The sequence below is a fragment of the Zea mays genome, chromosome 1 (genome assembly GCF_902167145.1).
Source record: "Zea mays cultivar B73 chromosome 1, Zm-B73-REFERENCE-NAM-5.0, whole genome shotgun sequence".
NCBI lineage: Eukaryota > Viridiplantae > Streptophyta > Magnoliopsida > Poales > Poaceae > Zea > Zea mays.
This window is the reverse complement of record NC_050096.1, coordinates 292306902-292378990: the sequence shown is the minus strand read 5'-3', so window position 1 is coordinate 292378990 and position 72089 is coordinate 292306902. Positions and strand designations below refer to the sequence as shown.

General features: G+C 46.8%; 3 protein-coding genes across 3 annotated transcripts; 2 read left to right on the top strand and 1 right to left on the bottom strand.

Moving 5' to 3' along the window:
• Window positions 1-41459: 41459 nt before the first annotated feature.
• On the top strand, window positions 41460-46418 carry LOC103644140 (DNA-binding protein HEXBP). Its single transcript, XM_008667338.3, has 3 exons — window positions 41460-42144; window positions 44296-44493; window positions 45680-46418. The coding sequence occupies exons 1-3, from the start codon at window positions 41623-41625 to the stop codon at window positions 46067-46069; spliced, it is 1110 nt and encodes a 369-aa protein (XP_008665560.1). The 5' UTR covers window positions 41460-41622; the 3' UTR covers window positions 46070-46418.
• A 3197-nt stretch (window positions 46419-49615) lies between these two features.
• Window positions 49616-51052, top strand: LOC100274943 (uncharacterized). The gene has a single exon (NM_001149309.2). The coding sequence runs from the start codon at window positions 49976-49978 to the stop codon at window positions 50795-50797; it is 822 nt and encodes a 273-aa protein (NP_001142781.1). The 5' UTR covers window positions 49616-49975; the 3' UTR covers window positions 50798-51052.
• Window positions 51053-56129: 5077 nt separating this feature from the next.
• On the bottom strand, window positions 56130-59492 carry LOC100283272 (uncharacterized). Its single transcript, NM_001369528.1, has 5 exons — window positions 59335-59492; window positions 57579-57815; window positions 57249-57502; window positions 56792-56884; window positions 56130-56698 (listed from the first exon to the last, which is right to left on the bottom strand). The coding sequence occupies exons 1-5, from the start codon at window positions 59342-59344 to the stop codon at window positions 56498-56500; spliced, it is 795 nt and encodes a 264-aa protein (NP_001356457.1). The 5' UTR covers window positions 59345-59492; the 3' UTR covers window positions 56130-56497.
• Between the last annotated feature and the right edge of the window lie 12597 nt (window positions 59493-72089).

The following is a 72089-nucleotide window of genomic DNA, read 5'->3' as shown; positions in this document are numbered from 1 at the left end:
AACTACTCTATACAATCTCTGAAAAAAACACTATGAAATGAGTTCTTGAAGGCCACCAGCTTGAAGGCGCCTGACTTGAACCATCACATCTTCTACGACGATGCAAGTGAGATCAGTTGTTGGATCAGAGATCAATGTCTGAGATTGTATATGTGCACTATATATGTGCACCTCTCCATTCGCATTGGATATTTTTCCCTTCTTTGTAATCATGTGCATTCATTACATAAATATATGTATTAATAGACCTTTATTGCACTTTCAGTTTGTATTTTCTGTTGGGAGTTTATAGACCTGTTGATACAATAATTGACATATTATCAAATTATGTTGTAGGAAGAGGAGCTGGAAGCAAGGATCAGATTGCTTGAAGTGTGAAAAAAATGATTACTCGCATGCATGCTAGCTGTTGGCGTAACACCCAGTCGATGGAGAGATTTTAGTTTGCTAGATGTATATTTATACTTTTGCATGTAATAGAACTGAAAGATCACTTCAAAAATTTAGGAAATTCGTGTATGCTATTATTTTTTTATATGTTCATCACATGAATCGTGTTCTAAACAAATATATGTTGGAATTCAAAGTCAAATTTTGATCTCTTTCTTTTACTAATCAAATTTTATATATTCTGAGCTACATATTATTCAAGTTGTCCTGCAATGTGCATCATAATCGGTTTATTATTTGTTTCATTAGCATATATTTGTATGCATGGATTCTGTTTTTTAAACTGCACATAGGGAATAACATCAGATAATCTCTCGGCATATAGACTTTTAGCGACACACAAGCCGTCAACACAAGAATATGTCGGCAAAAGTCTGTCTGACGGCAAAGATATGTCTGTCGGCAAAAACATAAACATTGCTGACAGATAGTATGTCGGTACATCTATGTCTGCCGGTAAAGCGTATTGCCGACAGGACTTTCGCCGACACACATTATCTGTCGTTAAAACTCTTTACCGACGGACTGTGAGACGTTATTCAGGTGTTTTACCATCAGACAGTCCGTGAGCAATAATGTGTCATGGTGTAGTGGGCGCGCTCGACGGCCCGGATGTAAGTCCATACCTCCGCGGCGATCCCCTGGGAGTCGTCTGAATCATCAGACGACGCCAGGGGAGAAGCAGGAGCCGGAGAGCCCTCGGACTCGGAGGAGAACTCCTCCTCCGAGTACTCTGAGTCACCGAAGTCCTCCGATAGAGGAGTCGGCTCGCGCTTGCGCTTGTCGCCCGAGTGATGCGAAGAGCCGCCACCTTTCTTGCTCTTGCCCATGGCGGAAGTGGAAGGAAGGAGAGGAGATGAAACAACAAGCAGTAGCAAGAAATGTGAAAATGCTGGAGAAGCAAGAGCACTATTTATAGAAGAAGAAGGCAACCGCTCACCTCCTACCACGGCCACCGAACAGTCACAAAAATTCAATATGCAATTCAAACCATCTGAAGACACGTCAGACGGCTGACGCCGTTTCACGTAACACGACACCCATTGGGACTCTAGTCAACTGCACAGGCGATATGATTACACCCGCGGTCACATCAAGTTACTATTCAGAAGCAGTCTGCTAAACGCTCAGCGTACCAAGCCGTTCCTTGCCTACACCCATTGGGGGGGACGCCCAGAAATTATCAGTATATTTTCCAAAACTGTCACATCCGTACAGTATATGCAATGAATACTCCAAGACAGAAGAGAGATACCAGCAAGGATCAAAGGAAAGCCAAATATAGCCGAGAAGGTACAAGTCCAATCGACAGAAGCATCAAAGCACAAAGTGACATGAAGACTAGTCAAGGGCCATATATCGAACATCCAATCAGCCGCAGATCAAATAAATTGCCAGACCTAGCAAGATATGGGCAGATCGTGTACTTGGTTTCGAAAACAAAAATGTATGCTGACCTCTGAAGCATAACGCTGATGACATAATGCTGACCTCTAAGGCATTCGACAAAAGAAAAGGACGATTCCTAGAAAAAGGCACGAAATGAAGACCTTCGAGTGGATTATCTTCAAAAATCCACTCGAAGCTCGGGGGCTACACCCATTGGGTGCACATCATCATCCCCGAAGAAGCAAAATGCTGACCTCTAAAGCACAAAGCAAAGTTAAGACAAGGCTGACCTCTGAAAAAGCACGAGTGGAAGATGAAAATGGTTTCTGATAATACCTGAAGTGAAGACCTTCGAGTGGATTGTTTGCAAAAATCCACTCGAAGCTCGGGGGCTACACCCATTGGGTGCACCTTCGGTGCACCCAATGAAACCCGAAGTCCAACAATGCAAAATGCTGACCTCCGAAGCATGAACCTGAGATAGAATGCCAAACTTCGAGGAATAATAGCAGAAGAAGACAGTAAAAAGAAAACGTGTTAACCGGATCACTTAGAATTCAGAAGCAGTGACCCGACAGACTTATTTCCAAAGCACTCCCTGTTAAAATCAAATACTACGAGCTGGACCTAGGATCTTTGGGCCGTTTATTCCAAAATCAGCCCAAAGATCGGGGGCTTGTGGGGGACAGATATCCCCCGGGTCCACTAGAAGGATAAAAGACCCCACGAAAGGTCCAAGGGCCCCATAATTCGTAAGGTCATCCCCTCATGGGCCTGGGAGGAGCGACCAGTGGAATGGATTAGCACAAGGCCAGGTCGGCGTAAGCCCGGACGGCCCAACAAATTCGAGCAGTGATCGCAACTGTGACCCAACCTTCCCGCGTAGGTGCCCCGTACATCGGAACTGAGCGAGGATGAGTCGGCTGAACTGTAGGAAGATAGACTCAATCAGTTCGCTATTACTTTGGCACACGTTGTTATCATATCCACATGTAATGCCCCACGGTCGAGTATATAAGGCCCAGGGGGCACCCCTTCAAGACGGGGACACATCATTCATCACTTAGCCATCCACCCCGCTCTCTATGTTTTCCAGCACAAGAGAGCTCCCTTGTAACCCATCACATAAAAGCATTCTAGCTAGGACGTAGGGTGTTACACATCTCAAAGCGGCCCGAACCTGTACATCATTGTCTACTATTTCTCATGCGCCCAACACGAACCATCGAGCTACAGTCGGTAACACCGTCCTACTCCTAAAAAGCACCTTGGGGGGTAACCCTGGGTGCGCGGTCGGGCCCAAAACACCGACACTCATAGTTTTTGAGAACAAGTCCCCAATATTGGCGCCCACCTCTAGTGAATCCTTTTCGAACACCTTCGGCAAGCACTGACCTTCGTCATGCCACCGAAGAAAGCTTCAGCGACAGGGGCTGCCGCTCTGCAGCCGCTGGACCCGAACCAGGAGACCCTTTCTCTTCGAGAGGCCCGAAGCTAGAAGAGGAAGGCCACTAGTCCAACACCCCAGGAGGACGAGTTGGACCAAGAAACCAGAAACATGGAGATGCTTCATCAACAAGTACAAAGGAAAGGGGAGAAGATGGCTCGACTAGCCGACCTTCAAAGGCAGATTGACGAAGCCACTGAAGAAGTACGCCATCTTTCTCAAGATGAACAAGAATGAAGGCCCCAACACAGGGAGCTTCATCAAGAAGGCTTGTTCGATGATGATGGATGGTATGATGATTTTAATCATGGTACCTTTACTTTTGACGATGCTTCTCCCTTGGCAGCAGAACTGCAGGCTATCTCATGGCCCCATCGTATAAGCCACCTCAGCTTCTGATGTCTGATGGGCATTCAGACCAGAAGCAGTTTTTAATGAGTTATGAAGCAACTATATCTTCATACGGAGGCAATGCAGCTGTCATGGCCAAGTCCTTTGTTATGGCAGTTAAGAATGTGGCTCAAACGTGGTATTCTTCTCTTCGGCCAGGGACTATCACTTCATGGCAGAAGCTCAAGGACATGCTGGTGACAAGTTTCCAGGGCTTTCATACGAAGCCAGTAATAGCTCAGGCTCTGTTTCAATGCACGCAGGATCATGAGGAGTATCTCTAGGCATACGTCCGAAGATTCTTGCGTCTGAGAGCACAAGCGCCTACTGTGCCCAATGAAATTGTCATTGAGGCCATGATCAAGGGGCTTCATCCAGGACCTACTGCCCAGTATTTTGCTAGAAAGCATCCACAGACTTTGGAGAAGATGCTTCAAAAGATGGATGAATACATCCGCGCTGACAATGATTTTCGCCAAAGAAGGGAGGAAGCCTACAGGTTATCTGAGATGACCAGGGGCTTCGGAGGGAGAATCCACCCAAGGCATGTCAGGTCAATCCACTCCACCCAGAGTGACGACAGAGAAAGTCAACAATAGAGGCCACAATATTCCTCGCAAGCTTCGGGGCAGCAACAAAGCTATCTTCGGCCGCCAGCTCCAAGAGGCCGAGGCGCCAGGGGCTTCGGAGGAAGGTTTGGGGATCAACCTAGGAAAATTTATTGCTTATTCTGTGGTGAGGACAAGGGCCATACTACAAGGATGTGCCATGTCACCATTCAGAAACAAAAGGAAATAGCAGAAGCTGCAGCCCAGCAGAACCAGCCGAAGCAGGTCATGCATACTGCTTCGTATCACTCACCCTACATACCAGAGTATGTGGGTAACCATCCTGCAGCGTCTGCTGCTTCGGCTAGTCAGCCACATGCATTCTGGCCACAGCCTCCACCTCCGCCACCACTACAACCTGCATATTCACGCGGCCAACAGCTAGAAGGGAGTCAACAGACCCATCAGCAGCGAGACTTCAGGGAGGAGTCCGAAGCTCGCACAGTCAACAGTACTGTGCCAGAATCGAAGCATATCTACTAAGAGATATCCTACCCCATGAAATAGTTTTTACATTCGTTATCATTTGTCGCCTTCAATTTTCTGTAATAGCTTCGTTCTTGCCATAGTATAATATATATTCTCCAAAGACTCACGAAGTTCAAAAGAGTCGCTGAGGCACAAAAGTTGTTCCTAAGGGAAAGAGGGGCTAAAAATCACATTACAAGTTTCACCGAAGCTACAAAAAGTCGTTCTAAGGAACACAACGTAAGTTTGCCAAAGCTACAAAAAGTCGTTCCTAAGGGAGCACAGTGTAAGTTTTCTGCTCAAAAGTCGTTCCAAAGGGAATGCAGAGCCAAATACCGTTGAAATATAAGGCGAAGCACGAAAAGTCAACGCGAATACCGCCGAAATAGAAGGCGAAGAAGTTCAAAAGACGTTCCTAAGGGAATGCGGAACTTACAGCAAAAAGTCAGCGTTGATACACCAAAAAATAAGCGGTGAAACCGAAAAATAAACGACAAAGAGATTGTGTATTCCATTATGGGGATGTGTGTCTTCGGCACAAATATCATTTTGCATAGCATAACATTATCACATTATTTCGCATAACATAACATCATACATCATATTGCATCAATGGCACAAGAAGGGGATACAATGTTGACCTTCGGAGAATGCTTCGAAAAAGTGAAATTGTGCTAAGGCACAAAATAAGTTTTGAAGAAATACAGCTTCATCAGCTCTGATGTGGAGGAAAAAATCTATTGTTGACGAAGCATTAATGTTTTTGCCACGATTGAAGGATTTTTTATGAAGCATAAAAGTTCTTCTTTACGAAGCATGAAAAAAGGGAAGGTGTTTTTTCGCCGAAGGCTCAAAAACGGTATGTACATAAAAGGTTCATGCATCGCAAAGAAATGAATTACAAAAGCCATTTATATATTACATTCAAAACCCATGAGCATCAAATATTACAATCATAGTCTGGCAAATGTTACATTAATATTCTAGCAATGTTTTTACAATAGCTATTCTTCTTCTTTCAAAACTTTATCTGTAGCTTCGGTCAGCAGTTGGGTAATGACTTCGTCCATAATACTTTTGGCCATACTAATAATTTCCGTTGATTCCTTTACCTCTGGGTCGGTCAGTGACTCGAAGGGCTCTGGGGGAGGAGATAGTTCAGCTGCGGTAGAAAACATAAATTAGTTTGAAGTCATAAAAATAAACAATAAAGTTAAAAGCTATTAAGTAATACCTATCCACCTTTCGAGTTCCGCAGCTTTTTCAGTTGCTTTCGTTGCTTCTATAGCGTCATGAGTATCTTTTTCGCTCTTCTTTATTATTTCGTGGGCCATCCCTCGGCCGCCATTTTCCCATATGTCAGTGAAATTTTTTCCACCAATTAAGCTTGCTTCGACCGAGGGGTCTTTCGTATCGTCAACAGAGAAAGCAGCTTCGGCTTGAGCCAGAATTTTCACATGTTCGTACCCTGCTTTCTCCAAAATAGCTGCAACTACTCTTGCACCAGAGAAGACACAGACGTCCCGGCGGTCGCTCAAAATTTCTTCAAAAGCTTCGGCTTCGTTGCTGATCCACTCAATTGGGCCTTCAGGGTCGCCCCGTATGAAGTTATCTTCACTTGAATATGCACCAACGTTGGCGAAGCTAGTTTTTATCTTTTTTCACGCATTCTATAGATTTTTCAAAACATCTTTCTTTTGATTTGCAAAGTTCTGCAATTGTTTTTTCCCAGTAATTTTTCCAGTAATCACTGGCATCTCGTTCAGCTTCGGCAACAACGCATTTTAATTTGGCTTCAGCCAGCTGTTTCCGAAGGTCTTCAATTTCACATTTCTAGGCTTCAGCTTGGGCTTTGGAAGTAGCTTCATCTTCTTTTATTTTGCTCACCAATGAATTTAATATTTAATCTTTTTCAAGGTCTTCGTTCCTTAGTTCAATTACTTCGGAACGAAGGTTGTTCAGAGCTATAGTGCATCCTTCGTTTTCGGCATTTTTCTGCGCCCTGAGGGCATTGTTAAGAATAAGGCCCTGCAAAAAGAAGTACGGTATTGAGTATAAGCAAATAAAAAATTGTTTTTAATTACAAAAAATTGATTTTCACTCCTTTATACTATTATATGCTAAACTGTCGGCCAATTCATCTTTTGACAGCACCGAAAGCCCGTCTTCTAATGTCGGGAATCCGAAGCTTCTGCTCATCTCCCGACAGACAGAAATCTCCTTGCTGTCTGGGAGACAATACAAGAAATCCTCTTCTCTGCTGCCGTTGAATACTAATGCCCCCTTTGGATATTTCAGCTTCTGGGCATAGTGTTGAGCTTCTCGTTCTTCTTTAGAGAGCTTTATTCCCGAAGCATGATGGATAATATATTCAATATTTTCTTTCAAAGCTTCGGGAGAAGGAGCGACAACTTTTTCAGGCAAAATCTGTTCTATAGCTTCTCCCTCCGCTACCTTCTCTCCAATTTCCAAGGATTTCTCCTTGGTGGGCTCTGAAGGCCCAGCTTCGGCATCGGCCCGACTCCTTGAAGCTTCGGCTTCGGCCGGCTTTGTCTCGGTTTCAATCTGTGTTTTCGAAGCCTTGGCAATTTTCCTGGAGTAGAGCTTGAAGTTTTTATCGTCTCCAGCACATCTGATACACTAGCCATCCTTTTTCTCTTTGGGGTTGCTGCCAGATCTTTTTGTGTCTTCGGCGCCTCCACTTCTACCGAAGGGCTTAGAATTTCTTATGTTTTTGTCTCTTCGGTTCTCGGTTCTTCAATTTTGTCAGCCTTCGACATTGCAGCCGGCTCTTCAATCCTCTGCGTAAGGGCAGGTCCTTTGGCTTCAGTAGCCAAAGAGGTCTCACCGCCAAATTTAGGCACTGTGGCCGGTTCAATGTAGCGCAGTCGGTGAGTAAGAACCTTCACCTTTTTCCTCTTCGGTGCGGGCTCGCTTGGAGCAGCTGAAGCATCATCCTTCCCAGAAGTTGCACCCTTTCTTTTCTGCCCCCGCGGCGGGTACCGATAGTCAGGATACACAAATCCAATAGCGTCAAAAACCCTATTTAGTCTTTTCTTTTTTTGGCTCCCGAAGGCTGCGGATAATGCATTATCTTCAGACTTGGAGTATGCTCCAAGTAGTTCATCACTAGTATTTTCAACACATTTGAGCCAGTCATCGTCTGGTTCGGTAAATTGGTCTCTAAACCTGAAGGTATATTTCAATCGAACCAAACCACCTTCGCTAGGGTTGCTAATGGTCTCTTTTGGCATCTCCCAGTTGTCTATCAATGGCCATATCCTGTAGGCCACATGTTTTTGGACTAAATCCCTTGTCCCGATGAAAGAGCAAACTATGCCAAAGGCCCTTCGACATCCTTCGACTGCTTCATCAATTTCTACCTTCGGTTTCCGAAGGCCGAAGCGGGACCAAATGGGGCGCATGATGATCTCTGTAATGTCCTCCCTCGCCTTTAAATCATTTTTCACATAGAACCATTCTTTCATCCAGTCTCCGGGCCATCTCTTCCGAAAAGTTAGCACTGGGCAGCTTGAGCCTGAACGAGCAACGAAGCTGTAGCAACCAAAATTATTATGATATTGTTCCTTACCCTAGAGCTTCGTCTCATATGAAAGTTCAAAACATTTTGCACTTGGCTCCAAACCTTGACTCCTCACGGCCCAGACGAAGATCCCCATTCTGATAATTGCTTCGGGAGTAATCTGGTGAAGGAAAATCTCATATATCTTTAAAACTTCAACAACAAATCTGCTTAAGGGGAACCGAAGCCCAGCCTTGAAGAAGCTTCGGTAGATCACGACTTCATTTTCTTCGGGAACAGGAACAATCCTGTCTCCATTGTCAGCCCTCACAATAGACATATCTCGAAAATATCTTCCTCTCATATTATCAGGATGACTCTATATGATAGTCGATTTCCCAAAAACTGCATGACTTGGTCGCCAGGGCCGATCTTCGGAGTCTTCGCCCCCCACTTTCCGCATCATAACTGTCGCTATCATCGATATCTTCAGATAAGCCTTCTAGAATCTCCTTAGTGATCTTTTCTGTATTTGTCTTTGCTATTGATTCAATAAAGCCAGCAGTCTTCTCCTCAAGGAGCTTCTCCTCCTCGCTCAGCTTTGTCTCAGCAACAACTTTTTTTATCTTGAGACATCTTCTCTTCGAAAATGGTGAAAATGTGTTCTTAAAGCCGAAGCTTAGAAAATCTAAAAAAACCAAGAAAGCGTTGGTAGGCAAGAGCTAAAAATTTGAGCAAACAAAACAGGCGGCAAGTAGCGTACCAAATGTGCTCGGAGTGGGTTCTTATTTATACGCCTAGTGCGCTCCAAGTTGGAGGGCCCCGTCTGTTATTGACTGTTGCTATTCTAGCAAAGGGAAGGTGTTTTTCGGACCTTCGGCTTAGGGCCTTCATCCATATCGCAACCTGAATTCGTTATCCTAACAAATTAACCTTGCGAGTGGCTACTGTTGGGAGCCTTCGTCTTCCGAAGGTCCTCAAAAACATGATTTAACAATGTTTCTGGAGTACAATACATGAACAGGTATCTTCGGACTCGGATCAGAACCGCAGTATGAGAAGCACAAAGAATACGAAGGTTGACGCAGAGCCGAAGCTATGCGCGAGGGAGCTTCGGCATGGTAGCAGAAAAGGGAACCGACTTAAAAGGGAAAAGGCTATTTAGACCTCGATGGATCACTATAAAGTCATTAGCAAATGTAAAGGGCATGAGTGTAATTTTACATGGGCTGCGTCCCGTGCCTATAAATAGATGAACAGTGCTCCTGTACTGTTCACGCTGACTTGGCATTTTCTTTTGCGTCACACTTGTACCCTTACCTTCTTTCAAGCCGAAGGTACATTTGTAACTTGATATCATTTCTATTTTTCTCTGATAATAAAATAGAGATGAGTTGATAATAATACATAATTTTCCACGTTATCTTTTATATTTCATATGATTCTCTTTTCATTACCATATGCTGCACTGATGAAGGTATGTCCTTCATAACCTTCGTCCGAAGATCATTATATCCTAAGGGAAATAATGCCTCGAAGGACGAAGGGCATTAACATTTAACATTTTTTGTGTTGCCTTGTTCTTAACTCATAGCTTTTGAGAACAAGTCCCCAACAGTACGTTTCTAGACTTAGTACATTGTTTTGAGTACTAACATGTTTTGTCTAAGTGTTAGAAACAGAAAAGAGAAGGAGAAAAGGACTTGGCTAGGAGCAGCCGAAGTCCTGCTCAGTCTGGCACACCGGACTGTCCGGTGCGCCAGGCTGGCTTCCGGCGAACTGGCCACTCTCGGGAAAGTTTGGCGGCGTACGACTATAATTCACCGGACTGTCTGGTGGTGCACCGGATTGTCCGGTGAGCCAACGGTCGCCAGCGCAACGGTCGGTCGCGCAATCCGCGGGCGACGCGTGGCCCGTGCCAACGGTCAACAGGGGGCACCGGACACTGTCCGGTGCGCCAACCAGCCCGGGGTTGCAACGGTCGGCTGCGCCAAATTAGGAAGGAGATCCGCACCGGACACGCTACAGTGACTGTCCGGTGGTGCACCGGACTGTCTGGTGCGCCACCCGACAGAAGGCAAGAATTGCCTTCCTTGTTGGCCTCCAACGGCTCCTAGCTGCCTTGGGGCTATAAAAGGGACCCCTAGGCGCATGGAGGAGACACCCAAGCATTCACTAAGCAATTCTAAGTCTCCACACTCCGTCTCTGCGCACTTGATCGATCGTGTTAGTGATTTGAGCTTCGTTCTAGCTGTGAACTCTCTGTGCTTCATTTGAGCTCAAGTCTTGGCTTGTGTGCGTGTGTGTGTTGCAGATTTGTGTGTTGCTCCCAACCTTACTCTTCTGTTGTCTTTCTTTGTGATTATTGTGATTCGCCAGAGCTCGCTCTATAACTACTTGGTTCTATTGCACTAACATCTTTATAACCAAGTTTTGTGGCTATTAGTTGTTGAATTCTACAAGATCACCTATTCACCCCCCTCTAGGTGCTCTCAATTGGTATCAGAGCCATTGTCTTCACGTAAGGGACTAATCGTCCGAAGAGATGGATCCTAAGGGAAAAGGGATGGTGGTCAACGACAGGGAGAAGGAGTCTTTTCTCAACGAGCCTAGAGATGACAAGCCAACCGACTCAGGCTCGAGTCATAATAAAAGAGACGGAAAGAAGAAGAGGCGCATCAAGAAGATCGTCTACTACGGCAGTGATGAATCTTCCTCTTCACCAAGAGACTACGATGACAAGAAAAAGAAACCGGTTAATTCAAATTATTCATTTGATTATTCTCGTATTCCTTTTAATTCCAATGCTCATTTTCTTTCAATTCCTCTTGGTAAACCTCCACACTTTGATGGAGAGGACTACTCTTTTGGAGTCACAAAATGCGTAGTTATCTATTCTCTCTCCATCCTAGTATTTGGGAGATAGTTAAACAAGGAATGCAATTTGATAGTACGGATAACCCTGTGTTTATTAACGAGCAAATTCATAAAAATGCACAAGCTACCACTATTTTGCTAGCATCTTTGTGCAGTGATGAGTACAACAAGGTGAGCGGCTTGGACAACACCAAGCAAATCTGGGACACCCTCAAAATATCACATGAGGGAAACAACACCACCATGATCACCAAAATGGAGTTGGTGGAAGGCGAGCTGGGAAGGTTCGCTATGATCAGGGGAGAGGAGCCAACACAGACGTACAACAGGCTCAAGACCCTGGTCAACAAGATTAGGAGCTATGGGAGCACGAGATGGATGGACCACGATGTCGTCCGACTTATGCTCAGGTCTTTTACTGTTATTGACCCTCATCTTGTAAACCTCATCCGTGAAAATCCCAGGTACACAAAGATGACACCCGAGGAGATACTCGGGAAGTTTGTGAGCGGGCTCATGATGGTGAAATGTCACACCCGGTTTTAGAAGGCAAACCGAATGCGAACCATGTACGTGCCAGGATCAGTTATTCACGTACACAGCAGTTACATAACATGGACATCATCACACGGTGCTCAAAATAGTATTAAAGAGGGAATTAATAGTTGATTACATCATACGTCTGAGACGTCCACATAGTCCTTACAATAAAAATCAAAGTGCAGAAAAGAAACGTAGATAAACGCGGCCTTCACAGGCAGCCGACTGGGGGTTGCCGCTAACCCACGCCTAGAACTCGTCGTAGTCTTGGAACTCCTGGAAGTCTCCTTCCACAGCTTCATCTTCGCCTGAGCAGTGGTTGCAATGCTGACAACCTGGGGATGGGGGGGTTTGGTGTGTAGAGCAAGGGTGAGTACACATCAACATACTCAGCAAGTATCTTGTTTGGCTGTAGTGGACTAGCTTTATGTGGGGATAAGTCAAGCAGTTGCTTTTAGTTGGTCAGATTATTATTTACTAATAGAAAGCCAGGTTTTAGCATTACCCCGAGTTATTAACCCGATGTACCCTTTCCAAACGGAAAGAATACCACTTACCAGCACCATAGTCATAACCGAAACCATCGATCTCATAACCACCTGTACCAAAGTATCTCTGATCAAGTACCACTAATCACTGGAGCTCCCTTGGCCGCTCATAACCGCGAGCACGGCTGATATATCAGTTTTCAAACACTCTGCAGAGGTTGTGCACTTTACCCACAAGCCATGATTCCCATTCTGCCCGGAGATCATGACTCTCCATTGATCACTACCAAGATTCCCCGGGGCTGTAGCCACCCGTTAGGTTTCCTAAATGCACCGCACTCCTCCCCAAGGGGCGAACCCAAACTTGGCAGAGCGAGCCGCATACACCGAGCCCCATTGACGGCACGACGGCTAAGTGAACTACACCCCGGATCCTCTAATTATTCAGCTAAGGGCATCCCATTCCACCCTCATGGTTGCACTGTTTTCCCGGGCGGTCATCGATAGAACAGGTCCTTACGGAGAGGCACTCGAGAAACCGCTCGAGCCCCCTTGATGACCACAAGTACCACATCATAATAAGAGAAGGGAAAACAACGTATCATAGATAATCTCATCATGTTCATTGATTAGAGTTTGAGCAATAGCATAAAGCTAAACAATAATATTCCAACCCAAATAGGTAAACAAGGACATGGATAACAAAAGCTAGTCAATCCTTAGGCATAAATGTGTAAAGCGGGAGGTGAATTAAATAATGAATAGGACAGAGATAGGTCAAGGGACACTTGCCTCCACCAACCGACTGCTGCTCAGGGGCTTCTCCTGCGAGTTCCTCGGGCTCTTCAACCGGATCGTTCTCTATGCGAGCGCAAACATACATACATCCACACATTTAATACAAAAGAACAGTACACCATACAATAGAATGCAATAAGTAAACAGACGTTCCACGCGGGCTCGCGAGTACGGTTAAGAGAGAAAGAGGAAAAGACAGTCGAGAAACGATCACGTTACATGATTATAGATTAACCACTCGCTTAATGGAAGGAAATTTAATGTAGACACTATGTTTAGCGTAAAGTAAAGTCATGTTTCATGTCTAATTATTATAAGCAGGTGGAGATAAATAAAAGGATGGTCGCGCGGCGAGACGCGCGACAAAGCTCTCTAAAACAAGTTACGAAGTTAACGACTCGTCGCGCGACCGAGCACGCAACGAGACACTTCGCCTTAGTTATGAGGAGACGTTAAGCGTCGCGCGACGAAGCGCACGACGGCATACGTCGACTAAACTGAGTCCAAAGTGGAACGTCGCGTGAGTACACACGCGACGTTACACCTTAAACAACCTGAAACAAAAATGGATCGTCGCGCGACGAAGCGCACGACGCAACACAAGATAGAATCTGAAATTTGACAAATCCATCGCGCGGCGAAGCGCGCGACGCAACACGCTAATTAACAAATAATCACCGCGAGCGCGGGCGAGCGGGGACACGGTCGGGCGAGGCCGGGACGGGGGCAGGGCGACCGGGCCGGGGCCGGGGCCGGGGCGGTTGAACCGGCCGGGGGCGGCCGAGCTCGCCGGGAGGCGGGCGGCCGAGCCGGGGGCGGGCGCGCGCGGGCGAGCGAGGCTCGCCGCGCCGCGGGAGGGCGCCGGGCCACCACGGCCGGCCGAGCCGAGGGGCGGGGCGGGCGAGCGCCACGCGCAGGGGCCGGGGCAGGGGGCGGGCGCCGCCGCGCCGCGGGAGGGGCAGGGGGCGGGGCAGGGGGCGGGGCCGCGCTACCGCGAAGGGAGGCCGGGCGGGGGCCGAGCGCCGCCGGGGAGGGAGGCCGGGGACGGGCGCCGAGCGCCGCCGGGAGGGAGGGGGAGGGAGACCGGGTGGGGGGCCGCGCGAGGGGAGGCCGGGGACGGGCGCCGTCGCGCCGGGGAGGGCCGAGCGGGGGGGGGGGGGGGGCGAACGCCGCCGCGGGGAGGCAGACCGGGTGGGGGGCCACGCGCCACTGGGGAGGGAGGGGGAGGGCCGAGCGCCGCCGGGGCCGGGGCGGGCAGGGGCGCGCGCGGGCAGGGGAAAAGGGAGGGCGCGCGCGGGGGAAAGAAGAGGAGGGAGAGGGAGAGAGAGAGGGAGAAGGGAAGGGGAGGGGAGCTCACCTCGGGGTCCAAAATCCGGTGATCGCCGTCTCCAAATCCTAGGGCACCACGGGGAGAGAGAGGTGGAAGAGGGAGAGGAGAGGTTGTTGCGCGGGAGATCCAAATGAGAGAGAGAGAGGGGAGGGGGGGGCGCATGGGGGGTTTGGGCGCCAGGGCGCGCAGGCCAGGGCGGGCCGGGCCGGCTGGGCTGGGCTGGACTAGGCTGGGCTGGGCCGGGCCACTTCGCGGATCGAAAACCCACGACGAGCGCGGACCACTAAACGGAATTAAATCGCGAACCGAAATCCGGAACGGAACGAGACGAACATTCAACATCAGACAAAGAAATGTGCTTCGGCATGATGCAACACCCATGACACTTAGGTTTTGGTTTATACATGACGCGGACACCTGCCGCTATACTGGTTTGAAATTGGGAAGAAAGAGCAAAACGGGGAAAGAGAAAAGAGAGTAACGCCCGAATTTGGCGAGAGAAAAGAAGAAAAAATTCTACCCCCAAATTCAGGGCGTTACATGAAAGAAGCCAGATATGTAGACGACGCGCTTAATGGTCCATTATCCGTCTATGAGCCTCAACCCGTTGCTCTCAAAGCAACAAGCAGCAGGGAGGCGCTACCAAGCAAGGTGGCACAAGTTGGGACGGCCAGGCTAAACGAAGATGAGATGGCTCTCATCATCAAGCGCTTCAAGACCGCATTAAAAGGACGCAAGGAGTATCCCAACAAGAATAAAGCAAAGGGAAAACGCTCCTGCTTCAAATGTGGTAAGACAGGTCATTTTATTGCTCAATGTTCCGATAATGAAAATGACCAGGGGAAGAAAGACATGGGAAGAAGGAGAAGAAGAAAAGCTATAGGAAGGCTAAAGGCGAGGCACATCTTGGCAAGGAATGGGACTCAGACTGCTCGTCATCCGACTCCGATGATGAAGGACTGGTAGCATCGGCCTTCAACAAATCTTCTCTCTTCCCCAACGAACGCCACACTTGCCTCATGGCAAAGGAGAAAAGGTAAGCGTTCGAGAAACCCCTAAGTATTCTACTTCTAGTGATGAGGATTCTAGTGATGATGAAGTAGATTATACTAGCTTGTTCAAAGGATTAGATAGAGCTAAAGTAGAAAAGATTAATGAATTGATTGATGCTTTAAATGAAAAAGATAGACTACTAGAGAGGCAAGAGGACATTTTGTATGAGGAACATGGCAAATTTGTTAGTGTTCAAAAGTTTCTTGCCTTAGAAATTAAGAGGAATGAATTACTATCTTCTGAGTTATCTACTTGCAATGAATCTATCTCTAGTTTAAAGACTTTGAATGATGATTTAAGTGCTAAGCTAGAAGTAGCTAATAGATCAAGTTCATGTGTTGAACATGTTGTTATTTGCAATAGATGCAAGGATTTTGATATCAATACTTGTGATGAACATCTTGCTTCTATTGCTAAATTAAATGATGAGGTGGCAAGTCTTAATGCTCAACTTAAGACTTGCAAGGTTGATTTTGATAAACTAAAATTTGCTAGGGATGCCTAAACTATTGGTAGACACCCCTCAATTAAGGATGGACTTGGCTTTTGAAAGGAAGCCAAGAACTTAACAAGCCAAAGGAGTCCCATTTCCAACAAGGAGAAAGGGAAGGCCCCTATGGCTAGTAGCGCTCAAATGAATCATGCTTTCATGTATAATAGGAAAATTGTTAGTCATAATAGGAGATATGATTATGATGCTTATGATTCACATACTATGTTCGCTTCAAGCTCTAATGGTAGGCCTAGGAGAAATATTGTGTCTCATGCTCCTAGGAAAATGTGTAATAAACCTACTACTGTCTTTCATGCTTGCAACACTAAGTTTGTCCTTTCATGTAAAAATGAAAAAGTGGTTGCTAAAAAATTGGGACCCAAATGCAAAGGAGACAAGGCTTGCATTTGGGTACCAAAAGCACACACTCCTTATTTGCTTGTGATTTGTTTTTGCACCCTCTCTCGCGGACTCGATTATATTTCTAACGCTAACCCGGCTTGTAGTTGTGATTAACTTTGCAAATTTCAGTTTCGCCCTATTCACCCCCCCTCTAGGCGACTTTCACTTGCAAACCTACTCCCCGTTGAGGTGGTCACAAAGACCGGGTCTCTTTCAACCCTTTCCCTCTCTCAAACGGTCACCTAGACCGAGTGAGCTTCTCTTCTCAATCAAACGGAACACAAAGTTCCCGCAAGGGCCACCACACAATTGGTGTCTCTTGCCTTGGTTATAATTGAGTTTGGTCACAAGAAGAATGAGAAAGAAAAGAAGCGATCCAAGAGCAAGAGCTCAAAAAATGAACACAAATGTCACTCTCACTAGTCACTATTTGATTTGGAGTGATTCCGGACTTGGGAGAGGATTTGATCTCTTTGGAGTGTCTAGAATTGAATGCTATATCTCTTGTAATGTGTTGAAAGTGGAAAACTTGGATGCCATTGAATGTGGGGTGGTTGGGGTATTTATAGCCCCAACCACCAAAATATGGCCGTTGGAAGGCTGCTGTCGCATGGCGCACCAGACAGTCCGGTGCGCCAGCCACGTCAGCAGGCCGTTGGGGTTCGACCGTTGGAGCTCTGACAGGTGGGGCCTCTGGGCTGTCCGGTGGTGCACCGGACAGGTCCTGTAGACTGTCCGGTGCGCCAACTACGCGTGCTCTGTCCTCTGCGCGCGCAGGCGCGTATTAAATGCGTTGCAGTCGACCGTTGCGCGCGAAGTAGTCGTTGCTCCGCTGGCACACCGAACAGTCCGGTGCTTCACCGGACAGTCCGGTGAATTATAGCGGAGCGGCCTCCCATTTTCCCAAAGGTAGCGAGTTCAGCGTCGAGTGCCCTGGTGCACCGGACACTGTCCGGTGGCACACCGGACAGTCCGGTGCGCCAGATAAGGGTGCCTTTGGGATGTCTTTTGCTCTCTTTGTTTGAACTTCTTTTTATTGGCTTATTGTGAACCTTTGGCACCTGTAAAACTTATATACTAGAGCAAACTAGTTAGTCCAATTATTTGTGTTGGGCAACTCAACCACCAAAATCAATTAGGAAAAAGGTGTAAGCCTAATTCCCTTTCAAACTTGAGTTTGACTCAAACATGACCAAGTTCCCTGAGTCAGCTTCTAAGCCATCGAGCAACTATGGTTCAAGCCTAGTTCAACTATCATTCAGGTTCAAAAATAACAAATAATACATTTGTCAACCAAACGATAGTCTTAAGACTCATCTCGTCCACTATTGCAATAAAAAATGAGGGTGAGAAGAAGTCCTGCTAATGAGCACTCAATAAGGTTTAGTACTTACTGCCACATCAGAGGGGAAGAATAGACACTTGCTTGTTATGGGACTAATCGAGGATTCTTCTAACACTCTCTGCATAGTCATCACCATGAAGTGTTATGCTACTACTCGAGGATTTTTCTAATACTCCCTGCATAGTCATCGCCATGGAGCCTCTTGCTATCTTTTACAATGATGGAACACCAAATACAAGAGCATAAAATCGCAACAACACAATGCACTCACACAATTCACTAGTACAAGATGTTCTAGAATGTATATCACTTGCACGATTCTCGCTAATCACACTTAGGAGGCTTTTGATCTATATGGAGTGTTGCCTCTAGCTTATAGGAGTTGATTCACATCTCTTATGTACAAAATGGGTTGCTTTAGTGGGTATTTATAGCCCAAAGCACCAAAATAGTTGTTGGGTGAAATCCCCAAAACATGCACCTTCCTTAGGTGCACCAGACTTTTGTTTGTCTCCAAATCAGCGAAAAGCATGCCTTGTCATGTGGCATCGGACTATTTTGGTGCACTACCAGACTCCGCCATGTCTATCACCACATCATGTAGCCATTGGAGTAACCGTTGGAATAGGAACTAGTCGTTGAGTCTGACAAGCTCGGCGTGCCATGTGCTTCAACTTCTTCAAAGACAACCATTCTGAGTAAGTGCCCTAGTGCACTAAGCCACATATGCTCTAAAATATGCCTTTTCTAAGCAAGTGGTATGGTGCACCACCAGACTGGTTTGATGCACCAAGCCATTTAACCGTCAATTCTGCCTTCACTGTGTAATTGGTCTGGTCTACCACCGGACTGTTTTGGTGTGCCGCAAACATGCTTGAGTTAAGTCCAAATTGGGATTTTTCTTATTTAATTCCATTTGGTTGTCTTTGAGAGCATTCCTACGACTTAGACAAACTTATCTATAGTTTGTCCAACTAGTCCAAGTCATGGTTTTTCAACGTTTTTATTTCTCCAACTTAGAATCCAGTTTTAGCACAAACTTGGCTCCAAATTGTAACACCCTGAATTTGGGGATATAAAATTTCTTTCTAACTATCTACCAAATTTAGGTGTTACTCTTGTATCTCTCTCTAGTTCTTCTCTCCCTCTTTTCCTTTTGAGTAGATTTAGCCTACTTAGTGAGGGGTTAATTATTTATTTTGTCAAACATTATCAGTCATGAAATGTTGCATCATGTTGAGCTTAAAATATCCTTTGAATTGTTGCACATGTTTGAATTAGTTTGAATTTGAAACTTGGTTTGAATTTGAATTGAAAACCCTAGAGAAAATAAAATAGAAAAGCAATTAGAAATTCTATGAAAATGGAAAACCCCAATTCAGCCTAGCTAGCCAAAACCGGCCTAGCTCCGCGCTCCCGCTCGCGCCGTCTGACTGGTGGAGCCCACCTGTCAGCGGTAGCTCTCGCGCCGCACGCCCTCTCCCTCCCTCTCTCTACCGCCTGGGTCCCACTTGTTGGTGCGTTCCTTCACGCATCCGCGTGCCTGAGCCACTATCTGGAGGGCCCCACTTGTCAGCCCTCTCCCCCTCCTCCAACTCACGGTCCACACGCCCGCCATGGCCGCGCCCATGTCCGCACGAATCCCGACCACTACCCACGCGCCCAATCCCTACTCAAGCCCCCTCCCATCTGCTTGACCATTTCCCCCACTCGCAGACACCCAAGCTCGCTTTCGCTCGTGCGTTGTTCCTTCTCGGAGCTCTTGGAGGACCGCTGCCGCTCGCCGTGTCCGCGCGCCCGTTCCACCGTCACCGTTGGGGCTTCGTCGTGCCTTTCGCCTCGGTGAGTTCCGCCTCGGTGCCCGCAACTTGAGACATGTGAAAGGGAAATGTGCCCTTGGGCCATTTCTAAGTATTTTGGTGATTTAGTGTCCAACACAAGTGCCTAAGTGTAAAATGGTGGACAAAGTACAAATCAAGGATAAAGGAAAAATCCAATTGGAAATGTCTTGGCTCAAGCAGCCAAGAATCTGCTCAGTCTGGGAGCACCGGACTGTCCGGTGCGCCAGGCTGGTTCGAGCGAAGTGGTCGCTCTCGGGAATTCACAGGCGACGTACGGCTATAATTCACCAGACTGTCTGGTGTGCACCGGACTGTCCGGTGAGCCAACGGTTGGCCGGGCCAACGGTCGGCCGCGCGATCTGCGCGGGACACGTGGCCGAGCCAACGGCTAGAAGGGGGCACCAGACTGTCCGGTGTGTACCGGACATGTCCGGTGCGCCAACGGCTCCCAAATCTACAACGGTCGGCTTCGCCATTTAAGGAAGGGAATCGGGCACCGGACAGTGTCCAGTGTGCACCGGACTGTCCGGTGCGCCAGACGACAGAAGGCAAGATTTGCCTTCCCAGATTGCTCTCAACGGCTCCTAGCTGCCTTGGGGCTATAAAAGGGACCCTAGGCGCATGGAGGAGGACACCAAGCATCCTTTGAGCACTATTGATCACTCACACATCATTCTTGCGCAATTGTTCGACATTCTAGTGATTTGAGCTCCGTTCTAGTGTGCTAGCCATTTGAGCTTAAGTCTGGGTTCTGTGTGTGCGTATTTGCTGTGATCTTTGTGTCTTGTGTGAGTTGCTAATCCCTCCCTTGCTCTGTGCTTCTTTGTGAACTTCAAGTGTAAGGGCGAGAGGCTCCAAGTTGTGGAGATTCCTCGCAAACGGGATTAAGAAAAGCAAAGCAAAACACCGTGGTATTCAAGTGGGTCTTTGGACCGCTTGAGAGGGGTTGATTGCAACCCTCGTCCGTTGGGACGCCACAACGTGGAGTAGGCAAGCGTTGGTCTTGGCCGAACCACGGGATAAACCACTGTGCCATCTCTGTGATTGATCTCTTGTGGTTATTGTGTTTTGTTGAGACTCCACTTTAGCCACTTGGTAATTATTGAGCTAACACTTAACCAAGTTTTGTGGCTTAAGTTTTTGAGTTTTACAGGATCACCTATTCACCCCCCCTCTAGGTGCTTTCAATTGGTATCAGAGCCGTTCTCTTCAAGAAGGGACTAATCGCCCGAAGAGATGGATCCTAAGGGAAAGGGGATGGTGGTCAACAACAACGAGAAGGAGTCTATCTTCAACGAGCCGAAGGATGACAAGCCTACCGACTCGGGCTCGGGCCACAAGCGCAAAGACGGGAAGAAGAAGAAGACAAGGCGCATCAAGGAGATCGTCTACTACGACAGCGACGAATCTTCCTCTTCCCAAAAGGACGATGACGACTACGAGAAAAAGAAAACGGTCAATTCGAACTTTTCTTTTGATTACTCTCGTATTACTCAAAGTACAAATGCTCATTTATTATCTATTCTACTTGGTAAACCTCCTCATTTTGATGGAGAGGATTACGGATTTTGGAGTCACAAAATGCGTAGTCACTTGTTCTCTCTCCATCCTAGTATATGGGAGATTGTAGAGAGTGGAATGCACTTTGATAGTACGGATAGTCCCATGTTCATTAATAAACAAATTCATAAAAATGCACAAGCTACTACTGTTCTTCTAGCTTCATTGTGCAGGGATGAATACCACAAAGTGAGCGGCTTGGATAACGCCAAGCAAATTTGGGACACCCTCAAGATCTCTCATGAGGGGAATGACGTCACAATGCTCACCAAGATGGAGTTGGTGGAGGGCGAACTCGGGAGATTCGCTATGATAAGGGGAGAAGAGCCAACCCAAACGTACAACCGGCTCAAGACCCTTGTCAACAAGATAAGAAGCTATGGAAGCACGCGATGGACGGACCACGACGTCGTCCGCCTAATGCTAAGGTCCTTTACTGTCCTTGATCCTCATCTTGTAAACAATATTCGTGAGAATCCTAGGTACACCAAGATGACGCCCGAGGAGATACTTGGAAAGTTCGTGAGCGGGCGAATGATGATCAAGGAAGCAAGATACGTGGACGACGCATTGAATGGTCCAATCAATGAGCCTCAACCTCTTGCTCTCAAGGCAACAAGAAGCAAGGAGACGCTACCTAGCAAGGTGACACAAATTGAGGCGGCCGGACTTAATGATGAAGAGATGGCTCTCATCATCAAGAGATTCAAGACGGCGCTAAAAGGTCGCAAGGGGCAGCCAAGCAAGACCAAGACAAAGGGGAAGCGCTCATGCTTCAAATGTGGTAAGCTTGGTCATTTTATTGCTAACTGTCCCGACAATGATAGTGATCAGGATCAAGGGAACAAGAGGGAGAAGAAGAAGAACTATAAGAAGGCAAAGGGCGAGGCGCATCTAGGCAAGGAGTGGGATTCGAATTGCTCCTCTTCCGACTCCGACAATGAAGGACTCGCCGCCACCGCCTTCAACAAGTCATCCCTCTTCCCCAACGAGCGTCACACATGCCTTATGGCAAGGGAGAAGAAGGTATGTACTCGAAACTCTACTTATGCTTCTTCAAGTGAGGAAGAATCTAGTGATGAGGATGAAATAGATTATTCATGTTTATTTAAGGGCCTAGATAGAACCAAGGTAGATAAAATTAATGAATTGATTGATGCCTTGAATGATAAGAATAGGCTTTTAGAAAAGCAAGAGGATTTGTTGTATGAAGAACATGACAAATTTGTAGAAGCACAAAAATCTCATGCTCTAGAAGTTAAAAGAAATGAAATGCTTTCTTTTGAATTATCTTCTTGCCATGAGACAATCTCTAACTTAAGGAGCATTAATGATGATTTGAATGCTAAGTTAGAAATAGCTAGTAAATCAACATCTTGTGTAGAAATTGTTGCAACTTGTAATAGGTGTAAAGATTTCGACATTGATGCTTGTAGTGAACACCTAGTTTCAATTTCCAAACTTAAGGATGAATTGACTAGTCTTAATGCTCAACTTAAGACTAGCAAGATCGAATTTGATAAGCTAAAATTTGCGAGGGATGCCTACACGATTGGTAGACACCCCTCAATTAAGGATGGACTTGGCTTCAAGAGGGAAGTCAAGAACTTAACAAGCCATAAGGTTCCCATCCCCGCCAAGGAGAAAGGGAAGACTCCGATGACAAGTAGTACTAAAAAGAACCATGCTTTTATGTATCATAATAGGAGACATGCTAGAAATGACTATAGAAGTTATGATTCACATGCTTATGATTCACATGCTATGTTTGCTTCTAGTTCTTCTTATATGCATGATAGAGATATGTCTAGGAGATATGTTCATCATGTGCCTAGAAAGAATATTGTTCATGTTTCTAGGAAAGTTATGGATGGTCCTTCTACAATATATCATGCTTTAAATACTTCCTTTGCTATTTGTAGAAAGGATAGGAAGATAGTTGCTAGGAAATTAGGGGCAAAATGCAAGGGTGATAAAACTTGCATTTGGGTCCCTAAGACAATTGTGACTAACCTTGTAGGACCCAACAAGAGTTGAGTACCTAAGTCCCAAGCCTAAATTTGCCTTGCAGGTTTATGCATCCGGGGGTTCAAGCTGGATTATCGACAGCGGATGCACAAACCACATGACGGGGGAGAAGAAGATGTTTACCTCCTACGTCAAGAACAAGGATCCCCAAGACTCAATCATATTCGGTGATGGGAATCAAGGCAAGGTGAAAGGCTTAGGCAAAATTGCAATATCAAATGAGCACTCTATATCTAATGTGTTTTTAGTTGAGTCTCTTGGATATAATTTGTTATCTGTTAGTCAATTATGCAATATGGGATATAATTGTCTATTCACAAATGTAGATGTGTCTGTCTTTAGAAGAAGTGATGGTTCACTAGCTTTTAAGGGTGTATTAGACGGCAAACTTTACTTAGTTGATTTTGCAAAAGAGGAGGCCGGTCTAGATGCATGCTTAATTGCTAAGACTAGCATGGGCTGGCTGTGGCATCGCCGCTTAGCACATGTAGGGATGAAGAACCTTCACAAGCTTCTAAAGGAAGAACACGTGATAGGTTTGACTAACGTGCAATTCAAAAAAGATAGACCTTGTGCAGCTTGTCAAGCAGGTAAACAAGTGGGAGGAGCGCATCACAGCAAGAATGTGATGACCACATCAAGACCCCTGGAGCTGCTACATATGGACCTCTTCGGACCCGTCGCCTATCTAAGCATAGGAGGAAGTAAGTATGGTCTAGTAATTGTTGATGACTTTTCCCGCTTCACTTGGGTATTCTTTTTGCAGGATAAGTCTGAAACCCAAGGGACCCTCAAGCGCTTCCTAAGGAGAGCTCAAAATGAGTTTGAGCTCAAAGTGAAGAAGATAAGAAGCGACAATGGGTTCGAATTCAAGAACCTTCAAGTGGAGGACTTTCTTGAGGAGGAAGGGATCAAGCACGAGTTCTCCGCTCCCTACACACCACAACAAAATGGTGTGGTAGAGAGGAAGAACAGGACGCTCATCGATATGGTGAGGACGATGCTTGGAGAGTTCAAGACCCCCGAGTGCTTTTGGTCGGAAGCCGTGAACACGGCTTGCCACGCCATCAACACGGTATACCTTCATCGTCTCCTCAAGAAGACGTCATATGAGCTTCTAACCGGTAACAAACCCAATGTATCTTACTTTCGTGTATTTGGGAGCAAATGCTACATTCTAGTGAAGAAGGGTAGAAATTCTAAGTTTGCTCCCAAAGCTGTAGAAGGGTTTTTGTTAGGTTATGACTCAAATACAAAGGCGTATAGAGTCTTCAACAAATCATTGGGTTTGGTTGAAGTCTCTAGCGACGTTGTATTTGATGAAACTAATGGCTCTCCAAGAGAGCAAGTTGTTGATCTTGATGATGTAGATGAAGAAGACGCTCCAACGGCCGCAATACGCACCATGGCGATTGGAGATGTGCGGCCACAGGAACAAAATGAGCGAGATCAACCTTCTTCCTCAACTATGGTACATCCCCCAACTCAAGACGATGAACAGGTTCATCAACAGGAGGCGTGTGATCAAGGGGGAGCACAAGATGATCATGTGATGGAGGAAGAAGCGCAACCGGCACCTCCAACCCAAGTTCGAGCGGTGATTCAAAGGGATCATCCTGTCGACCAAATTCTGGGTGATATTAGCAAGGGAGTAACTACTCGATCTCGATTAGTTAATTTTTGTGAGCATTACTCCTTTGTCTCTTCTATTGAGCCTTTCAGAGTAGAGGAGGCCTTGCTAGATCCGGACTGGGTGTTGGCCATGCAAGAGGAGCTCAACAACTTCAAGAGAAATGACGTTTGGACGCTGGTGCCTCGTCCTAAGCAAAATGTTGTGGGAACCAAGTGGGTGTTTCGCAACAAACAAGACGAGCACGGGGTAGTGACAAGGAACAAGGCTCGACTTGTGGCAAAAGGTTATGCCCAAGTCGCAGGTTTGGACTTTGAGGAGACTTTTGCTCCTGTGGCTAGGCTAGAGTTCATTCGTATTTTGCTAGCATATGCCGCTCACCATTCTTTCAGATTGTTCCAAATGGATGTAAAGAGCGCTTTCCTCAATGGGCCAATCAAGGAGGAGGTGTACGTGGAGCAACCCCCAGGCTTCGAGGATGAACGGTACCCCGACCACGTGTGTAAGCTCTCTAAGGCGCTCTATGGACTTAAGCAAGCCCCAAGAGCATGGTATGAATGCCTTAGAGATTTCTTAATTGCTAATGCTTTCAAGGTTGGGAAAGCCGATCCAACTCTTTTCACTAAGACATGTGATGGTGATTTATTTGTGTGTCAAATTTATGTCGATGACATAATATTTGGTTCTACTAACCAAAAGTCTTGTGAAGAGTTTAGCAGGGTGATGACGCAGAAATTCGAGATGTCGATGATGGGCGAGTTGAACTACTTCCTTGGGTTCCAAGTGAAGCAACTCAAGGACGTCACCTTCATCTCTCAAACAAAGTACACGCAAGACTTGCTGAAGCGGTTCGGGATGAAGGACGCCAAGCCCGCAAAGACTCCGATGGGAACCGACGGACACACCGATCTCAACAAAGGAGGTAAGTCCGTTGATCAAAAGGCATACCGGTCAATGATAGGGTCTTTACTTTATTTATGTGCCAGTAGACCGGATATTATGCTTAGCGTATGCATGTGTGCTAGATTTCAATCCGATCCTAAGGAGTGTCACTTAGTGGCGGTGAAGCGAATTCTTAGATATTTAGTTGCTACGCCTTGCTTCGGGATCTGGTATCCAAATGGGTCTACCTTTGACTTGATTGGATATTCAGATTCCGACTATGCTGGATGTAAGGTCGATAGGAAGAGTACATCAGGGACGTGCCAATTCTTAGGAAGGTCCCTGGTGTCATGGAACTCTAAGAAACAAACGTCCGTTGCCCTATCCACCGCTGAGGCCGAGTACGTTGCCGCAGGACAGTGTTGCGCGCAACTACTTTGGATGAGGCAAACCCTCAGGGACATTGGCTACAATCTGAGCAAAGTCCCACTCCTATGTGATAATGAGAGTGCTATCCGCATGGCGGAAAATCCTGTTGAACACAGCCGCACAAAGCACATTGACATCCGACATCACTTTTTGAGAGGCCACCAGCAAAAGGGAGATATCGAAGTGTTCCATGTTAGCTCCGAGAACCAGCTAGCCGATATCTTTACCAAGCCTCTAGATGAGCAGACCTTTTGCAGGTTGCGCAGTGAGCTAAATGTCTTAGATTCGTGGAACTTGGATTGAATTGTAGCATACATGTGTTTATGCCTTTGATCATGTTCATTATGCATTTTGTTGTTTATGTATGGTGATCAAGTTGTAAAAGCACTCCCCGGACCTCACAAGTCCTTGTGCAAGTGATGCACGTATTTAGGGGGAGATGTGTTACAACTGGACCCTTTGAGACTAACCATGTGCCTTGAGTTTGTTCGATTTAGTCTCAAAGGAGAATTGAAAGGGAAAAAGGTGAACTTGGACCATGCAAGACTTCCACTACACTCCGATGAGAGGGTAACTTATTCCAAGTTCATCTCTATGATCTTATCACCTTTGTACTCTTATTTGAAGATTTTGGTGAGGCAATGGGGTTAAAGGGCCAAAATTGCTCCCGTTTTGGTGCTTGATGCCAAAGGGAGAGAAAATAAAGGCCAAAGCTATAAATGGATCAGCTACCACTTGAGAAATTTTGAAAATAGTAGAATAGAGTTTTTGGTTTGTCAAAACTCTTTTATTGTCCCTTTTGTCAAAAGTTGGCCTCTTGTGGGGAGAAGTGTTGATTATGGGAAAAAGGGGGAGTTTTTGAAATTTTTGATCAATTCCTTTTGAGATAGCTCTCTTTATGTCTCAACATGTGTGTTTGACTTAGAGATAGGAATTTGAGTCTGATTTGCAAAAACAAACCAAGTGGTGGCAAAGGATGATCCATATATGACAAATTTGATTCAAAACAAATTTGAGTTCTTATTTGAATTGATTCTGTACTTGTTCTACTTGCTTTATGTTGTGTTGGCATAAATCACCAAAAAGGGGGAGATTGAAAGGGAAATGTGCCCTTGGGCCATTTCTAAGTATTTTGGTGATTTAGTGTCCAACACAAGTGCCTAAGTGTAAAATGGTGGACAAAGTACAAATCAAGGATAAAGGAAAAATCCAATTGGAAATGTCTTGGCTCAAGCAGCCAAGAATCTGCTCAGTCTGGGAGCACCGGACTGTCCGGTGGTGCACCGGACAGTGTCCGGTGCGCCAGGCTGGTTCGAGCGAAGTGGTCGCTCTCGGGAATTCACAGGCGACGTACGGCTATAATTCACCGGACTGTCCGGTGTGCACCGGACTGTCCGGTGAGCCAACGGTCGGCCGCGCGATCTGCGCGGGACACGTGGCCGAGCCAACGGCTAGAAGGGGGCACCGGACTGTCCGGTGTGCACCGGACATGTCCGGTGCGCCAACGGCTCCCAAATCTACAACGGTCGGCTTCGCCATTTAAGGAAGGAAATCGGGCACCGGACAGTGTCCGGTGTGCACCGGACTGTCCGGTGCGCCAGACGACAGAAGGCAAGATTTGCCTTCCTAATTGCTCTCAACGGCTCCTAACTGCCTTGGGGCTATAAAAGGGACCCCTAGGCGCATGGAGGAGGACACCAAGCATCCTTTGAGCACTATTGATCACTCACACATCATTCTTGCGCACTTGTTCGACATTCTAGTGATTTGAGCTTCGTTCTAGTGTGCTAGCCATTTGAGCTTAAGTCTGGGTTCTGTGTGTGCGTATTTGCTGTGATCTTTGTGTCTTGTGTGAGTTGCTAATCCCTCCCTTGCTCCGTGCTTCTTTGTGAACTTCAAGTGTAAGGGCGAGAGGCTCCAAGTTGTGGAGATTCCTCGCAAACGGGATTAAGAAAAGCAAAGCAAAACACCGTGGTATTCAAGTGGGTCTTTGGACCGCTTGAGAGGGGTTAATTGCAACCCTCGTCCGTTGGGACGCCACAACGTGGAGTAGGCAAGCGTTGGTCTTGGCCGAACCACGGGATAAACCACGGTGCCATCTCTGTGATTGATCTCTTGTGGTTATTGTGTTTTGTTGAGACTCCTCTTTAGCCACTTGGTAATTATTGAGCTAACACTTAACCAAGTTTTGTGGCTTAAGTTTTTGAGTTTTACAGGATCACCTATTCACCCCCCCTCTAGGTGCTCTCAACATGCCTCATCTTCTCGCTCCCTCTCTGGTTCCCTCTGCCCATGCTCACCAGAGCTTCCCTCGCGCAGCCAGAAAGCCACCGTCGTTGACCAAAGACCTTACCGTGTCCCTGCTGCCATTCAAGGGTCCCGGAGTCTTCTCTCGAGGTAAGCAACCCAGACCCGCCCCTATTTTTCCATTGTTTGCCCTCGGTCATGCGCGATTGCTCGTCAGAGTAGTGTTGCGCCACCGCCGACCACCTTGATGTGAACCGCCCCCCTCTAACGCCTTTGTGCCTATGCTATGCCCCTAGCCGAGTTCGCCGTACTCCCCTGAATTCCCTGAGCCCTTCCTGGTGTCCCAGCGGGCCCTAGCGCGCTCATGCCATCATCTCTGGCGAACCTCTGTCGCGGACGCGAGCGGCGCCACCGCTCGCGCCCGAGGGAAATGGTCGTTAGATCCCAGGCGTCCGTCTGAGATTGGGCGGCCCGGATCTAATCAAACCTAATCTAATACTAATCGTCTGATTCGCACCCGACCGCTCGGATTCGCTCCCTCACCCACGCTCTGCCCCTAGGTCCCACCGGTCAGCGCCTGCGCCCCCTGGCGCTGGGCTTGACTGGTCAGCCTGCCTCCCTCCTCGGTTGTTGACACCGCCGGCCCGTCTGTCAGCGTTTGCTCATCCGCAGATCTGATCTCAGCCGTTGATTTTAGATCTAACGGTTGAGCAGACCCGATACCCCTTCGCATGTAGATTTGTTAAAGAAACCCTCGACTTCGTTATAATTAACCCGCCGTCCTGAAAACTCGCACGCAGGCCCCTGAGTTCTTATAAACAGATCCCTGTACTTTTAAATAATTACAGAATTAGACCTATTTTCATATTCCAAACTTCAAAACTTGTTTATTTCATATCTTTTTCATATGAACTCCAAATTTAGTGATTCAAATTGTAAAATGTTCATAAGAATATTCTCTGTTCAAATAAATTATGTTCATTCACAGTCTATACTCTCTAATTTTGTGTCTAACTATAGGTTAGTGTATGTGTTGATTTATTTACTTAATAAAATAAATTAAAAGGAAACCATAGTGGTAAATATATGTTCAACATTGTGAAGATAATAATATGTGAGGTATGAACTTATCCCTGGTTTAAATTTGATATCTCATTAAAATAAGTAGAATTAGATTATGTAACCATGGAGATAGACAACACTTAAAGAATAATCAACTACTAAATGAGATTAGTTCACCTTATAATTTAAACTCCCTTTTGAGTTTATACTTTTCCTTTTGAGATGTGTTCCATTGTTTGTACATGATTGATGTGTTGTTCATTTGTCATTTACCAAATGTATTGATACATGATCGCTTTATTTAGACAACGAGCAGCCCGTGGTTCCTGAGTGTGTTGCCGAAGATCTTCCTGAGCAACAACCTGGTGAAGGCAAGTGTCCTCTGACCTATTATGTCCTACATACTTTATGATTCATCGTCCCGCATTACATTATTGAAACCTAAGTATTGACTAGTTTGCATTTACCTTATCCTTATTTACCTTTTGGGTTATCATGGTTAGCTCATGCCTTTGCTTCAACTTAATCAATGAACATGATGTGAACATTTATGATACGATGATGTTATCCCAATGATGAAATTGTGATATTGTAGGGGACTCAGGCCATTTTCCTGATTACCTCTCCGTAAGGACCTGTTCGTGGAGTGACCATCCGGGATAACAGTGCAACCATGAGGGTGGAATGGGACGCCCTTAGCTGATTAATTAGATAAACCTGGGGGTGTAGTTGGCTTTGCCTGAGGGTCGTCAATGGGTCCCGTGGCATAGTGCTCGCTCTGCCAAGGGGGGTGCAGAGGTTCATTCGATTTGGTTTTGTTATTTACCCACCTTGGGGAGGTGTACTACGTTTGTACGACTGGCAAAACCTAACGAGCAGCTATGCACCAGGGGAGTCTTTGTAAAGGCTATGTAGTGTATCCCTGGCCATTCACCTCGGTAGTGAAGATCGAGTCTGTACAACCCAGGCTAGGAAGGGATCACGACTCGTGGGTAAAGTGTGCAACCTCTGCAGAGTGTTAGAAACTAGTATATCAGTCGAGCTCACGGTTAAGAGCGGCCTTGGGATCCTCTTTGATTAGAGAACTTTGGTTACTTTTATGATGATGGTTAATAATGATGGTTATAATTTTGATCTCTATTACTTCCTCTTGGAGGAGGTACATTTGGGTAATAATTGGGTTTATTACTAAAACTTGGCTTTACTAATAGTAATAAATATTTGACCAACTAAAATCAACTGCTTAACCTTAACCCCACATACAGCTAGTCCACTTTAGCCAAACGGGACATTTGCTGAGTACGTTGATGTGAACTCACCCTTGCTTTACAAACCACCCCCACCCCAGGTTGTCCCCACTGTACTCAGTGCTCAGGAGGAGATGCTGACAACATGGAGGACTTTGAGGAGTTTCAGGACTACGACGAGTTCTAGTTTATCTTAGTGACAAACCTCTAGTCAGCTGCTTGTGTAGGCCTTATCTACTACGTTTCGTATTTCCACACTTTGATAATATTAATGACTATGCTATGTATTAGACTCTGTTGATGTTTTGGACATCTTATTGTAATAAAAGTACCTTTCCGCTATTTACTTTGAGCAATGTGTGATGATGTCCAATTATGTAATCACTGTGTACGTGAGTTTCTGATCCTGGCACGTACATGGTTTGCATTCAGTTTGCCTTCCAAAACCGGGTGTGACACAAATGCACCTTTTAAGGTGCTCAATTATGTTCCTAAGGGCATTTAGAACTTATCCAAACACTTGTACTGCTCATAATCTGGCTTATCCAAAATATGCCCTCTGTAGCCTTGATTTGAGCTATTTGTTGCATTGTATACTTCAGTTTGACTCTTATGAAACTACATTCACATACTTAGCAAACTAGTTAGATCACAATGTTGTGTTAGTCATCAAACACCAAAACCAAGATTGAAATGGCTAAAAGCCCATTTCTCTTTCAGTCCCCCCTTTTTGGTGATTGATGTCAACACAACCAAAGCAAAATGAAATGTCTAACTTAATAACTTGTTTGCTATTCAACATGAGTTCATAAGATGCAAATTAAATTTTAGAGCTAAGTTGGATGTAAGTTTGCAACAATTTTAACAAGTGGGACCATATTAGCCACCACTTGCTTTTGATTTTGCAAATTAAATTCTTTGCAAAATTTTGAATATTTTCTTCCCCTGTGTTAAAGAGTCTTGTTTTGGAATTCTCCCCTTTGGCAAATTCAAAAGGCCCATCCTCTTTATCATCTAATTCATTGATATCAAATTGCTCTTCTTGAGAGCCATTAGTCTCATCAAACACAACGTCACAAGAAGATTCGACACACCTGGTGGATTTGTTGAAGACTCTATATATGCCCTTATGTTTGAGCTATAACTGTAGCATCCCAAAAATTCAAATCTTGAAATTTTCTCAAACTCGCTCTAAATTCAAAATGAATTTTAAATTTCATTTCAAAATGTTTGTTTGCGAGTTGATATCAACAAATAAAATATAGTGGTCTATATTGTCTCCAAAATCCTCCTCAAAATATCCTACAAATATTTCCCCAGTGATCCCCTTCAAGTTCTTTCCACAAATATTGCCCAAATATTCCACCAATATATCTCCAAATATTTTCCTCTTGAGAAATACCTTCAGAATCATTTTTAAAGTCCCTACAAATATTTTCTCCATAATTTTCCTCATGCTCATACGTGTATGTATGCCTCCGGTATCATACACTGAGCTCTACAAGCTAATTACACTTATACAAGACAAATACATGCTTATCTGTCACTAATCCTCGCCTCCTCCCCCCTAATCCCCCACCTTGGCTATAAATAGAGGGGCAAGGGCCTCCTCTCAAGCCACCCCAAGCCATTTCATGGCAACTCTCTCCCTCCCCCCACACGCCTACTCCACCTCCCACACAAACACACACTAGCACAAGGGTCGTTTGGTCGTTCTTCGATCGTTCGTCCACCTGTTCTTAGTTTGTTCGTTCGTTCGTCCGTTCGTCCGATCGTTCGTCTGTTCATTTGTCCAAATAATCTTTATTCATCTGTTATGTTGTCGAAATTCCGATCGTTCGTTCGTCTGATCATTTGATCGTTCGCTCGTTCGTTCATAGTTCCTATTCATCGTTCATCATTCGTTCATAGTCCCTATTCATCGTTCGTTCATAGTCCCTATTCATCGTTCGTCCGTTCGTTCGTCCAAATAATCTTTGTTCAGTCGTTATGCTATCAAAATTCTGATCGTTCGTTCGTTCAATCATTCGATCGTTCGTACGTTCGTTCATCGTTCGTTCATACTCCATATTCATCGTTCGTCCGTTCGTTCATCCAAATAATCTTTTTTCAGCCGTTATGCTGCCGAAATTCTGATCGTTTGTTCGTCCGATCATTCGATCGTTCGTCCATTCGTTCATAGTTCCTATTCATCGTTCATCGTTCGTTCATACGAACTATTAACCATCACTATTCATCATCGTTTCTGTTTACTGTTACTATTCATCATCGTTACTATTCATCAATGATGTCTATCGTCCCTATTGTACCGTCGTTACTATTTACCATTACTATTCATCATCGTTACTATTCATCGATGATATCTATTGGCACTATTCATCATTACTATTCATCAATCATCCGATTACCCCCAAAATTCAACTACTCATTCATCATGCTGTCCAGTTCACCTAAGACCTGCCAGACCAACATTCCAGTCATACGAACTCCGGTGACTGTGATTTTCCTCCAGGAAGAACTTTCCATCTGGTCACCCATCCTAGATTTCTCCGAGTTGAGCACGCTTAACTTTGAGATTCTTTCGAACCAGGCTTACAAACTCAGATTCCAATAATTCTTGTTTCTAAATTCTTATAAAATTATTCCCTATCCCACCATGTCATCCCTTAAGCATGGTTCATATTTCAGAAAACTCCCAAAATACTCTCGTCCCATATTCTGCCTATAATTTCCCTGTTCAGACTAAGTCAGATGATTCACTCATCACTATTCACCAACAGTGAACTCTACTGTACTACACCACATACACCCAGCTATAAATAGACCCAGCTACCCTCTCCCTCTCCACACACTCAACACTCTCAGCCAAGGCAAACACCCCCACCCACTCAGTTACTCCGCTCTACCGGCTACACGCATAGTGTCGCTTCGCCTCCAATCCACCCTCCTGGTAAGCACCTCCACTCCACCACCAGTAATATCACAACACCACATGACACAAATTCTGCTCAAAGACTCTACCCGTCCATATATTGCCATTCTGACCAATATACTAAATATTTGTTGATATACTGGTTGATTTGTCTGTTTGCTTGTTCATGATGCATAGTTATCAGAGCGTTCGTGCCGTCTCGTGAAGGCCAGATCTGCAAGTCTACGCCAGACAGTGGAGCCAGAAGTCAGTTCCGTGAGCTCTCGCCCCTTCGCCGGTTAAAGCAATGACAAGCTCACTGGATCCCTTTGATGCATAAATTACCTATGTTTTTCAACCACAACCCTCAGCCTGTTATTTTTTGCATGATATGATTTTGAGACAAGTTATTATGGCCACCCAGCCTTTTGCCGCAATCAATCTTTATACTCCTTGATATCTTTGTTACAAATGATTTGAGAAAAGGTGTGAGTTTTCAAAAGAAAATTATTTTCAAAATGTCGATGAAGGGTTGTCACCCTTATCACCCTTGAGTGGGATGATCAGGGACTCCCTGGTTTAGGGGAGGGCCTAAGGTGATGGCTCAGCTGGTTTAGGTGTGAGCATGAAGGATTGTCCCTTTCACCTATGGACCGGTTTGTCATCACTCCTTACCTATACTCTTATCAAGTACAACCACTCGAGACTGTATGGGCGGTCGCTCAATCTGAACTTGTACGGTCCGAACCACAGGGTTATGATGGCTGGGGAGTACCGGGAGGATAAGGAAGGGAATGTTTTGTCTAGTTTGGGCATGGTGGTGGCCTGACTCCTTCTGGTATAATCGTTAAGGTAAGGACGTGCAAGGAAAGAGAGAGATTCGGCATTCGGATCTCACGATAGTGAGATTGCAGAAACCGGACTAGTGGGTAAAGTGTACACCTCTGCGCAGAGTTTAAAAACCTATTCGAATGAGTCATGGCATGAATTTGACAATTAGTGTTTGTTTCCCAAAAAATATTTTGAAAAGTGGTTTTTAAAAGGTCCGGCGGTTGAGTCGTGAGCTATGGTGGACGAGAAGTCCAGTAGCTATTTTTAAAAATGAAAACCAGTGGGAAACTGCTAAGATACCTGGATGGTTTAGTCCAGGGGATTTTGTTCTATATTGAAAAACTTCCTGCTCCTTTGGGAGAGGATGCTCTTTGAAAAATATAAAATGTTTTACAAAATAACCCTGCATCAAATATTGCTATTTCTACAAAATATCCTGAGCTCCACATACTCTATGCATTATATCTGATTTCCCCATTCCGTGGGTGAAGGTGGGCTGCTGAGTACGTAAGTACTCACCCTTGCTTATTTGTTGTTTTTCAGAGAAGAAGATCGTTGATCGGGTAAGAGTTACGCCTGTTCCCAACCTTGCCTGTGGCTGTTGGACCGCTGATTTGCTTCGCTGCGTATATCGAGCTGCTTCAGCCCCACTCTGATGATATGTTCCGAGTTGTGGACCAACTCTTAAAGTTGATCGCCACCTTTATAGGTTTGTCTCGTTTAAGCAGGTCTAGAATCATTTGTTGTATAAATGTGTTTACTAGCCTCTTGGGACTAGTAATTGTATCACATTTGAGTCCTATAGGATTGGACACTTCAATAACCAAGTAATATCCTTTTATGACTCTAGGAGCAAATTTAGAATTTATACCTCTTTTACCAAAATGTAGCATTTGCTCTCAAATACTCTAAAAATAAGAAACATTGGGTTTGTTACCGGTTAGGAGTTCGTATGATGTCTTCTTGAGAAGTCGGTATAGACACATGTCCCATAGCGCTAGCATCTTGGTCGACGTGATGGTGAGGTGGAGGTTGTACAAGACCATGGCCTCCGCCTGCGATAGGTACGTGAACTCCACGTCCTTGAACTCGATTCGGCCCCTCACCCACGATAGCGACCGACCACCACCGCCGTAGCTGTAGTTGTCGATGTACAACACCTGGTCGACGATCTCGAGCACCCGCCTGACCTGGCGTCCTTGGCGAACCCCATCTTGATGTCGATGGGTGCTACCCTGTCGAGTCGCTAAATGTATTTGTCGGACAACCGATCCTCCAAGACTGTCTGAACCGAGCTGATCGTCTGCTGCTCCACACTGCAGGCGCGCTTGTACGACACCTCATCCTTGGTGTTGAGGTCACCGTAGATGGCCTTGTAGGCGAGACCGCAGGACATCATCAGAGACCCATTTTCGTAAATAACCATGGGCCAAGGGAGAGCCTTCTTTGGCTTCACCTCCCTAATAGAAAAGGAATAAGTGTTTTTACCAAAGACAGCATGCTAAATTGTTGTTTGGTACGACTTATAAGAAAAAATGTGAAGCCATGACAGTGGTGAGAAGTCATGCGAAAGGGGCCTTTATTAGCTAGCAAAGACTATGTCCAACAGTTTACTCATGCTTATACCCATATTCAAACTTCACTCTATTAACGATACACTCTACAATGTAATACAGTTGTTGATGCCTTTTTGGAGCGCCAAACACTCAATAGGAACTGTGGCGGTGCCCTCTTCACAGGGGCGGACGGTCCGCGCGCAGGGGCTGGACGGTCCGCGCGCAGGGGCTGGACGGTCCGCGGCCTGGTGCGAGGCGCGGCGGTGCTCTCTGCACAGGGGTGGACGGTCCGCGCGCAGGGGCTGGACGGTCCGTGGCCTAGTGCAAGGCTAGGGCTCCTGCCTGACGGCCGGACGGTCCGCGCGTACGCAGGGGCGGCGGAAGATCGCCGATGGCGCCTGGATCTCGCTCCCGGGAGGGACCCCGTCGGGGAGGAGAGATCCTAGGAGTTGTCTAGGCTCGGGCCGGCCGACCTAGACTCCTCTAATCGACGTAGAGTCGAAGAGAAGCGGAGAATTTAGGGATTGAGAGGCTAAACTAGAACTAAACTAGAACTACTCCTAATTGTACTGGAAATAAATGCGAAATAGAAGTTGTATTGATTCGATTGATGGGGGTTCAATCGGCCGTAGCCCTTCATCTATATAAAGGGGGAGGTCAGGATCTGCTTCAAACTGATTTCCGCGTTAATCCCGCGGTTTTAGGTAACAAATCCCGCGAGAAACTAGGAACCCTAACTGACTCTGCGCACACGCGGACCGTCCGTGCCACCACCGCGGACTGTCCGGACCGCGGACCGTCCGGCCTCGGGGCCGGACCGTCCGCACTGCTCTTTTTAGCATTAAACATATGTCCCCCGGCCTTTTGGTGAAGGTTGATGAACCAAAAGCATATGAACTAAACCTGATGTAAGTCATCGGCTTTTCAACATGGATATCATTCAATAAAGCACCAATGTATAAAGGCCGTTTCAGATTGTATCCTTCTCGGCCATGACCATTTGGTCAATGGATCAAAAGGAATATAATGGAGGTGCCCCCCAGTCTGGATAGACAAAGGGACTATACATGTCACTACAAGAATATTGACCTTCTATGACGTTTTGATGGTATCATAAGCATCACAGAAGGTGTGTAATTAAAGGTCTTCTGTGACGAAACATAATAAATAATGACGTTCCTAAGAATATTCCTCCTTAGGAACGTCATAATTTTTGATGTTTCGTCATAGAATACCTTTAATTACACACCTTCTATGACGCTTATGATACCATCAGAACGTCATAGAAGGTCAATATTCTTCTAGTGTGTACCATGGATTCATCATTATACCATTCCATGTTTGAACAAGATAATATAACGATGATGAGTAAACGGGTGGAAAGTACCCTGGCCTCATAGGATGAATAGGCGATGCTTGTTGTGTCGCCTTTCGGGTCGTTTTGTTTACTCGTTTCGTCTTAGCAAGTGACCAGGGTTTCTTCGTTGACCGATCATGTAGAACGGTCTTCTTGATAGTATCCTTGGAGAGCAATTGATCAAAAGTAGGGTCGGCTTTGATCAGCCAACCATATGTGTTCTGCCCTTGCGTCCCTTCCCTTTTAAAGCTTTGTGTGGAGGCTGACGTCTTTGGCCATAGGCGGACTGTCCGGCAGAGTTAGCCGGACCGTCTATCTGAGCACCAGACCGTCCGCACGTATGTGCCAGCCCGTCTGTGATGCTCGGGCCAGACTGTTGTGCTTGGCTCATTAATTGTGCTTACCCCCCGGTGCCTCCGGACTTTTTAGCCTTATCGTCCGGAGCCTTTCGAGCAATCTCCTTTTGTGATATATTTGACATGCGAGGATCGCCAATGAGGATGTCTTTGCTTTTGCCTTTATCGGCTATTTCGGGATGAACTAAGATCTTTTTGCATGTGATATCTATTGTATTAACAGGAAATAGTTGTGTGTCCACTTGCATCTTCTGAAAAGCCAACCGACCCTCATTTATGGCCGATTGTACCTGTCGACGAAAAACATTACAGTCATTGGTGGCATGAGAAAAAGAATTATGCCACTTACAATAAGCACGCCTCTTTAATTCATCTATAGGAGGGATATTATGAGTTAATTTAATGTTGCCATTTTTAAGTAGCTCATCAAATATCTTATCGCATTTGGCAACATTAAAGGTAAATTTAATCTCTTCTTGCCGATTCTTTTGAACCGGCTGTAAGGAAGAACATCCTGAAGATTTGGCCTTTGTTGGCCAAATAAACTCAGTGGTATATACATCTGCGGATTCATCATCTGAACTATCACGCTCTATTAGATGTATAGTACGGGCGACCGATTTTGATGTCTCTTTAAATCGGCTTTCACAGGCTAAAGCCTGTTGATGTAGCTGGGCTATCGAAAAGAACTGGGTTCCATCTAATTTGTCTCTTAAGTGGGATAGCAACCCATTAAAAGCTAGCCCTGCTAGCTCTTTGTCTGCAACATGGATCCGAAAGCATCGATTTCTAGTGTCCCGGAACCTCCGGATATAATCATTAACCGATTCTTCGCGTCCTTGTCGGACTGAAGCTAAGTCAGCTAATCCTAATTCATATTCCCCGGCAAAGAAATGTTCATGAAATTTATTTTCTAACTCATTCCAGGAATTAATGGAATTAGGAGGCATGGCGGCGTACCATGCAAAAGCGGTACCAGTAAGCGATAAAGAAAATAACCGAACACGAAATGCTTCTCCATCAGCCAATTCGCCTAGGTGTGCTAGGAACTGGCCTATGTGTTCGTATGTGCTTCTCTCATTCTCACCAGAAAACTTAGAAAATTCCGGTATCCTTGCCCCTTGTGGATATGGGACAGTGTCAAACCGGTGATTATATGGCTTTTGGTATGATTGCCCTACTCTGGCTACATTAACTCCGAACTTATCTCGAAATAGTTCAGTCATCTCTTCCCTAATTTTTTCCATTGCACCCGGTGGTAGACCACCGGATCCTGGGCTGTGGGGCTCATTTGGTCGGGTATTAGTATACCGACCTTCTTGCCGTGACCGATCGATAGTGTTGATCGGTCTGTGATTGTATGGTGCATTATGGTTTAAATATGTAGAGGGCGAAATATACTGCTGTTGTGGTGTGTAATAATTTGGTGCATGGTGTGCAACAGCAGGTTCGCATATGTGTATCCGGTTTGTACGGTGGTACATCCGAACTGGCTGGTCGTGTTCGCCATTATTGGGGCACCACACGGTAGTCCCGGTACGGCCCCGGACTATCCGGCATAGAAAGTCGGACGATCCGTGTAAGGGTCAGACGGTTCGGGTAGCAACTCGGACGGTCCGACCGCGTCCAGGGTCGCCGATCTGCCAAACAGGGACGGCGGCGGTCCTAGGGCGGCCCCGGACTGTCCGGCAGAGCAAGCCGGACGGTCCGCGTATGGGCCGGATGGTCCGGGCAGAAGCTCGGACGGTCCGACCGTATTCAGGGGCGCCGATCTGCCAAGCAGGGATGGCGGCGGTGGTACTTGCCCTCGATATGAGTTCATCGGCATACCATATAATGGTTGAGTCTGCAAATCCCCATTTGTTGCCGATGTATTAGACATAGATATCCTGTTACTAGTCTCATATGATGGAAAACTAGGAGCAACAGACTTCTCCAACGTATGCGTTAATTTTCTAATTGACTCTTCTAACCCTCCAATCTGTTATTTCATTTGATTCTGCTGATGATCTACATACTGTTTAATAAATTGGATGTCGTCGAGTTTACTTACGTTGGGGACTTGAAGCGAAGATAGAAGAGATGCGACGTCGGTCTCTCCATGTTTGACAACTTTCTGGTGGTGATCCACCGTGTATTGTGATAAGAATTTCTCCCTCGCTTGACGCATGTAGTACTCGTATTGCTGTTGCTCATCGGCCGTCAGACTTTCAACAGCCGGCTTCAGGATATTGTCTGGGGAGATATCGGTGTGATCTTTAGAACCGGCCATTTGAGGGCCTGATTTTTAGTAGATCTAAACACCTTCCCCAGTGGAGTCGCCAAAAGTATGTTGACGCCTTTTTGGAACGCCAAACAATCAACAAGAACCGTGGCGGTGCCCTCTGCACAGGGGCGGACGGTTCGCGCGCAGGGGCCGGACGGTCCGCGGCCTGGTGCGAGGCGCCGCAATGCTCTTTGCACAGGGGCGGACGGTCCGCACGCAGGGCCGGACGGTCCGCGGCCTGGTGCAAGGCTAGGGCTCCTGCCTGACGGCCGGACGGTCCGCGCGTACGCAGGGGCGGCGGAAGATCGCTGATGGCGCCTGGATCTCGCTCCCGGGAGGGACCCCGTCGGGGAGCAGAGATCCTAGGAGTTGTCTAGGCTCGGGCCGACCGACCTAGACTCCTCTAATCGACGTAGAGTCGAAGAGAAGCGGAGAATTTAGGGATCGAGAGGCTAAACTAGAACTAAACTAGAACTACTCCTAACTGTACTGGAAATAAATGCGAAATAGAAGTTGTATTGATTCGATTGATGGGGGTTCAATCGGCCGTAGCCCTTCATCTATATAAAGGGGAGGTCTGGATCCGCTTCAAACTGATTTCCGAGTTAATCCTGCGGTTTTAGGTAACAAATCCCGCGAGCAACTAGGAACCCTAACTGACTCTGCGCACGCGCGGACCGTCCGCGCCACCACCGCGGACTGTCCGGACCGCGGACCGTCCGGCCTCGGGGCCGGACCGTCCGCACTGCTCTTTTTAGCATTAAACAACAGTACACAACAGTATTCTGGGGTGACAATATAAGTGAATTACTAGACACGGTCTAACGGCCCTGTTTGGCACAGCTGGTGCTTGTTGAAAAAGCAGCTTATCTGAGAAGCTGGTGAAAAGCAGCTTCTGCTTATTGGCTGCTTTTAGTGTATTCTGAGAAGCAGCTGAACTGATAAGCTGCTGCAGAAGCTGTCTGTTTGGCAGAACCTCTGCTTAAATTTGTGAAGAAGCTGAAAATAAGCTGTGCCAAACAGGGCCAACATTTAGGTTTTGTTCGGTTATTCCAATTTCATGTGGATTGTAGTGTATTGTAATGGATTGAGATGAATTTTGACTTATTATGAATTTAAACCGACTCAACACCACCTAATCCACGTGGATTAACGGTGAAACGAATAAGCCCTTATAGAGATTTGAAACATAGCCTAAGATTGTTCGTGTGATATATTTTCTTGTTGGGGGGATTCTTCATCCGATACAAAAATGTTGTGAACTAGTACAAACTCGAAAGAATATGAATACGGGCCACAGTTCCAAAATGTCTATTGTGGCCCAGCTGCAACGATCGTTTTTACCGAGCCAGCCCACCGACCGCTACGTACTCTTTTTTTCCATGGAATCGTATCCCTGCACAAGGATCACGCCGTACACAAATGCAAAAAACTAAACATGGTCTTCCGTCTCCCTGACGACCATCACAAATATTCACAAATATGCATATGTGCGACGGCAGACGGACGGCCAAATTTCGTTTTGTGCGTTTGTGGACGGACGATCCCTTGGAACGAGATCCTCTGACGTGGGGAGAGGGCACTGCCGCGTGGCCCCCGCGTGCGACAGGGCCCGCGTGCAGTGACCCTACTGCCCCTGCAGTACGTCAGAGGAACCTCCGCATCCCTTTCCCTTCCCTGAGTATAGGCTGAGTTCCCTTTCCCTCCGAGGCTCCGACGCTGCTCTGGCCCCGTCTCTCTCGTCTTCCTGGCTCTCCCCGCGCACCAAACCCTCCCCAAAACCCAAACGCTTCTCGCCCTCCCGTCCTGTTCTCGACCATGTCGGTGTCCGACGGGGACGACGACGAGGCCTTCCTCATCGCCCTCGACGCCGCGGAGGCCGCCGCGCTGGACTCCTCCAAGCGCCGCCGCCTCTCCACCACCTCGTCCTCACCGACCCCCTCAACCTCACCCGCCGCCACCGAGGGGCCCTACCTGGCCGCGCTCAAGGGAAGCCACAGCTCCACCTGGAAGCAGCAGCTGCAAGACCTTGGCTATGCCCACAAGCGGCCCGACGGCTCTAAATCCTTAGCCCCGGGTACGGGCGCGAGCGGATCGTGCTTCAAGTGCGGGGACCCCGGGCACTGGGCACGGGAGTGCCCTCAATCCGTGCCGAACACGGGGGGAGGAGGTCAGATCGGCGGTGGCGGTGGCGGTGGCGGCGGTGGCGGCGGCGGATATGTAAATGCGGGCGTAGAGGTGGAGGACAAGGCGTGCCCCTGCGGTGTCGGGAGCTGCCTCGTGCTCACGTCCAACACGCCGAAGAACCCCGGTCGCAAGTTCTACAAGTGCCCCATGCGGGTGAGTCTTTCCAATCAGCTGACCACATGACCCTGGCCCTTGAGCGCCGTAATTACTTGTTTAAAAGGTGTTGGCATGTCCGCATGTGCATGCTGTAATGACTTGGATGTACTTGTTGTTTTTTGTAGTCTCTGAAGGATTTTATGTAGGCCTCCCTTGTGCTGTGGCTGGCATGTTGACTAGCTGCTCTATGATCAGGAGCAGCGATTATTCCCTAGATCCTTAGGACCTATTTGGTAACTTAGTAATCTTTTTACAGCTGAAATTTGTTACACCTGTAATTCCTTAAGCATTAGATCGTCATATCCATTTCCACCTGTAGTTGCGGGAGGTAGAAACAAATCCGCGTTTTGGCCATAGCAGCTAGTGACTTTAAAAGACAGTAAAAGCAAACAACGATAACCACACTCGACAGTAAAAGCAAACAACTACGACCAAAGTAGCATAGGGAACAATGATGTGAAATTGATGTCAGTTTGAATAGATGATGGAATCCTCAGGCGCTATCAAGATCCCCTATCGATATGGAATTGGTGTCAAAATTTTCAGATCAGAAGTCAGAACATCAAATTGGATATAATTGAAGAGAATTCAGACAAAAGCAAAGAGGTAAACATATTCAGAAATGATCATTAGAGCCTGAATTGAGTGGTGGTCTTTGTAGAGAACCTGAAGTAAGAGGACATAGGTGATGAGTGGCCAACATCTGTCAGGAAAGTGTGCCAGTGGAGGTGTTTTTTTAGGTCCAGGTGTTCTTGTCTAAACATGTGGCAATTTCTTTTGGATTACATTCCATCCAAACACCTTTGTACAAGCTCGGATGTAAAATTTTATGGGTATGTATTTTACAAGGGTTTTAGCCCGAAATTGCCATTTCAAATAGCCCCTTAGCTGTGTTTCCTGGTAATGCTACTCGTCCATTTCACATTATTTGTTCAACATGCACACTGAGCGGGCACATTGTTTGTTCAGCATGCATACTGAGTAGTCATAGAATTAAGCTATGCAAAATGAGTTTTAACGTATTTGTCTTTATTAGATGGAGTAATGCCATGTCTGCCTATGTTCCATGTTACTATCCCTCTACACTGCATCCTTGACAAATATCATGAAATGGATGCAGTAATGCTATTTCAGTATGATCTTTTGGAACTTGTTGGTCCTAAATTAATGCTTGGTTTAGTTTTCTCTGGATGCATATCCTTGGTTTAGAAGCACTCTTTGTACATTTTCCTCCTTGGGTGGGAGTGCACATGATCTGAAGCTTTACTAGTGCAGTAGTGTAGGATACCTACATATGGGTTCAGGGGTACATAAGCTTGCTTGTGTGTTATGAGTGATGGCACATGATGTAACTGTAGAACACTTTTGATATGTTGTACTAGCAAGTAGCACTTGAAAGTGAATATCTTACGCCGTGTAAATTTTGTAACTTATATTCTTATTGCTTAATCAGCTTGTTAACCTTATTTAGATGGCCTCATCTTTTCAATTGCTTACTTTTATTAATTACTGTATTATTCCTTGCCAGTTTAATGAAAAATTGTGTATCTCCGTAATTTGTATTGTTGGAATTGTATTATCAAATGCCTCTTATCTTAGAATCATTGTATCCACCTTTATAATTGCTGGCATGCCTGTCGTCTTAAAAGTACCTACCGAATTAGCTTGGGTTTCCAATCATTAACCAGTCATTTTTCCTTTGATCGCATGCAATTTCTTTTGGTGAGTTATATTATTAGGTAACAGTCTGGCTCTAGAAAAATTGCATCAATACACAAAATAAGTTTTTTGTTTCATTTTACTTGGTCAAAGTTTGCATGGGCACCAGATGATCATAATAATATGTCCTTGCTGATAGTGGCAGATCTAGGATGATCATAATAATATGTTCGTGACTGCAGTGTTCTACTGGTGTTCAATTGGTTTCTAACATATGAAAAGATGTGCCAGCCAAAATTCTGTTTTGATCTGTTAGATGATGTATACATGCCCATGTGATATTGGAGTTACATATGGCTAATATAAAAAAGACACCTGAACCTTAGGCAAGATGAAAGGCAGCTTTCTTCTTGTTTCCATTCATTGTTCCTGTTTTGACTCATTTATGCTGAAATTGCTGATGCTATTTACTTCTTTTCTGACCATAAGGATGGGGGTTGCAACTTCTTTGAGTGGTGCGATGCTCCATCTCCCGCCCCTGCCAATGCACGAAATAACATGGTTGTACACTCAGAGACATCAGCAACAGATATGCTTTGCCCATGCAGTGCTGGAACTTGCTTAATTCTCACCACAAAGACAGGGAAAAATGTTGGGAGGCAATTCTTTTGCTGCCCATTAAATCAGGTAAACTCAGGATTCACCAATGTTACCTGAATTCATGACATTTTGCCGTACCATATAGCGGCCTATACTGGTTTGTTTTTCTGGAAGAACTTGGCCCCTTTTTATCTGACACAACTTGTTTAATTATAACATTGAACATCTGCAACCCTACTCCTTCCTGAATTTGAGTAATCAACATTTGTGGGATTTTGAACTTGTTAATAATAACATTGAACATCTGCAACCATCCTCCTTCCTGAATTTGAGTTATCAACTAATTGTGAGATTTTTATTGCAGGATGCCACCGATATCAATTGTATAGATAGAAGTTGCCGTAGTGATTTGGATTGTAGGCGGGAATTTGAACTGTTTATCTTGCAGCTGTGACTCATTAGTTGGATCTCATGTGTTACTTTAATAGATAACAGAAGATGCAGACAGTATGATAGTTACTGTTGCAGAATGCATTTATCGATTAGCTTTCAGTAGGCAACATCAGAGATTTGGATTTTCAAAACACTAACCCATGACTCATTTGTCTCCCCCTCTTGCTCTTATGTCAAACAACTGGTTTACTTTTGGGCTATTCTTTAATCTAGACATCAGCATAATTATTCTTGTTGTGGTAAAATGGCCTGCTTATACAGTTAAACTTACACATGCCATTTCCTGTTGGCTGCCTGGTATAGTAGTGCATTTCAAGTCTTGGTCTTGTTAGTGGTAATGAAAGATATATCCTTGTCCTAAATTGTTTGTGTTTAAACTACATGGTAATATTGTGAAGAATAACATTGTTTTCTTGTCACGCTTAAAGCAGCCATGTTGTTAGACCAGGACTAGGGATCCTAACAATTTAATCTACTGCCATGTTTGGTTTTCATACTAAAAATGTCCAGTTGCACTAATAAAATGCTACCCGTTCCTTTTTTTATATATAGAAAAAGGTAAATCAGTGATTCAATCCTAGTTCCTGGTCCTAGATATTGTTCCTTCTCTTAGTGGAGCACTTAGTTACATCTGTATCTTCACGTACAGCAACTGATGCTAGGATACCATTATTATTATATTTTTTATTTTAACTCATGTGATATTCCACATTCCTTTTCATCTTTTTCCTCTATTAGTTTTATAATGCACCCTCTTATTTTTTTCTAACTTGGGCCTTTCATGTCTATTTCTGGTGCACGACGGGGACAAATCACCCAGGGTGGTGGTGGTGGCTCTTGTGGCTTTTTCAAGTGGTGTGACGAGCTACAGCCTAGGGTTGGTGCACCACTGCAAGCTTCAGCGCAATACCAAGCGGATTCCATGCCAAGCATCCAAAACCCCAGCCAGAGGAGCTCGTCTTCCTGCTTCAAGTGCGGGCAGGAGAACCACTGGGCTCGAGACTGTCCGAATCAACCGTCGGATCCTTATCCTGACAAGGGTGGGAGACCAGTAGCTCCAGCGGGCTCACCTGGTGCGTGCTACAACTGTGGTCGGTCCGGCCACTGGTCCCGCGACTGCCCAACCTCGAATAGTGGTGGTGGTGGTACCGGCACCAGCCGTGCCAGGTCGTCCTCAGCCTTGAGCTCGTGGAATAGTCAGAGATACTGATAGGAGGGTCCTGTGAACTCAATTGAACTGACATGGACATGCTGTACGAAACTTGGACAATTGCCCCCCTCCACGTGTTGCTTAGGTATGTGCTCACGTCGATGCCTTTTGCTGCTCTACGCTATCTCTCTATATGTAAGAGAGAACTGTTGCTGTTCTCTGTCTTCACCCTCACCCTGTTTTATGCTCCTATCTCTGTCGAACTTGGGTCTACTGTTTTTTTATCTACTCTAGGATTTTTCACATATAAAATATTGTATGTGTGGGTCTAAGGAGAACCATATCGTCCAAGCATTTCTTTCCATGAACTTCCATGCTTATATAGTTCTGTTCAGTTCAGTTCTGTTCAGTTATTGTCTCCTTTTGAAGACTTGGTTTTAGATATTAACTAATGATGATATGAAGTAGTCATTTCTAAACTTTATTTATTGTACCCTGGACTTTGTGAGGTGGGGGCCCAAACGAAACAGCCTTTAAAAGTCTCCAACAGTAGTTCAGTTGTGTTGATGAGCTTATAATACGCACACCCACTGTACCATTGTATTAAAGGGATACGAATACTACGCACGAAGGCTGGTCCTACGACTGGCCCAGCGTTGCCACCCGCTGAAGCGCACATGGACACATGGTTTAGCGCTCGCGCGGCAAAGGAATCTCCGGGGAGCTTTGTCGGGGCCTGCAGCAGTAATCGTAATCGTCTTTGGCGGTGGGGGTCCTCCGCCTCCGGGGTGGCGTCTGGGCACCAATAGCGGTAGCGGAGCAGTTGAACTGCACTGTGGTACGGTTGGTGGTGCATCGGTGCCCTTCACTGCCCCCTTTGGCCTTTGGGACGACTTGGACAGTCTGGGGCCGTGGAGGTACGGCACATCACACGTCGGTTTCTCGCGGGGATCTGTGGGCCCCCCCCCTCTGTGACGGAGTAGATCTGAGATGCCTCCAGCGCAAACGCCGAAACTTCACTGGCGCAGAATTGCTGTTCATTTGTTTTGCTGTCTACTCCAGCTGGCCGGCCCGCTTTCATGATCAGTGCTTGATTCACTACATCACGATCATGGCTAGTCTGTGCTTGTTGTTACTGGTCATAGTGTACGGAACTGGGCTGTGATGGTTTTGCCGACATGTTCTAGTGCACATGTGTAGAAAGGAACTCAGGTCAGGTGTAGTATGTAGGAGTAGCTGCCGAGTCCTCGCTAACCAATGGTTGTTGGCGCTATCCAACGCCTTCCAAGGAGGACAGGGGAGTGGAGTCCTGCAGGGGTAGTTAGCAGGCGCAGCCAGAGCCCAGAGCCAGTCTCTGGCTATTCAAACTCCTAAATATGCTACAAATGCAAGTCTTTTCACGTGACTATCCCAACTCCTAAATGCTGCAAATGTCAAACCCCTGCTGTGGATGGCTCTCGTTACAGTTAGTTAGTTAGTTAGTTACGCTATATATAGTTAACGAGCACGAGATGTACACGCGACGATTTGCAAGCCGTACGTACGTATCCCCTTCCCTTTGGGTTGGGGGGCTGGCGTGGCATAGTATTATTGGCCGGACCACCGGCGCAGTGCCGCCAGAGTCCAGACTGCGCCATTAACCGCTAGAAACACCATCGTTTGTCTCTTCCGCGCTCGCCAGATCCCCAGCAAAGCAAACTCCCGCAAGCTGGAGCCGCGGGGACGCCCGGTCCCGAATGGATGGACCAGCAGGACGCCACCGATGTTTACGCCGTACCACTGCCGCCAACCGACCGAGCTGGACTGCTGCACGATGCTGGCTGCATGCACAAGCACAACTCATCACAGTGGCGTGTCCTCTGCCGCCGTGGCTGCATCGTCGCATCGCCCCCGGACAGGGTGCCCCTAGCGACTCCGGCCGGGGGCGCGTGCGTCTCCGTCGTCCTTTCTGCCGCCGCCACAGGCCAAAGTTGCCGACGCCGTCCCGTCCCCGGCTCCGCTAGCTGCCCAGTTCGCTTGCTCTCAGCAGATCGTCTCAGGCAGCGCTCTCACTTGCCTAACGCTCGTTGGCCGGGGTGCGGCGGCACCGTGTGGCCCACGGCTGTACGTCAGCGCCCAGAAATAGTATAGTACCTGTGCAGCTGCGCGTTTGGCCTGCCCTCCCATCCATCACCTGCTTTGGGCGGGGTCGGGACGTCGGGTGACCACCACCACCACCAGTTCGACGAGTGACGGTCAGTTCGGCTTCGACGGCATCAGCCGGCTTTTCTTTTCCGGCACCGCGCACAGTGCTGCGCGGCATCTTCCGGTCTTCCCGCTGTCCGGCTGTCCCTGTGGTAGCCGTAGCCGTAGGCTTCACTGGCTGGCCGCAGTTGGTGTTGCATTGCACGTAGTGGTCGGGGGCATCATCCACTGTACGCGCCCCGCGTGCGGCCTTCCCTGTGGCACCACCTCTCCACTCCACTCCACTCCAGATTCGTGTGGGGGCACATGTACAATGGAGGTCCGTCTTGTCACGCCAAATGAGGTTAGTCACTAATTGCTCCCACCGCCACCGGACCGGTTCCCTTCCCCATTCTGCCCAGGATATATACACAGATTGGGAATCTTGGACTGGGCTGAAACCACCACCAGACGCACGTATGAGGTTGAATATTTAACGCATTACTAGTACGTGTACGTCTGTTGGACGATTGCTACACAGGATTCTGTGGTCGGCACTGCTGGATGCTACTCTAGATCAGTTGCACAGTTCACAGCTGGTACCAGCGTCTCCGTCGCAGTTAAAGGGTCAGCCTTGGCATGTTCGAATTCATCCGTCTAAATTTTAGACATCAAAGCTAAAGTATAGCCCACCTTAGAATCTAAATAGGCTCTAAGTTTAACGCCTAGTCCTACACTAGGGCGCTTCAAGCTTGCCTACTATACACACGTCTAAAGCTCCGCACTAGTTGCAGACTTGCACTCCTGCTTTGCGAAAGCTGCAGTACAGTAAAGGTTAGTTTGTAAAAACGACTTTACGGTGGAGGGAGCAGTAACTAACTTTGATGTCTGAGATTGTGAACCAGCTTTTATTACATGGCGTGCGTGAACCCAACAGGACCGGCCTTTCTGCAGCCGCCGCTGGCTGCTCCTGTGTGCTGACGGTGGCCGGCGGCGAGCCTCGTTCTCCACTTCTCCCTCCCGGCAGGCCCCACGAAGTAATTGTCACGGTACGGATCGGAGGAGGGCTGAGCTCAGTATGGGCTCCGCTGTGGCGCGGCACCATGTGGGCGGCCCCGCTGCCCTCCCCCGCCCAATCACCCGCGCCCGCACGACTCGGCGGCTGACTCGTGGCCCCCGCCTGCCTGCGACCGCGCCTTCACTCCACTCACGCTCACGCCGCCGCACATATTCCCCGTCTCCCGCGAGCGAGCCAGTGGCAGTGGGTGGTGGGCCTTGTCGTTTCGTCTATACCCTTTCGATATTCTTTTATTTTATATATATGTAATGTAACAAAATAAAAAAGACTGAGAGCTCCCACCGTTGCTCTTCCATTTTCTTTCTCCACCCGGGTGTGAATTCCCGGCTTTTTTATGTCCAGTCGTACTCCATGTCCCTCCCTTCATCCATGGCTATACCCGTACTAGTTTCTCCTTGCCAGCAGCCCAGCAGCCGCCTCCTCTCGTAGCAGTGCTCCTAGTGTACTCATCGCTACTGCTTGCAAATACAGTACTGCTTAAAAAAAGCACAGCAGCAGTACCTGAACCTCCCAAAAAAATCATGCGCCGCTGTGCTGTTGGTCTCCGCCTGGCTAGTTTTCCATATATAGAAAAACCGCAGCTCTAGACGACCACCAGATCGGACTAGGTAGACCACACTTCCCTTCACCTCTCATCGGCGCTCTTTCCCTTCCTCGCAGTCCCAGGTCTCGGCTCCCCTCTCAGTCAAGCCGTTTCATTTCCTCCCTCCTACAAATATCCTGATATGGACGACGACGACGACTCCCCGCCTCATGAGTCGGCGGCGGCGGCGGCGGCAGACCTATCGCTGACACTGGCGCCGGCGCCGGCGCTGGCGCCTCCCGCGCCGCCTCCGGCGCTGCCCGCCGTCGCCTCCGACGGAGGCGTGGCGACGGCGCGCGTGGACGGCAAGGACGTGCGCCTGTTCCCGTGCCTCTTCTGCAACAAGAAGTTCCTCAAGTCGCAGGCGCTCGGGGGCCACCAGAACGCGCACAAGAAGGAGCGGAGCGTCGGCTGGAACCCCTACTTCTACATGACCCCGCCGCACCCGCAGCCCAATGCGGCGCCGGCGAGCCCCACCGCCCCGCCGCCCGCCTACGCGGCGGGCGGCCTCCTCCCCGCGCCGTACGCGGCCCACGTGTACGCCCCCGTGCCGGCGGCGCCGCCGCCGCCGTCGTTCCCCATCGCCTCGCACGGCTCCAGCGGGGGGCTGCGGTACTACGCGCCGCCCCACGAGGCGGCGGCGGCGGCGGCGGCGGACGCGGGGACGGGGGCGCCGACGACCGCGGGCGTCGTGCTTGCCCCGCGCGCGCGCTACGCCACGGCCACGCACCAGCAGCAGGCCCAGCAGCCCGGCGGCGGCGGCCGCGATGACTTGATCGACTTGCTCAACTGGAGGAGGGGATCCCACGGCGCACCGGCCGCCGCCGCCGCCACCGCCTCGCCGGCCAGCACCACCACCACTCTCACCACCTCATACGCCGGCGCCCCCGACGGCGGCACCAGCACCAACGACGACGACGACGCTGACGACGCCGGGGAGCTCGACCTCAACCTCAGCCTCTAGCACTGCTTGTATCTACATCTACCTACGCGCCAAGGTTATTAATCGTGTGCCGGCCTATCCGTAAGCTACGCGTGTCACTTAATTAGCTCTTAGTAGGCACGTTAATCCCTCTCTCTCTATCTCTGCTCCCTCCCTCTGTATGTCCTGTTATTATTAGTACGTCTCGTCATCTCCCGTCCCTTCTCCCATGGCCTCATGAATTGTTTTTTTTTGGCTCTTGTTTTTCTTGAGGATTTGTCTGATTGCGCCCCATCATCATCCTTGCTGGGGCATCCGGTTGTTTGTTGGGGGTTCGCCATTGCCTCGCGTGTATCGGGGGAGTGACCGCTGCTGCCTGATGGTCCGGCGCGCGGCAGCAATCAGCCCGCACCAGTGGCAAGCGCAATGCCCGCCCGCGCCCAGACCCACGCCACACCCACGGCGTTGCTGTTGAGCTCCTTCCTGCGTGCTCGCCATCTACCGCTGTGCTGTGCTGTACCTGTACCACCTGCCGTCGTGACGTACGTACGCCGTCCGGCGACCGGCACGGGCGGGGCGGGGCGGGGCGGAGCTGGCATGTCGTCGCTGTGCATGCTGGCCCGACGGGGGGCACGCACGGCCAATCAATTTACTGATGCTATTGGGGTGCAGATGGCCATATATTTTTTGTTCGGTCCGCGTCCCATCTTGCTGGGATCATGTTTTAAAAAGCAAGTGGACGTGCAACAGAATCCCTTCTCGACTCAACGTGTTTTTTTTATTGGATACTATCTATTTATTACTATTTTTACCTGAACTACTGTACTACTTGTTTGTCGTATAGTAAAACAGCAGCAAATAAAAAAGAAAGTGTGTAAAATGAGGGCAGTCCGGAGATGTAGCAAGTTCTAGGATGCGTTGCTGTCCGTGTCTGCAGGAGTAGAGTAGGACGGGCCAACTTGCATCTCAGTTTCCTTTTCCAAAAAATACTCGCACCGGTTCGTCACGAGCCCAAGGGACAAAACCGGTGGCCGTCCGATGGCGCCGGAGCCCCGGTGGCCTGGACGGGACCTTGCTGGTTGCTGCCACCTGCGCGCGCTGGCGCTGGGCCCTTCCCGCGCGTGCGTGGTCCAATGGTACGAACAGGAGTCGCGGCAGCGACATGGGTATGGGCAGTGCCCGGCGGCAGCGAAGAGCGCAGGGGGAGCCGTCGGATCGGATCGGATCCTCTGCGGCCCGATAGCAACCGGACCGGCCGAGACACCGATTGAGCGCGGCGTGACAGAAACACATGTACGCACAAGGCCTTGCTTGCCTGGCCGGCCCATCAGCCCATGGGAGGGTCGAAACGCCAGCCAGTGTCTTGGATAGGTGGGGGTGGCAGCCGGCGGGGCAGGACACTCACCCAAAATTTCGTATGCATCAAATACAAGTTATTGTTTCTAAAATATAACAATATGTAGCACAACTTACACGACCATGAAAAAAAATATAATCTTTATAGCTCGGCGTACTGAGCATGTGTTACAATATGGACGAGTCAAAATAATATGCATATGACATTGGTTACAAATACTCGTATTTATTCTCAAATCGTGGAAACCCCTCCAGCACTTGGTGGTAAAATTTGATATTCTCAAATCGTGGGTATGCCTCCCATGCACGAGTACGATTGACATACCTAAATCATAATTCCATTTCCACGGTTCCAACGGCCCGGCGGCCAGGCTAGCGTGTGCGTGTCCCCTGTCGCGCTGCGCATCAAACAAACACGGCGAGGTCAAAGTCAAACAGGTCGCCACCTCTCCTGGCAACCCTCGGCATTGCCCGGCCTGTACGCGTGGCTCTCGTATCCATCCGCAGTGCCGAAGCCGAACTGCCGATGCCGGCGCTGGCGGCGGAAAAGAGGCGGATCGGATGCTCTCGCGCCGTGGCTTGGCTACGGATGTCGACTAGAGATGGCCAAATGGGCGGCCCGGCCCGGTCCGGCTCGGGTCCGGTGAAGCCTGGTCCGTTTTGGGTCCGGCCCGTCAGGCACGGTTAGAAAACCGGGCGGGTCGTCTAAGCCCGCGGGTTCGATTTCCTGTATGAGCCCGGCCCGCAGCGGGTCTAAACGGGTCGGGCCAGCCCGTTTAGCACGAAAAAAGCGGTCCGAAAAGCGGGTTAAACGGATCGGTAAGCACGTTTTAGTGCAAAAAAGCGGGCTTAACGGGCTTAGGGATAAACGGGTCGTGTCGGGCTTACCCATCGTGCCTAGTTTCCTGTCCGAGCTCGGCCCGCTTATTCGTGCCGGGTCGGCCCGGGCCTGCATAGAACCGGGCCGTGTCGGGCTCGGACCGTGCCCAAACAGCGGGCTTCGTGCCGGGCTCGCGAGACTCGTGCTTATTGGACATCTATAATGTCGACATGGTGACGTCGCGCCGCACACCCGCGCGCGCCGATGCCCTGCGCTGCAGCCGGCGAAGCGACGGACGGCGACCTACTGGCCTGCGGGTGGCCCGGAGCGACCCAACGACACCAAGATTGAGGGGCATTCGGTTGGTGTTCCGGCTGTCTGTGGCTCGGCCGCGGGGACGACGGACAGGGAAGGGCACCGGAAGACGTCGTGACGCTGCTGCTCTTGTCCTTGTCCTTGCCTGCCCCCGCCCGAGAGTGGTTGGTCCTCCTCCGACGGGCCCTGCTTGGTCCCGGCTCTGTTCGGGCAGGAGGGCAGGGCAGAGCGCCTGTCTCCTCTCGTCGCTCGCCGCTCGTGCGTGATTCTCTGTGGCGGCAAGTGGCAACGCACTCCCTCCTCCCTCCGTGCTGCCTGTCGCGTAGCGCTGCGCGACTTCAAGCCCGCTCTTCTATCTTTTCGTACAGCTAGCTAGCTGTGCGTAGGCGCGTAGCATAGGAGATGAGGAGATGTGCTTTTCGCTTGTTTCTCTCTCCTCGGGAAGGCAAGGAATAAACAGTTGATCGAGTTGACGTGTCTTTGTTGCTGTTTTTGGCCGGTTGCGTGACCGCAACTGGGCACCTGCTCGCTGCGGCCTCTCTGGATCTGGACCATTTCTGGATAAACTCGAGGAGCTATTTTGGAACCATCATTATTCCCACTTGGACTTTACCGGACAGTTGGGTTGATACTTGAGGATTTACCGGACAGTTGGCTTCATCGTGACTGACTGACAGATACTTGTACACTAGTCATACGGTTTTATTATATGGATAGACTTAGTTTTAACATAAAAAAAATGTCTATTCCATTGGTTAGGTGACGTAGAGCCTCCGTATGGACTTAGAGCCACCAACCCAGATTTAAATCCTCACCTGTACGTAATTGTATCTTATTTTTACATAGAGTGGGAAGATGACACATGACAACTGTGCAACCGTGAAAACAAGAAAAAAAATGTGAATCCTGTTCGAATCCATCCAGCCGTTCCTGAAACGATGCAATTATAAATAAAACATTAGGTCAAGCGAACTTAAATATAGTTTGACTTTAATGGGATCTGTAGTTTCATTTTTTTTGGCAGTGATAGGGATTTTTTTTGTCAATGTAGGAGTGATTGAGTGGACTTACGATAAACCTCACATGTTGCTCCGTCCGATGACAATGAGTAAATACCCAACGGATATTACTATCCCATACAACCACGACAAAAAAGATAATCTCGTCGGATCATCCATATTTACTGGTGGGTATGAGTCACTCATACCCACAAGATTAGACATATATCATATGCGGTAAGCATCATTCAACAAATATAATGAACTATTTTTTGTCCAACTTTATACTGGGTATTCTATACCCACGTGTTAACGAGCACGAGTGAGGGAAAAACATTCTAATACCGGGCACGGGTGAGGGCAGAACGTTATAATACCCGTTTACTCATTTAATGAAGTTTTTTACCAAATAACAGAACCATGAGTAGAATATTTAGCCCATATACATACTTTAATGGAGTAAATACCCATCGGGTATCGGGTCATAGGTGCCCATTGCCATCTCTGTGTCCTCCGCAAATAACCCTCGTTTTTTACGCTTAATTCCATGATTGTAAACGTCGCGTACCACGTCTGATAATCATATACTCCAAACTGTTTGACGACGCAAAATGACGCCACCTGTTTTTGGTACGTAGAGTGTATTGCACGTGCGACTGTTGCTGACACGAATCTCGTTACCAAACAGCCAGCGTCACGTCAGGATTTGGTGCGGCGTGGTGTGGCCCCAATCGTCAGATCAGCACACAAGAGGGGTGGTGGTGGAAAAAAAAAATCAGCAACCTGCCTGAATCGTGCATATCATCATCTGCAAGCAAGCAATGTCTAAACATGCTCACCACCAATTACAACAACGACAGAAGAAGATCCCTGTGCGCCCTTTTTCTAGCAATATAAAAGTACTACCACGCTCGTTGCACACTCACTAGGCTATAATATTTTGACCGTTGTGGGGTGTGAAGTGTGATGTGAGCAACTTTTGTCATCAAACAACAAAAGCAGGTACTTTGCTGAATAATTAGCCTAACAAGAAAACACAAGCGAAAGCGGAATACTGTTCGGCTGCCGAGTGGGCCAGCTCCGGATCCCGAGCTGGATTTGATGCGATCGCCTGTCACCTGGTTTGGAACCTGATCCAGCCCTTTGTATCGCCATCGCCACTTCTTTTTTGTGGCGATGCTGCGAAAGCAGCAGCTCCAATTTTTTTTTTTCCACACACACTCTCCCTCCGGCAGCGGCGGACGCGACAGCCAAAAGCGGGCCAAGTTGCTCTCCGGAGCTGGTGCGACTCGTGACACTCAGGCGGGGCCCGCCCGGCAGTCAGGTCAGCGTGTCTTTGGAGCGCCAACGACAAACAGGATCTGCTGTCTGGGCCGGCTCGTGTTAACAGGCCGGATGTGCCGTAAAGGGTACAGAAGCTTCTCAAATCTGTGAAGGCTAATTCAAAGCTGCAATTTTGTTGTTCATTATATATACTCGACGAACGTCGCAGTTTATTTACACCTGGTCGTGTGTGTATAACGTCTGACATTTCTTTCCGACAATGTGCAACAAGATTAGGTATCTTTGTAGTACGGTTATTACAGAGTAATTGTGTATAGATGATGGTCGAATTACAACATGATCGGCATTGCTCTTATATCAGATGTGCGGCGATGGAGCTCACCGACCGCACCGCCGCGGGCCGCGTAACGAAGATTGCAAGCTAAAGAAACTAGAGAAGCATTCAACCGAATACCATCTGGGTGATACCGCAAATACCACAATTTGTAGGCTCATCGACGCAAAACATCATGATCAGTTTGATCGTCTGCTACATAAGAAATATGAGAAGGAAGAAAAAAAGAGTCCCATCATGGCACTTTCATCCCATGAACAGAACAGCTGCTAATACCTGGCACCACCACATGCCAAGACTCCATGTATAAACAACCTTATATGTAGCAACAGGCCAAATAAAAAGGATCATCTATATTGTGTTCCGTCTTTTTTAAGTACAAACGGTACTATTGCAGTAATATTTTGGGGGGGAAAGCCGTACATTACCCGCTCACATTTCTCATTGCACACTGATCTATATGTACACCATGGAAGAACATGACAAATACAAAAAGGCATAAGGGGTTCCTTGTCTATGCCTTCTATGCATATGCAAAACGCATCCGAACAGATATTCGCAGATTTCTCTTCCACAAGCAAACTCGCCCTCCTCTCCTTTCAGGAGAACTGCCTCACTGTGCCCAAACGGGCCCTTTAATTTCCCTTGCCATTCTCAGTCCACACGCTGTCCCACGAGTTAACTTTCGGCGCCTCAACAAGCTGCTGGCCTCGTCCCTCCGATGATGGAGCTCCTGGGCCCTTAACACCGCTCTTCTTTGGTTTTCTTTTGATCCCCAGCAAACGTAGAACAAATCTTGCAAGCTCACCATAAAGCATTCCAGCCCGATCACATAACTACGGAGATAATAATATCGCATCAGGGGAAACACAGGAGATACACTCTAAGTAAATTCGACAGGAAAAGTATAAGCACCAGTCGGAAGATACCTGCAAAAGTGCAGTAATGAACATGTGAAATGCCTGAGTGTTCTGGCTAACAAGGAAGCTAACCCTCCCACAGAAATTCACAACACCATGCATCTGTAATTAAGAAGAGATCTGGTTAGGAGAACGATGAGTCCTGTCACCTGTGAAAGATATTTTTAAATCAACTGATGCAAAGCGTCATGAACGATACGCAGTCACTACATGGAATTTGGTATTGAATTAGCAAAATATATGTTCCAATAATGCAGGTAAAATACGAAATGTGTTGCTTCACCATGTGTGTAACAATCATGGCAAGCAGGGACTATGGGGTACAACTGCAATCTAAGTTCTGGAAAGCATTTGAAAACAGCTGTTAATGCACTGTAAAAGATCTTATTTATGCAGAGTTGTGTGGATGGTCAATTGAAAGTAATCATCTGCATCAGCAGTAACTAGATAAAATAACATATATTACCACTCGTAGGAAGGACACCCAGAAACCAGGGGGTGGGGTAGGTGGCCCAAATGAATTCGGTCCCTGATTATAGGGACTCATGCCCATACCATAACCACCATAGGGTCCTCCCATTCCACCGCTATACATTGGTCCACCATACATTCCAGAACCTCCATACATACCGCCATAACCTCCTCCATAACCTGAGTACATGTTATTTCCATAGGGTCCACTATATCCGCCGTAAGAGCTATACATATTGGAGCCATAACCTGCATTTTCATCAAAACGTTAACATTTTGAGACACAAGAATATTTTCTGAAACATGCAAAACAGATTACAATTACCCCCATAAGAGTTTTCATAGCCTTGCTGCTGCCAAGGCCTTGGGGGCACAGGCATTGAAATTGTGCTGTTTACATTGGAGGCAACATTGTTTCCAGCAGCAGAAACAACTTCTCCATGTTTTGCTGTCCCAGAAGCTTCAACAACATCACTGGTGCTACCACCAGAGGGCGGCTTAAAAGGCACTGGGCCAGATGAATTTCCTGCACGTTCCCATGGTTTTGGAGGTGGATTGCCAGCTGCCAATCACATCCATGGACAATTTTTCAGTAAGCCTCCAACCATAAACAAAGAATGAACTACTCACACATTATATAGAAACATGAAGTGGTATCCATAAGACGATATGGTACTCCCTCAGTCGACAAAAAATCCAATTCTAGCACACTACCAAGTTAAAGTGTCTTGCGTTTGATTAACTATAAACAATACAAATATTTATAATATAAAATAAGCACCACTAGATTTTTATGAGATACATCTTCGTACTATGAAGGATAGATATGGTGCAGTGGTGTGCCTTTCCACTGGGCCAAAGGCCTTGGGTTCGACGCTCTGCAAAATGCAAGGGTAAGACTTGCCTCATTTATTCCTTCCCCAGACCCCATTCATATGGGAGGCTCCAACATTGGGTTTGTCCATATACTTTCATACTATACTTATTTGGTGTCATAAATATTAATATTTTTACCTATATATTTGGTCAGAAGTAGTAAACAATACAGAATGGGGGTCAAATAAAGTTCCTCCTTAAGAAGAAAACAAAACTACAGTGAGGAATGTGCTAAAAAATACAAGCACTAGTTCAAGCCCTGATGGCCTCAAGCCTGATCATTAATTGAATTCGCAACATGTGCGTAACCAAAGCCCATGAACATGGTGAGACTTCAATATTTTGGTTCCTCAATATGTAGGCAATGTACATCACAGATGCCACATCCATCGCTAATACATGTAAGGACAGGTACACAAAATACCAGAATGCTTATATTAGTGCTTGCAAAGCACATATTGATGACTTTTGACAATACAACACACACATTAGTCTTGTCACCCTAGGTTTTACATTACATCTACACCAGTACTAGACATCTAGTACCAAATGATTCAGATGGACTTACCTACATCTAGCGAATGGAGTATATAAAGAATGAGAAATCCTGGCATAAAAGCAAGCACAAGGCTAAAGCTCATAACCATATCCCGTTTCTCCGTGAAATACAGGATCCCAACAAGCGCATCAGTGTTTAAAACCACAGAAGTCCACGAGTCACGGCTTAGGTAAAAGGCATCGTGGAAGGCAGCAAGTTCATCCTAAGCTAAACAATCCGTCAAGGCTGACACCTCGTCTTTACGCGTGCCCTTATCTTAATCGCATCGATTTTCCTTCGACGGCCGGCTGGAGTAGCATATCTAGCAATAGGCCCGGCGAGACTCTCGGCGCGAAACCAAGAAGAGCCCTTCCTATAAACATTCACAGGAGCAATAGTATCCCCAAGCACCGCTACCCAGCCCCAGCCCCAGCGGCACCGAAGCCTAACCGACCGGACACGCCCACCGCCGCGGAGCTTCCCAACCCAATCCGACCACCGATCGGGCCGAAATTGGGCACGAATTCGACGGATTCCTCACCCTCGTCCCGGCGACCAGACGATCCACCAACCGGCCGGATCGAGTCGGCGACGCGCGCAGCCGATCAATCAGACACGCGTAAGCACGGCAGGAGAGGGGGCTCCGACATGGAGGGCGTCGACGAACCTGCTACCATGGCGTGCGCCGCGTCGGCCGTTGGTTCGGCTCGATCAGGCGGCCGCTTCTCGGCCCACTCCACCTGGATTGCTCCGCCCAAGGCCGCGGTCGACCAAAAGCGGACAAGACAGAGAGGGGGGAGGTGAAGCGTCCAGGGCCAGCCGAGCCGAACGAGCCGCCCACGCAGCTTCGCCCGCGTGCCGCTGTCGCCTCGGCGCCCAAGGGAGTTTCGGGTAGCCGAGTCGAACGCGGAGAAGTCAACATGACTGGACTGGGTCGTTTCACGCTGGCCTGGCCTGGCCTGGCTTTTTTTTGGGCGTTTGGTAGCGTTGGGATTTTTTAGGTGCGCCGGGAATTCGGCCCAAGGTCAGAGCGTTCGGCCCCAAAATCTCATTCAGTGATAATTCGAGATCAGAGCCCAACAGATGAAAAGTTTCGCAAACCACTATTCTGTTTTTTAGCAAAGCAAAAAAAAAAAAAAAAAACTGTGCAGTGATAAGCGAATGCCCCGAAGATGTACGAGATAATTGATTTTTTGCCACTCACGTCTTTTTGTTATAATTACCACTGTGTCTATAAATTGTGGGTCCAGCTGAGTCTATAAAATGTGGGTCTGATGACAATTTTACAAACCTATTTTTTGCTGATAGCAAATATCAGAATCTCTCAAGATGTACAAAATAAAAGATCTACTTTTACTCTCTTTATTAGCAGCGGTCCTTATTTCCCCGGGGATTTTCTTGGACCATTCGGTTGCGTCTTGATCAAATGGAATTAAAAAAGATTAAATCCGCTTACATTCAATTTTAATTAGGGAGGAATTCAACCCCTTCGTTCCAAACATAACCGAACAATCCCTGGCCCCGTTTGTTTCCTTTCATTTCGAGGAATTGGAATCTTACTAATGGAATAGGCTAATTTTTTAGAATATGACATTCCACCACTTTCCAAAGTTATCATATAAGCCTATCTCAAATTCATGGGGTGAGAGATGGAAATTGATTCTATAGATTTACATGCTAATTTTCCGATGTATAACTTATAGCACACTCTTCTACCTGCACCTCTATAACATAAATATACTATATAACTAACTCTCTCATATGATTTAGGATAATATACAAATATATTATATATATAAATATATAAACTTAATTAGTTTTGTCTAAATTATAATTATTAAAATTGAATTCAATTCCAACGAAACAAACGGGCCCTTAGTACTGGTTTGGTGACCATGGAATTAATTCACTTCAATTCCTTTCGTTCACTTTTGAATAGCAAGGTAATTCTTTCTCATAGACCCCCTCTAATTATCTAGTGACCAAATTAGCCCTTAGGGTTAGTTTGAAATTTTATATCCCCTCTGATATTGTCAAGGATTGAGTGGAAAATTAGCTCATTTTTTCTCTCAATCTTCGAGAATCTCGAAGAGATTTAATTTTCCAAACTAGCACTTATTGTATCAAAGTTTAACAAGAGAATCCCTTCAATACCATCTAAACTTATACCAATTCCTTCAATGTCATAAGAATTTATAGCTTCTCTTCAATGCCATCAAATTTAAATTTTAATCCCTTGAATTCCATCGTCGTTACTTTGAAGCTAACGTCGTTAGTTCCATTTAAAGCAAATCCCTCTAATTCCATCAAAATCTATAACGACTCTTTAATGCCACTAGAAATTGGTTCGATCTATTTGAATAGAAAAAATATGGAAATAAAGGGATCTTCTCGCTGAAAATATGGAATTGAAAGGATTTTCTCGCGGAAAGTTGCATAGCGTACAAATGTCATATTTGTACTAAACAGAGCTTGGCCAATGGCCAACGGACCAGTGGTGGGCCCAGGATTTATAGGTATTTAAAATTACGAAGGGCTCCCAATGTTATTATGCGTAAATATATACAACATCGCCGAGATAGATATAATTGAGGTTTCCCGCAAGTTTTATTAAACTAAAATCGTCCACTTTTAAATACTTAGGATCATCGACGTGCTCATATTGCATTGGATGAAAAAACACATAAACTGATATATCAAGGTTACATGGTATGGGATAAACTTTAATTCTTACTCAGTTAGGGATAGTTTGGGAACTTCATTTGGATTTCTATTTTCCTTAGAAATTAGTTTATTTTACCTTAAGAAAACAGAAATCTCTTAGTAAAATTGAGTTCCCAAAATAGCTCTTAAGAAAGAAAAAAACAGTGAAAAACTTTCGCTCTGAACGAGGCAAAAAAATTGTTCAGCGTAAATAAATAAAACCTTTCAAAATTAAACCAATTAACAAAGTAACTCACGAGGCACGTGAGCAATGTGCATGCTTCTCAGAAAAGATTCTGGTCACTATCTAGCCATCGTCGTCTACGTTAAGTGCTGCTCCAGTGACCTGATCGCTTCTCATTGGAAGAAGAAAAGAGAAGAAAAGAACGGATGCTCACGGAGCTGATACGATCGTTTATCCTGATGCGGATAAACCCGGTGAGTAGGAAAAGGTGCGAGATTCCATTTCCTTCTCATTGGCCTAGGAAAAGACCCGGATTAATAAATTGACGCAAAAAGCAATAAATACTGGCAGCGGTATACAATGTTCTAGTGATATGGGGAAGAGGATACTGTCAAGACTTATTTAACAATTTTAATATAAGAAAGTACCATAGAGCACAGCTAATGGAATCATCGTTCCTAATTAGACATGGGTCTGGCCCTCTCATGAAGGGCAAGGGTTCTAGACAACGGCCGATCCAAAAAAATTGAGGCATTGATGGCATATTATGACAATTTTGCCAGAATCATAGGATAATCTCTTGCACAAATAATGTTTGCAAGGTAATTTATTCAAACTCATTGCTGTCAGATTCAGATGACATCATTGCTGGTACTGTGGTTCCGTCCTTGGTCCTAGAACCTAAGACCAATGGCACTACAAAATCCAGGGCACTCGCTCACCTTTGGGAACCATAGCTTGCAAGAATGGTGTAAGACCCATACCCACGATGCTTGGGGCACCTCAAACTAGAATGGGCTGGCTATCTGAGGTTTTTCTCAGCCCCTCTTCTGCCCTCTTAGACTCCGAAGGTTCATGATGACAAATGCTTAATTGTGTGGGACCCTCTTATGTATGTCGAATCCTAGAGATCCCTAATATCAAGTAATACAAATGGCCAATACCCAAACCACTTGAGGCCTCCCATGGGAACAAAATGGTCCATCTATAGCTAAGTATAAAGCCACGAGTAAGACAAAATCATATAGTTTGCCCTTGTAAAGGGCATTGTAGCCCACGATGAAGAGATGCTGCCACACCCGGTTTTGAAAGGTAAAACGAATGCGAACCATGTACGTGCCAGAATCAGAAACTCACGTACACAACAATTACATAATTGGACATCATCACACATTTCTCAAAGTAAATAGCGGAAAGATACTTTATTACAACAAGATATCCAAGACATCTACTGAGTTTAATGCATAGTCATTAACATCAAAGTGCAGAAATACGAAACGTAGAAGATAAGGCCTTCATAGACAGCTAACTGGAGGTTTGCCACTAAGATAAACTAGAACTCATCGTAGTAATGAAACTACTCAAAGTCCTCCATATTGCCATCATCTCCTCCTGAGCACTGAGTACAATGGGGACAACCTGGGGTGGGTGGTTTGTAAAGCAAGGGTGAGTACACATCAACGTACTCAGCAAATGTCCCCTTTGGCTAAAGTGAACTGGTTGTATGTGGAGTTAAGGTTAAGCAGTTGCTTTTAGTTGGTCAAGTATTTATTACTATCAGTAGAGCCAAGTTTTAGTAATAATCCCAGTTATTACCCAAATGTACTCCCTCCAAGAGGAAATACCAGAGATCATAATTGTACCATCATCATTAATCATCATCATAAAATTAACTAGAATTCTTCTAATCAAAGAGGATCCCAAGACCGCTCTTAACCGTGAGCACGACTGATATACTAGTTTCTAACACTTTGCAAAGGTCGCACACTTTACCCACAAGCCGTGATTCCCATTCTGCCCGGAAAGAGCCAATCTCCATTGACCACTACCTAGGTGGCCTGGCAGGGTATCACTACGTAGCCTTTACAAAGATTTCCCAGAGGTCATAGCCGCCCGTTAGGTTTCTCCAGTTTGATAAACACGGTACCTCTCCCCAAAGGAATGGTGACTAATAAAACCAAATCAAGAACCTCTGCAACCAGCCTCGGCAGAGCAAGTACTGTGCTCAGACCCCATTGACGGCCCTACAGCGAAGCCAACTACTCCTCTGGTTCCTCTAATTAATCAGCTAAGGGCGTCCCATTCCACCCTCATGGTTGCACTGTTATCCCGGGTTGTCGCTCCCCAAACAGGTCCTTACGGATAGGTACTCAGGAAAATGGCCTGAGTCCCCTAAAGTATCACAAGAACATCATCGGGATAACATCATCGTATCATAAATATTCACATCATGTTCATTGATTAAAGTAAAGCAATAGCATAAAGCTAACCATGATAACCCAAAAGGTAAACAAGGATAAGTAAATGCAGACTTGTCAATCCTTAGGTTTCAATAATGTAATGCGGGGCGGTGAATTATAAAGTATGTAGGACATATTAGGTCTGAGGACACTTGCCTTCACCAGGTTGTTGCTCAGGAAGATCTTCGGCAACACACTCAGGAACCACGGGCTGCTCGTTGTCTAAATGAAGCGATCATACATTCAATACATTTGGAAAGAGACAAATGAACATCACACCAAACATTTGCAATCAAGTATACACTAGTTTGACAAGACATTATGAACATAAAGGGTAGACTTAAATGGTAGTGATTAATATATTTAGAGATTAGTGGTTCCCTAAACATTATGGATTACATAGTTTAGTTCTACTAATTTTTAGTGAGACACGAAATTATAACATGTATAACTTCATACATGACATAATATTAATCTCACAAAATTAAACACCTAAGTATCATTAGGGTTTTCTTTTTATTTATTTTCTTAAATAAATAAATTAACTCATAAACTAACCTATGGCTTAGACAAAAAAATAGAGTACTCAGACCGTGGATGAACATAATTTATTTGAAAAGAGAATATTCCTATAAATATTTTGCAATTTGAATCACTAATTTTGGAGTTCATATGAAAAGATATGAAATAAACAAGTTTTGAAGCTTGAAATATGAAATTAAGCCCAATTTTGTGATTATTTAAATGATCAGGGGTCTGTCTAAAAGAAGTTAGGGGCCTGCGCGCAATACTCAGGGATGGCGGGTTCTATTACCCGAGATCTGAGGGTCTTTTAAGCAAAACTATCGCGCGAAGGGGTACCAGACACTCTCGACCGTTGGATCGCAGATGGACGGCTGAGATTAGATCAGAGATCGAGCGCGCGGGCGTGGGCGAGTGAGCGCTGACAAGCGGGCCGATGGTGTGAGCGACCCAAGGGGTGAAGTGGACTGACCAGTCAGGCGCAGCGCCAGGGGGCGCAGGCGATGACCGACGGACCCAGGGACAGAGCGCGCGGGCGCGAACTGTTATCCGCGGATCTGAGCCGTTGGATCAGAGGCGGACTGTTGCGATGGGACGCACGAGGCTTTACAACTTGGTGGCTGGAATTACCTCCTCCGTGGTGGCGAGGTCGCCGGAGACGAGGCAGACGCGACCACCGGGGAGTCTGGGGTCGTCGGGGAGGGCTAGAACGGGTCAAGAGGGCTTGGCGAACTCACTGGCAGACTACCGGCCGCAAGAACGGGAACGGAAACGGGAGAATGACGAAGGGCAGGCGCTCCGAGCGGGTCGGGCAACTCCGGCGAGGAATTCCGGCCAGGGAGAGGAGGTCTATGGCGCGCTAAGGCCTGGGCTAGCTACGGCAGGGTAAGGGGAACACTACGGGCTAACACAGGGGCACAAGACTGGGCTAAATCAGCTGGTCACCGCACGGGTGCGGCAAACCGGCACGACCATCACCGGCGAAGCCAAATTGGCCAAGAACAGGGCAGCATTGGGAGAAATTGAGCGTGGGAACATACTTCTCACCTCGGGACGGGGCTCGGGGTGACTTGGCGTGGCACGGGGAGGCTCCGCTTGGCCGGACATCGAAGGATCGCGACGGCGGCGAACTCTGACCTACGCAGGGAAAAGGCTAAGCGCGGACCGGATGGACTAGAGGTGCTAGGGGCAAATCGAGGGGTATCCTGAGTCGCTGACGGTGAGGCGGAACTCACCGAGGCAAGGGGTGCGACGGGGACTCAACGATGACCGTAGAATGGGCGGCGGACTCCGGTGAGCAGCGGCGGAGCTCACTGGATGCGCGCGCAGGTCGAGAGAGAGAGAGAGAGAGAGCGAGAGTGCTCGGCTAGGGGCGCAAATGAGCAGGGGGCAGTGGGCGAGTGGGGTGCGGGCTCTGAAGCGATCGAGGGCGTGCGGAGGTGGCCGAGAAATGCGCGACGTGGATGCGTCCATGACGGAAGTACACAGGCGGGAGGTTAGGGACGAGGGGTCTGACGGGTGGGGTCCACGGGGCAGAGAGAGAGGACGAGCGCATGCATGAGGGGATTGGCGCCGACAGACAGGTCCCACAGAGCAGTGAAAGAGAGAGGGGGAGAGATGGCGCACGCGGGATAGAAAACTGTCGATGACAGGTGGAACCCACCTATCAAGCGACACAGGCGCGCGACCTGGTTGGGCCGAGCTGGGCTGAATTGGACCGAAAGGCTTTTCTCCTTTTTTTCTGGAATTTCTAATGCTTTTCTATTTTATTTTCCCTAGGGTTTTCAATTTAAATTCAAACCAAGATTTGAATTCAAACTAAATCAAACATGTGCAACAATTCAAAGAATATCTTAAGCTCAGCATCATGCGACATTTCATGACCCACATTGTTTTGGTAAAATAAATAAATAATCCCACTCCTAATTAACCTAATTGTAGTTAAAAAAGGGGGGGAAGAGGGAGAGACTAGAGAGAGATAAAAGAGTAACACCTGAATTTGGTAGGTACTTAGAAAGAAATTTTGTACCCCCAAATTCAGGGTGTTACAGACCTATCCCCTAAAAAGAATCTCGCTCTCGAGATCCAGGGTTGGCTAGCAAAGAGTTCAGGGTATTTGGCTCCCAGATCAGCTTCTCTTTCCCAGGTTGCTTCTTCTCCTGAATGATGGCCCCATTTGACTTTGCACATCCTGATAGTGCTTCTTTGGGTGACTCTGCCTGGTGTCTCTAGAATCTGAGTTGACTTCTCAATATAAGTCAGGTCTTCTTGAACTTCAAGGTCCTCTATTGACAACTGCTCTTCTAGTACTCACAAGCATTTCTTCATCTGAGACACATGAAACACATCGTGTACGACTGGCAGACTTTCTGGTAAGCTGAGTTGATATGCCACTTCTCCACATCTTGCTTGAATCTGGTACGGTCCGATGTATCGAGGTGCTAGCTTGCCTTTGACTCCGAACCTTTTGATTCCTCTAATCGGTGATACTTTCAAGTAGACATAATCTCCCACTTCAAAACTCAGTTCTCTTCTTCGGGTGTCAGCATAGCTTCACTATCTAGACTGTGTTGTCTTCAGATTCTCTAGGACCATTCTGATGTTCTCTTTGGCTTCAAGCAAAATATCTGGACCGAACACCTGCCTTTCGGCGGGTTGGTCCCAATGCAACGGAGTTCTGCAATTCCTCCCATAGAGTGCTTAGAATTGTGACATCCTCAGATTGACTTGGTAATTGTTGTTGTAGGAGAATTCTGCATACGGTAGCCTCTTGTCCCAACCTAGCTTGTCTTGCAACACACAAGCCCTCAACATATCTTCGAGGATCTGGTTGGTTCTCTCTGTCTGACCATCTGTCTGTGGGTGATAAGCTGAACTGAACTTCAAGTGTGTTCCCAAAGTTTCATGTAGCTGCTGCCAAAAATGAGAAGTGAATTGGGTGCCTCTGTCTGATACTATCTTCTTTAAAACGTCATGCAAGCACACAATTCGAGACATGTATAATTCTGCCAGCACTGCACTGCTATAGGTGGTCCTGACTGGTATGAAATGGGCTGCCTTTGTTAAACGGTCCACTACTACCCAGATGGAGTCATAACTAGCTCGAGTGTTGGGCAGACCAACTGAAAGGGAAATAGGGTCAAACCTTTTCTCTATATGATTTTGGTGGTTGAATTGCCCAACACAAACAATTGGACTAACTAGTTTGCTCTAGATTATATGTTCTATAGGTGCCATAGGTTCAACACAAACCAATAAAAAGAACAAGTTAGGGTTCAAAAGAAAGGAGCAAAAGAAACCGAAGGCAGCCCTGGTCTGGCGCACCGGACAGTCCGGTGTGCCACCGGACAGTGTTCGGTGCACGAGGGAAATCAACTCTGAACTCCTCAACTTCAGGTTTTCTCCAGGCCACTCCGCTATAATTCACCGGACTGTCCGGTGTAGCACCGGACTGTCCGGTGTGCCATGCAGAGCAACAACTACTGCGCCAACGGTCGTCTGAAAAGGTGAACAGTGCGTGAACAGTGCGTGAACAGTGCGCAAACAATTCGCGCAGAGTCAGAGCAGTGCCAGAAGGCGCACCGGACAGTGAACATTACCTATCCGGTGCGGCACCGGACTGTCCGGTGCCCCAAGAAGTCAGAGCTCCAACGATCGAAATCGTCAGAACCCTTACGGTTGGATGACGTGGCTGGTGCACCGGACTATCCGGTGCGCCCTTCGACAGCAGCCTTCCCTAACGGTTGTTTTGGTAGTTGGGGCTATAAATACCCCCCAACCACCACCATTCAAGGCATCCAAGTTTTTCAGACATCCCACTCAGTACAAGAGCTAGTACATTCAATACAAGACAAAATTCAATTGAATCAAAGCCTCTCCAAGTCCCAATTCCACTCAAAGCAATTAGTGACTAGAAGAGAGAGTTTTGCTCGTGTTCTTTGAGCTCTTGTGCTTGGATCACTTTTCTTCTTCCTCTTTCTTGTTCTCAAGCAACTTGTAATCAAAGCAAGAGACACCAAGTTGTGGTGGTCCTTGTAGGGGTCTAAGTTACCCGTTTGTTTAAGGAGAAAAGCTCACTCGGTCTAGGTGACCGTTTGAGAGAGGGAAAGGGTTGAAAGAGACCCGGTCTTTGTGACCACCTCAACGGGGAGTAGGTTTGCAAGAACCGAACCTCGGTAAAACAAGTCACCGTGTCATCCGCTCTATTTCTTTGGTTGATTTGTTTTCACCCTCTCTTTCGGACTCGATTTTATTTCTAACCCTAACCCCGGCTTGTAGTTGTGCTTAAAGTTTATAAATTTCAGATTTGCCTATTCACCCCCCTCTAGGCGACTTTCAATTGGTATCGGAGCCTGGTACTTCATTAGAGTCTAACCACTCGAAGTGATGTCGGGAGCATCCGCCAAGAGGGAGATGGAAACAGACACAAGCCACGGGAAAGCTCCATCAAAGGAGTCCGGCGCCAAAGGAAGGGAGGAATCACCTCCCCGCGTCAAATCGCATCGGAGTGGCGACAAGAAGAAGAAGATGAAGAAAGTGGTCTACTACGAGACCGACTCTTCGTCGCCATCCACCTCTGGCTCCGACGCGCCGTCCGTCACTTCTAAGCGCCATGAGCGCAAGAAGTTTAGTAAGATCCCCTTATGCTACCCTCGCATTTCTAAACGTACTCTATTACTTTCCGTCCCATTAGGCAAACCACCGGTTTTGACCTGTGAAGATTATTGTATGTGGAGTGATAAAATGAGGCATCACCTAACCTCACTCCACTCTAGCATTTGGGAAATTATTGAATTTGGAGCACAGGTACCATCCGTAGGGGATGAAGGATATGATTCGGACGAGGTTGCCCAAATCCGGCACTTCAACTCCCAAGCCACTACTATACTCCTCGCCTCTCTAAGTCGAGAGGAGTATAATAAGGTGCAAGGGTTGAAGAGTGCCAAAGAGATTTGGGATGTGCTCAAAACCGCGCACGAAGGAGATGAGGTGACAAAAATCACCAAGCGGGAGACGATCGAGGGGGAGCTCGGTCGGTTCGTCCTCAACCAAGGAGAGGAGCCACCAGTCATGTACAACCGGCTCAAGACCTTGGTGAACCAAGTGCGCAACCTCGAGAGCACAAAATGGGATGACCATGAAATGATCAAGGTTATTCTAAGATCACTCGTTTTTCTTAATCCTACACAAGTTCAATTAATTTGTGGTGATCCTAGATACAAGCTAATGTCTCCCGAGGAGGTTATAGGAAAGTTTGTGAGCTTTGAATTGATGATCAGAGGCTCCAAACAAATCATCGAGCGAGGCACCACCTCCACACCCGAGGTGCAACCCGTCGCATTCAAAGCGACGGAGGAGAAAAAAGAAGAGTCTACGTCAAGTAGGCTCCCCATCGACGCCTCCAAGCTCGACAACGAGGAAATGGCGCTCATCATCAAGAGCTTCCGCCAAATCCTCAAGCAAAGGAGAGGGAAGGATTACAAGCCCTGCTGCAAGAAGGTTTGCTACAAGTGTGGTAAGCCCGGTCACTTTATTGCTAAATGTCCATTATCAAGTGATAGTGACAGGGGCGACGACAAGAAGGGAAGGAGGAAGGAAAAGAAGAAGTACTACAAGAAGAAGGGCGGCGATGCCCATGTATGCCGGGAGTGGGACTCCGATGAGAGCTCCACCGACGAGGACACTGCCAACTTCGCCATAGACAAAGGCCTTCTCTTCCCCAACGTCGGCCACAAGTGCCTCATGGCAAAGGACGACAAAAAAAAGAAGGTAAAATCTAGAGCGTTCACTAAATATGCAACGTCTAGTGATGAGGATAGCTCTAGTGATGAAGAAGATAACTTGCTTGCTCTTTTTGCCAACCTAAACATGCAACAAAAAGAAAAATTAAATGAATTGATAGGTGCTATTCATGAGAAGGATGAACTCTTGGATAGCCAAGAGGACTTCCTTATTAAGGAAAATAAAAAGCATGTTAAGGTAAAAAATGCTTATGCTCAGGAAGTAGAAAAATGTGAAAAATTAACTAGTGAGCTTAGAATTTGCCATGACACTATCTCTAACCTTAGAATTGAAAATGCCAAATTAATTGCTAAGGTTGAGAAATTAAATGTTTGTGATGATTCTCTTGTCAACCTTAAAAATGATAATGCTAGTATGATTGCTAAAATTGACAAATTGAATGAATCACTCTCTTGCCTTAAGATTGAGAATGATAAATTAATTTTTAAGGCTAAAGATTTAAATGTTTGCAATGTTTCTATTTCCAATCTTAGAAATGAAAATGAAATGTTACATGATAAGATTGATGAATTAAATGCTTGCAAACCCTCTACATCTAGTGTTGATCATGTTACTATTTGTACTAAATGTAGAGACATTAATGTTGATGCTATCCATGATCATCTAGCTTTAATTAAACAACAAAATGATCACATAGCTCAACTTAGTGCTAAAATTAATGAGCATGAGATAGAAAATGAAAAATTTAAATTTGCTAGAAGCATGCTCTATAGTGGAAGACACCGTGGCATTAAGGATGACATTGGCTTCCAACAGGGAGGCAATGTTAAACTTAATGCCCCTAAGAAATTGTCTAACTTTGTTAAGGGCAAAGCTTCCATGGTTCATGATAACGAGGGCTATATTTTATATCCTGCTGGTTATCCGAACATAAGATTAGGAGAATTCATTATAGGAAGTCTCACTCTGGCTCTCATCATGCTTTTATGTATAAGAGTGAGGCATCTAGTTCTAGGCAATCCACTCATGTTAAATTGCCTAAAAAGAAAACTCCTACTACATCAAATGAGCCTATTGTTTCATTTAAGACTTTTGATGCTTCATATGTTTTAACTAACAAATCAGGCAAAGTAGTTGCCAAATATGTTGGGGCCAAACACAAGGGTTCAAAGACTTGTGTTTGGGTACCCAAGGTGCTTGTTTCTAATGTGAAAGGACCCAAGACCGTTTGGGTACCTAAGAACAAGGCCTAAATTGTTTTGTAGGTTTATGCATCCGGGGGCTCAAGTTGGATTATTGATAGCGGGTGCACAAACCACATGACAGGGGAGAAAAGAATGTTCTCCTCGTATGAGAAAAACCAAGATCCCCAAATAGCTATCACATTCGGGGACGGAAATCAAGGTTTGGTCAAAGGACTTGGTAAAATTGCTATATCACTTGACCATTCTATTTCCAATGTTTTTCTTGTAGATTCTTTAGATTACAATTTGCTTTCTGTCTCTCAATTATGCAATATGGGCTACAACTGTCTATTTACTGATGTAGGTGTTACTGTCTTTAGAAGAAGTGATGATTCAATAGCATTTAAGGGAGTGTTAGAGGGTCAACTATACTTAGTTGATTTCAATAGATCTGAAATCGACACTTGCTTAATTGCTAAGACTAATATGGGTTGGCTCTGGCATCGCCGACTAGCCCATGTTGGGATGAAGAATCTTCACAAGTTTCTAAAGGGAGAACACATTTTAGGACTAACAAATGTTCATTTTGAGAAAGACAGGGTTTGTAGCACATGCCAAGCAGGAAAGCAAGTTGGTGCCCATCATCCACACAAGAACATCATAACGACTGACAGGCCGCTTGAGCTACTCCACATGGATTTATTCGGCTTGATAGCTTACATAAGCATCGGCGGGAGTAAGTATTGTCTTGTAATTGTGGATGACTATTCTCGCTTCACTTGGGTGTTCTTTTTGCAGGAAAAATCACAAACCCAAGAGACTTCAAAGGGATTCTTAAGACAAGCTC

Coding starts and splice junctions, on each gene's coding strand:
- LOC103644140 (XM_008667338.3), top strand. CDS start 41,623: ATGTCGGTGTCCGACGGGGACGACGACGAGGCCTTCCTCATCGCCCTC. Junction 42,145..44,295: donor TCTACAAGTGCCCCATGCGG/GTGAGTCTTTCC, acceptor TCTGACCATAAG/GATGGGGGTTGCAACTTCTT. Junction 44,494..45,679: donor TTTGCTGCCCATTAAATCAG/GTAAACTCAGGA, acceptor CAAATCACCCAG/GGTGGTGGTGGTGGCTCTTG.
- LOC100274943 (NM_001149309.2), top strand. CDS start 49,976: ATGGACGACGACGACGACTCCCCGCCTCATGAGTCGGCGGCGGCGGCG.
- LOC100283272 (NM_001369528.1), bottom strand. Junction 57,503..57,578: donor CTATGAAAACTCTTATGGGG/GTAATTGTAATC, acceptor ATGAAAATGCAG/GTTATGGCTCCAATATGTAT. Junction 56,699..56,791: donor TCATTACTGCACTTTTGCAG/GTATCTTCCGAC, acceptor TTATCTCCGTAG/TTATGTGATCGGGCTGGAAT.